Source organism: Lycium barbarum, chromosome 8, assembly GCF_019175385.1.
Source record: "Lycium barbarum isolate Lr01 chromosome 8, ASM1917538v2, whole genome shotgun sequence".
Lineage (NCBI taxonomy): Eukaryota > Viridiplantae > Streptophyta > Magnoliopsida > Solanales > Solanaceae > Lycium > Lycium barbarum.
This window is the reverse complement of record NC_083344.1, coordinates 98,362,962-98,435,050: the sequence shown is the minus strand read 5'-3', so window position 1 is coordinate 98,435,050 and position 72,089 is coordinate 98,362,962. Positions and strand designations below refer to the sequence as shown.

Below are 72,089 nucleotides of genomic sequence, written 5' to 3'. Positions count from 1 at the left end.
TATGCTATCAAGACCCTCAATGGAGCTCAAATGAATTATACCATCACCGAGCAAGAACTTCTAGCCATTATCTACGCGTTTGAGAAGTTCCGGGCCTATCTACTTGGATCCAAGGTAGTTGTTCATACAGATCATGCGGCCTTGAGATATTTGATGACAAAGAAAGATGCAAAGTCGCGGTTGATTCGTTGGGTATTGTTGTTGCAAGAGTTTGACTTTGAGGTCAAAGATCGAAAAGGTTGTGAAAACCAAGTTGCGGATCATCTATCTAGACTTGAGGAAGCTGGGAGACCGAGTGAAAATCTTGAGTCAAATGATATTTTCCCCGATGAGAGACTCTTGGCTGTATCTTGTGAGGTTGCTCCTTCGTATGCAGATATCACTAACTTCTTGGTAACGGGTCTTATCCCTGACGACATCAAGGCTTATCAAAAGAAGAAATTTTTGAGAGATAGTCGTCAATACTATTAGGATGAGCGTTATTCATTCGGCGATGTGTGGCCGAATCCATGGCCATGGAAATCTTGAAAGCTTGCCATGACTCTCCCGTGGGGCTCATCACAGTGGAAACCGCACAACGGCTAAAGTGCTTGAATGTGGCTATTGTTGGCCCACCCTTTATCATGATGCAAATTTGATGTTGAAATCTTGTGACCAATGTCAACGCCAAGGGTCAATTGGGAGGAAGCACGAAATGCCAATGAATTTTGTCATGGAGGTTGAGCTATTTGATGTGTGGGGCATCAACTTTATGGGCCCATTTGTGAGTTCTCGTAGTATACGATACATCCTTGTTGCGGTTGACTATGTGTCCAAGTGGGTCGAAGCTGTAGCATTGCCCAACAATGACGGCAAGAGTGTCATCAATTTTCTCAAAAGAAACATATTCACAAGGTTTGGCACTCCAAGGGCAATCATTAGTGATGGTGGCACTCACTTTTGCAATAAGCAATTCGCTAATCTCATGGAGAAATACAGAGTGAAGCACAGGGTGGCAACTCCTTACCATCCCCAAACTAGTGGGTAAGTCGAAGTCTCCAATCGGGAGATAAAAAACATCTTAGCCAAGACGGTTAATGCAAATAGAACTGATTGGTCATTTAAGCTTGATGATGCTCTTTGGGCTTATAGAACAGCATTCAAGACACCCATTGGTACTTCTCCTTATCGGTTGTTGTTCGGTAAAGCTTGTCATCTACCTGTTGAACTTGAACACAAAGCTTTGTGGGCATTAAAAAAATTGAACATGAATTGGGACGAAGCAACCAAGCTGCGGTTGTTTCAAATGAATGCAATAGAGGAGTTTCGGTATCATGCCTATGAGAGTGCGAGTTTGTATAAAGAAAGGACGAAGCACTATCATGATGTCAAACTTCTGAAGAGAGATTTTCAACCGGGTGATTCGGTGTTGCTATTCAATTCAAGGTTGAAGCTCTTTCCGGGCAAGTTGAAATTCAAGTGGTCCGGCCCTTTTACTTTGGTGAGTGTGTCACCCAATGGGTCGATGGAGTTAAAGTCCGACGATGGGACGCGTACTTTCAGGGTGAATGGCCATCGGGTAAAGCACTACCATTGGATGGTTGATGGGGACAAGATTGTTGATGCTCATCGGTTGAAACATGGTACCGGACCTTAACACCAAAAGTGGTATTAAGTCGTGCCGCGACGTTAAATTGTGCGCCTCTTGGGAGCCAACCCATTGTCATATTCGCAATATGTTTTTCCATTTCGTTGATTTTTATTGTTGTGTTGTTTTGCTGTTTGTTGATGTGTCGAGGAACCTAAGTGTTGAACCCAGAAATTGCCAGGAAAGCAGATACACGGTACATTCGACGGAACGTCGATCTGTTCGACGATCCGTCGAGTGCATCATCTGAGTGGACCACCTGAAATATTTGTCACTACAAATAATGGAAGTTCGACGACAGGTTTGACGCTCCGTCGAACTGATCGACGGTCAGTTTGACGGACGTTCTTCTCTCTTTTTCATATAAAGAGGGGGGGGGGGGTTCACTCGAATCGACGCTCCGTCCTTTTGACGCGTCGGTTGAGATAAGTGGTATTATAACCCACGTCATCTCCTCTCTCTCCCCATTATTTTCTTTTACGTTTCTCTCTTTCTCCACCTCCCCCTCCACCATAACCGTTACCCACGTCACCCTCCCTTCACCACCCCACAACCACCACTCCCCTCCTGCCCCATTACTCTGTCCCTCTGTGTGTGTGTCACCCTAGTAGTGATTCTTCGGGTGTTTTTCCTTCCTTAAGGGCTGAAATCAAATTCTTTCCATTTTAAGGTATGTGATTTCGTGGATTGTTTGCTCCCTTGTTTTTGCTAGTTGTTTGCTCGCATTCCATGGCTTGTTTTGATTATTTTTGCTTGCCTTCAAATTGCTCCATGTTTTTCTATTATTTCGCCTGGGATGCTAAATTTTTTTGCTGGGGGTGATTTGTTTTTGGATGTTGAGTCGTTGATCTTTAGCCGAGTCGGAGGGCATTACGACAAACACACCTCATTCATGAGATTATTGTTTTTTTGCCCGCCACCTGTGTGATGAAATTCCAAAGTGTGGCGTTGTGTGTAGCGATGGCTTGGAGGGCATTACGACTACAGAGGTTTTTTGCCCGCCAATTGTTTTCCCTAGTCTAACCCAAGCCAACGTGGGGAGAAGTCTGAGTAACCCCAAACTACGTGAAGATTTGCACCACGACCAAAGGATTGTATTGAATCTGTTAGTATTAGCCTGCAAAATCATTCGACGCTCAGTTCAACGGTCCGTCGATTCATTCGACGGACCATCCTACTCAACGTCGAATGAGCCCTCTCGGAAGTCTTAACCAAAACAACCTCGACGGTGGACTCGACGGCCCATCGAATCAATCGACGGGGCGTCTTTCCTACCGTCTTTCAGTGGAAAATTCCAGTGGCTAACAAGAGATCAACGACTTGTCGATCAATTCGAAGAACACTTCGACGCTCCGTCGATCTGTTTGACGACTCTTGTAGCAAATCGACGGACCGTTGGCAGCTTTAATATTATCGCACATTTTGCACTTTTGTCTAGTTCTGTTCTATTTCTATGGTTGTCTTAACAATGAAGGGTGTTCTTTTCGCAGGTATGCCTCCAAAGAATCCAGTCAAGCGGGGTGGTGGTCCCAGAAAAGGCCGAGGTCGGGGAAAAACAACCCTTACTCTTAGGGATGAACCCTCCGACTCTGAACGTCAAGCGGTGGTCCCAACGACTAGATTGGGGGCACAGGCCACCACTTCCCGAGCAGAATCACCCACCTTACTCTTCTCCCAGTCTGCAAAGGGGGCTTCATCCTCCACATCCGCTGATTCTAGCGAGGCAGCAACAGAGCAACCAGCCGCTCCTGAGCGAAATTCAGATGAGGAACAAGAGCGGCTGCGGCTGCAAAAGATGGAGGTAGCTGCAATCCGATTCCCCTATGAGGGGTGCCGAAAGTACTATATAAAAGGGGCGACTACAGTCAGCGGGGGTTATCCGAGGAGAAATATTCAAGAAGAAGAACAAATCAGTATAAGCAGCTTAGAGAGCTACCCTCAGATTACTGATCTCATCCAGCACTATCATCTTGAGGCATTTACACAGCCTCCAGGGGAGTATTGCCCGACCATGGTTCGGGAATTCTATGCTACCTACAGAGTGATGCTAGAGCAGCGACACAAGAACAAGAAAGCTTTGAAAGCCTCCCCTCCATTAGACACAGTGTATGTTCGGGGTGTCCATGTTGATATCTCAGCCCGCACAATCAACAGGTTTTATTTTCATGATGACTTCATGGCACCGAACATCTCATGCCACCAGTACTTCATTGCTAGATCTCATGGATGAGAAGACCGAACATGTTATGGATTCATTACCACAGGGCACAGTTGATATGGGCACGGAAGGACTGTCCACAACATAGGCCTCCACACCATCTGTAGTTGATGCTACCCCTTCTTCAGAGGCACCACCTCGGCCTGCTGTCCCAGCTTCATCTTCTATTCCTACATCAGCCGTAGTATCGGCCTCCGAGGATCTCTTTGTCCTCAACAGAGCCAACTTCAGAGAGTTTGCCATCAAGGCAGAGCGTGCTGATCAGTTGGTGACCCGGATATTACAACAATTGGGTATGTTTGTCCGGAAAGAGATTGCATCAGAGTTGGAGGCTATGGATAGGTATCACGCTAGGATAAATGCGCAACTTGACATTTTAGAGATGCGGCTACTCACTATTGAGAAGAAGAGTGAGAGTGGTACTTCGGGAGATTTGAAGACCGAGCTTGACCAGCTCAGAGCTGAGATTAAGGCCCTTTGGACAAGAGAGCAGGTTATTGTGGATGACCCGACACCACCTGCACCAGTCGCCAGCATTTCAAATTTGATCAGAGTAGTTGACTTGGTGACTGAGGATGAGCCTAGGGTAAGTCGCAAGAGAAAGAGGCCTGACACATTGACTGATGATGAGGATGAGGGGTAGGATAATGAGGATGAATACCCCGAGCTTCAGGAGGGTATTCGGCGGTCGCGCCTGGACACGAGGTTCACCGGCGCATCTTCCAGCACTAGTGCTATCCCAGCACTAGTCAGGCCGATTACGATAGCACCTCAGGACCTGTAGCCACAGGGCCAGTCAGCTCCACCTCTTGAGTCCACTGAGCCAGCAGTAGAGAGGGCTCCCATTCGCACTGCTGCGAAGGAGACACCTCAGCAACAACAACAGGATTAGAGCATCTCAGCTCGGCCCCTCCACCATGGGGTGATGGTATGATTTTTGATGCATTGGGGACAATGCATCCTCTTTTTGCTGGGGGTGGGGTAACCTGATGTACCTTGTAGTTTATATATGTGTTAAATCTTTTTTAAAGTAATTGTGGTTTTCATGGTTGTTGCATTTTGAACTTATGGCATGAATTTTGAATGAAAAAGGATATTTGTGAACTTGAAAATGGATTGATTTGAAATTGAACCCTCCGAAAGTTTCTTGCGTATCTTAAGTTGTAATGAATTGACATGTATGGTTCTTTTTGTGACATCATAGATATTAGAGTGTGTATGAATTGAGTGTTCAAATCCTTATGCCATTGTGAGTGTGAGAACTTCTTGTGCTCATTGTTAGCATATGTGGATCTAGAACTTACCTGGTAGGTTGTGCTATATTGCTTAGGATAGTTGGTTGTGAAGTGATCATAGGCTTTCCTTGTAAATAGTCACGTTAACCTTAAAAATCCCAAAACCCGTTCTACATAAATATCACTAGTTCTCATGTTGAGCCTTTGACTTTTTCTCTTGATTAGCCGTAACAAACCTTTTTCCCGCTTCATGAATTCATTCCATCTTTGCACCTGTTCCCTCCTTGACACTACTAGAGAAAAGAGGTAAATCGCCTAAGCTGGGAGTGGTATATGTGTGAAGTAAAGGCCAAGAGCCTAAAGCTGGGGGTGTGTGAGTTGCATAGTCGAGAACAGGATGTGATAGCGGATCAAATTTGAGAAAAGTTTTAAAAAAATATTTTAATAATAATAATGTTGTCTCATAAAAAGATTGTAAATTCTAGTAAGAATAAAATCGCATTTTAGTCATGAGTTGAAGAATGAATAGAATGGGCATGAAAAGAAAGTTCAAAATTTGTAGTGTTGAGGAGGAGGAGTCACTAAATCCCAAATGAGTATCCTACCCGTCCCCGAGCCTACATTACAACCCAAGAACAAGTCCTATAGTGATCACAACTGAACCATCCGAAAGTGTGAGGCATTGAAATTAAAGGCAAGCATATGGTATCGGCACTTGTAAATCATGAACTTCTTTGTGAGCGCGAGTGCTTTATATTCTCATCCATCCTTTTTCCGATTCTTATCGTAAAATTGTGTGTGGGACATTCTCTAATCTAAGTGAGGGCATAATGGTGAATACTCGCACGCATAAATGCTTCTAATAATGTGATGTCATTGATTGAAGCGTCATGGTCAATTCTAATTAGTTATTATGAAAGAACATTGTTTGGGAATGAGGAAAGAGGGAGTTGATTTGAAAAATGCACATGCCGGTAGTGATGAGCAACCACCATTGTAGTCACTTTTACCTTATTTTTAGCATAGTTGTAGTTTTATTTTGTGGTTGTTTTGTCTGACTTGCTTGAGGACAAGCAAAGATCCTAAGTTGGGGGTGTTGATGTGCTGCAGATTTGTGGCACATTCGACGCCTTTTTACTATGAATTTTGGTTGTTTTCAAGTAAGTCTGGTTCTTGTTAATATGTTTTTGTTGTGTTTTAGGAAAACAATGGCCCAAAAGAAAAAACAAAGAATACAGGAAAAATTGGTCTGAAATGAAGAATCGACGTCCCGTCCTTCGAAGCGTCGATAAGCTCGATTTTCCAGTGATGACCTTAGTTGAAGACGACAAAGGACGGAGAGATCGACGAAACGTCGAACTGATCGACGCTTCGTCGTTTGCGTCGTCAATCAAGATCTATCAACGAGAAGAGAGAAAGACGGAATACTCGACGGAGCGTCGAACTGGTGGACGACACCGTCGAATGGATTACATCGCTGAAGATACAAAGGACGGAGGAATCGACGGATCGTCGATCTTGCCATCAGGGGCAATTTTGTCAGTCACTGCTTTGCGTTTTTTGGAGCCTATTTAAAGAACATTTTAGGTTATTTTTAGCAGCCAATTTTCATTTTATGCACGTGAACAAAGTTCCATTGGTGGGTGAGCATTGATTACTCCACTTTTAGAGCTTAGTGAAGACAACAAGATTCCATTTTTCATCATCTTTATCACACTTTGTAAGCTTTATGTCTCATTTATTGCTTACTACTTTGAGACCATCATGTGTGAGTAGTTTCTTTAATCAAAGTTGTGGACCCAAATGATGGGTGTTATGTAATAGGTGTCTAACATTGTGTATATATATAATGGGTTGTGATGTGTTTTATTATTTCTCAGATTCATTGTTCGTTAGTGGTTGCAAACACTTGCTTATGCACAAACCCTAGTTTATTTGGAAAGATGAACTAGGGTGTGATTTGAAATAATATAACAAGGACTCGGGGCGCTAACCCTCGTTTAATGAACTCACTTAGGGATAAGATGAGTTCTACCTGGCATATTTGATCGATCTTACTTACAACTTTTCTACATTTGGGAAAATCATGAAAATAAATACATTCTAATTATTGGAAAATATTAGAAATTGCATTAGAGATTAAGTGCATACAAAACCCCGACCCATTAGAAATATATCATATTGATACCCATAGCATAACATCTAATCATCGCGGGTACACAACTTTGGTTCTCCCAATCCAAACAAATTCTAAATACTTCAAAATAGCTAATACAAACCAAATCTCTCCTCTATACTATTCGGAATAAAATTAAAGTTTCTAGAGATTAGTTACATAAATAATTAGTACCTTTTTCTCTCCATATTCCCTGTGAGATTCGACCCCAACCTTGTTTGGGTTACTATATTTGACAACGTTCGCTTTACGTCATTAATATGTGTAATTTGAGCGAATCAATGAGTCAGCTCCTGCGGTAGGGGTATCCCTCCAAGTGCCACTGGGAACCCATCCGCTTCCCCTTGGCTCTCATCAACGACCTTCTTCTTGCTCTTTTCTACCGAATAGAGCGACGATGCTGTAATCTGGTGGTCGATATTGTCTATAAACCGCACTTGTGACCTCTGAACAAGCTCTGAAATCAGGCATTGAAATATCAGGGAGGTGTTGGGCTGGGACGCCCTCAACTGTATCTCCGTACTTGCCAATGCTCGGAAATCAATCGAGTATCTGGACATCAATGCGGCTACAACAACCTGCCTGTCAACCGTAAGAGCATTATCGACCTGAGTAGGGAGAAACTGCAACTTCACCACGCTCCACCAAAATTTTTCCTCTAGAGTCAACCAACTCTTCTTTATCCAATTCTTCAAATTAGTACATTCGGCTCTCTTGGTCGGGCGACCCAATACTGTAGCTACCCAGTCCCTGACGGACTGCTCCTTACGTCTTAGCAATTTGTCTTCTAGCTCAATTGTCTGCCTTGGGGCGGTGTAGTTATTACTGAAATATACTGTATTGATAGCCTGTGCAGATATATCAACACTCACCCCTCTGATCTCAACCTCGCTCAGTGGCGGTATCTCTCTCAATTTCTGGCGCCTCTTTCTAACTTTTCTGATCAAGGCCCCATATGCGGCATATATCTCACGAACCAAAATCGGGCAATACTCCCCAAGCGGCTCCTGCTAGCTGATAGTGGCGAATGAGATCTCTGGCCTTGGGTAAGATCTCGAGCCCCTCAAAACTGATCCGCCTTTCTTCATTTATTGTGCGGTTCTCATGCTGGGTGTCGTCACCTTTTAACTCAATGTCGTACTCATACATCTCTCTGGCACCCTCAATAGTGAAATGATCCTCAAGCCTCTTAGTTCTAAGTTCCTGAGCCCTAGCCGCCTCAGTATCAGTATCAGTAGCAGCCTCATCATCACCAAGTTGTGGGCTCTGACGGGTCTGGGATCTAGAAGGTGCCTGCGAGGACTGAGCGGCATCCTCAGTAGACTGTGCCCGTGCAGCAGGTGAGGCATCTCCAGATGCAGCCTCTGATCCCTCCTCCTCGGATCAATCACCGGAACCAGATGTAGATGATTCCTCCTCATCAAACTAGGAGGAACTGGGAGGTGTAGGAGCCGGTACTGTGACCTGCCTATTCCACAGGGGAGGAGCAGCCCTGTTCTTCTTCACGGGCATAACCTCAGGCTCATCATCCGACCTCTCGTCTCTATGTGTGGGTTGGCCATTGGGCCTCCTTCGATCTGTTGTTCTTTGAGTTTGCCTCGAGCCACCCCCTCGGGTGGTTGTCAACTTGGTGGCGCCATACCTGTAATCATCAAAAACCACAATCTAGTCAATCCGTACAGGTGAAATCAACACAGTTAGTTTGTGAGTATAAAAAAATCTCAGTTTCAGTTCTCTGTCTGCAGACCGTCGATGAGCTTTGACGGACCGTCGAACCTGTCGACGGACCGTCAATCAACTTGATGGGACCGTTTTTATGGAAAGACGATCCGTCGACCTATCGACGGTGCGATTGACATATTTACGGCCCTGCATCAGCAACCAACAGTAAACAGACATCACAACTTGTTTCGGCTTTGCGTTTTCCATTTCAATCAATCAGAGAACCAATTTTCAACTATTTTGCACATTTTTGGGGTTTTGGGGCTTCGGGTTACTCAGACTTCAGCCTGTCTTATTTTTACCTTTTTGACTTTTGGCAATTATTCGGGTTTCGTTTGGTCGGTATAACGATATCAAACCAAGATTTCTAATTGAAATACCTCCAACCCGTTGGAGTTACTCAGGCTTCACTCCTTAAGCTTCATGTTTCAACAAAATTCCTTTTTTTCGGACCATTGGCGGGCATAATGAACCAAAAATTTGATCAAAATGCCCGCCGACTCAATGGGGGCACGATATTCTCGTCCCCGTGAGTCCTCCTAACAACAATCATACCAAATTCTCCTCCCCAACCAATAATTTCACAATTGTTTTTACAAATTTAAGCATGGATTTCACTCAACCAGTACAAACCCTAAGTCATAAGTTCTACCCTTAGCATTCACATCAAAGATATCACCCATGTATCCTAGTTAAAAACACACCCAACTTATTTCAATACCATCAAATACAACCTAGGTCCCATAATCAAAATTTTCAATTAGTTTGGGAACCCTAGGCAACTTCTTTAGCAATTTTTGAACAAATACCAACATTAAAATCAAGAAAAGGCCAAAATTTATGCACACACCTGATATGGAAGGAAACTTTGAAGAAAACTTGGCTAACACAGAGAAAAAGACTGAGCCAATTCATAACCCTAGGACAGAGAGTCGTGATTTTCAATAGTGGTGAGAGTGAAGGGTTGTGGGATTGTAATGGGAGTGATTTATGGATGAATTTGTGGGGATTTATGGAGGGAGTTTAAGAATTTGAAGAGTGGGGAATAACTGCTCTGCCCGTTATAGTTGCTTCGTTTATTCTTTTAAGAATTTGTGCGACTGTTGCCCCTTATATTCTTTTTTTTTTTTGTAATTTTTGGACGAGTCGTCGTATGTCGACGACTCGTCACGTAAAGACGACCAAAGAAATAGAAGAAAGAGCTTACCTGTTGACGAGCACTTCGACGACGTCGTAGAACGTGTCGACGGTCCGTCGACATGCTCGTCGATTTACTCACCTGCAGATGAGCAGTTGCTAATCCTCATAAGTTCAGATCTGCATACCGTCATTGTACATTGACGATCCGTCGACATGTCGACGGCCCATCTTTGTGCTCTGGTGTAACTTTGATAGTTTTTTGAGTTTCAGTTCCTGCGCTCTCGACACTTGTAAAAAATAAAAATAAAAATAAAACCTACAAAAACAAAATTACAGAATTTTAAACTTGGGTTGCCTCCCAAGAAGCGCTTGATTTAACGTCGCAGCACTACGGTGTTATCAATTTACTCTTAGTCAGGACTCGCCGAGTCAGCATTCATCCCAACGTGCTTCAACCGATATCGGTCCACAATTCTGTCTCCCGCAATCATACCATGGTAGTGCTTCACCCTCTGCCCGTTCACCTTAAATGTTCGAGTTTCGTCTTCGGACTTCTATTCAATAGCTCCATGGGGTGAGACACTTACCACTTCAAAGGGACCTGACCACCGTGATTTCAATTTGCCCGGAAGCAGCTTCAATCTAGAATTAAACAGCAAGACGGGGTCTCCCTTGTAGAATTCCCGCTTCAGGATTTTCTTGTCATGATATTGCTTCATCAGGCCCATATGGCCTTATGTTCAAGTTCAACTGGCAGGTGGCATGCTTTACCAAAAACTAGCTTGAAAGGCGAAGTCCCAATCGGAGTTTTGAACGCAGTCCGGTAAGCCCATAGAGCATCATTGAGCTTGCAGGCCCAATCAATTCTGTTCGCATTCACCGTCTTTGCTAAAATACTCTTTATCTCTCGATTAGAGACTTCAACTTGCTCGCTTGTCTGAGGATGATACGGGGTTTCCACCCTATGCTTGACTCCATACTTCTCCATCAATCCCGCAAAGGCTTTATTGCAAAAGTGAGAACCACCATCACTGATTATCACCCTTGGGGTACCAAAACGAGTAAATATGTTCTTTTTCAAGAATCCCATGACACTCTTGGCTTCGTTATTAGGTAAAGCCACCACTTCTACCCATTTAAAGACATAATCAATAGCAACCAAGATGTATTTCATTCCACAAGAGCTTACAAAGGGACCCATAAAATCAATTCCCCAAACATCGAACACTTCAACCTTCATTACAAAGTTCATAGGCATCTCTTTCCTTCTACCAATATTCCCTTGCCTTTGGCACTGATCAAAAGAACGCACCATCAGATTAGCATCATGAAAAAGAGTATGCCAATAATAACCACATTCCAGGACCTTTGCAGCAGTCCTCGTACCACTATGATGTCCCCCAACTGGAGAGTCGTGGCAAGCCTTCAAAATCTCCAATACCTCACTCTCTAGGACACAACGCCGAATAATGTTATCAGCGCAAGTTCTGAATAAGTATGGTTCATCCTAACAGTACCGACGAACATCCCGCAAAAACTTCTTTTTCTGATACGATTTTATCTCGTTGGGAATGCTACCTGTTATCAAGTAGTTAGCAAAATCGACAAACCAAGGTGCCACCTGCATAGCCACCGCCAAAACTTTCTCATCTAGGAACGTATCTTCAATGTCAAGTTCTTCTGATGGCACCCCAGTTTCTTCAAGCCTAGAGAGATGATCTGCGACCTGATTTTCGGATCCCTTTCGATCTTTTACTTCGAAATCAAACTCTTGTATCAAAAGGACCCAACGAATCAGTCGCGGCTTAGCTTCCTTCTTTGCCATCAAATACCTCAACGCAGCATGGTCAGTGTACACCACAACCTTGGACCCCAGCAAATAGGACTGAAACTTCTCAAAAGCATAAACTATTGCAAGCAGTTCCTGCTCGGTCACCGTGTAGTTCATCTGCGCCACATTAAGTGTCCAACTAGCATAGTAGATCGGGTGCATAATTTTATTGTGCCTCTGACCAAGCACAACACCTATTGCAAACCCACTAGCATCACACATCAGCTCAAAAGGTAAGGACCAATCCGGAGTAACAATCACATGAGTAGTAGTGAGGCGCTCCTTTAGTTCATCAAACGCCTTTCGACACTTGTCATCAAACACAAATTTAGCCTTTTTTTCAAGAAGCTTGCACATCGGGTTAGCAATCTTGGAGAAATCCTTGATGAAGCGCCTGTAGAACCCAGCATGTCCTAAGAAACTTCGGACACCTTTGACTGAGATGGGTGGAGGAAGTTTCGCAATCACATCTATCTTCGCTTGATCGACCTCAATTCCCTTTTCAGAAATTTTGTGACCGAGGAAGATCCCTTCCTTCACCATAAAGTGGCACTTCTCCCAATTTAGCACGAGATTTGTCTCCTCACATCTTTTCAGCACTTGACCTAGATGGTCAAGACAATCATCAAACAAATCACCAAAAATAGAGAAATCATCCATAAATACCTCCCCGAAATCCTCTACCATGTCAGAAAAGATCGACATCATGCACCCCTGAAAAATGGCTGGTGCATTGCACAGCCCAAAGGGCATTCGGCTGAACGCAAACATCCCATAGGGGCAAGTAAACGTCGTCTTCTCTTGATCTTCTAAGGCAATGTTGATCTAATTATAGCCCGAGTATCCATCTAGGAAGCAATAGTAAGACCTCCCAACCAGCCTATCCAACATCTGATCAATAAAAGACATGGGAAAATGGTCTTTACAAGTGGCAGTATTAAGCCTCCTATAGTCCATGCAAACACGCCATCCAGTAACTGTACGAGTGGGAATCAGCTCATTCTTTGCATTAGGCACCACAGTGATACCTCCGTTCTTTGGTACACATTGAACAGGACATACCCACTTGCTGTCTGCAATCGGATAAACTACCTCAGCGTCTAACTATTTTATGATCTCCTTTTTCACGACCTCTTACATGTTCTGGTTCAATCTCCGCTGATGCTCAACACTCGGTTTGTTGTCCTCCTCTAGCTGAATTTTATGCTCACAAATACTAGAAGGATTACCCCGAATGTTTGCTATGGTCCAACCAATAGAACGTCTATACTCGCGCTAAATCTCCACTAAACGCTCAACCTGTTCCTCTGTCAATAATGCTGAAATGATCACTGGCAATGTCTTGTTCGGACCAAGGAAATCATACCTCAAGTGCGCTGGGAGCTGCTTAAGCTCACGTTTTGGTGGCTCAACAATAGAAGGCTTAGCTGGTGGAGTGGTTCTATTTGCAAGATCAAGATCAAGCTTTCTTGGGTGGTAAGTGTAGGAACTTAGACCCTCAAGCGCGTTTATAGTTTCCACGTAGCCCTCCATATCACAAGCATCAAAGTTTATCAGAACTGCAGCGAGAGCTTCTCCCAGACTTTCTTCTTCCATTTTATGTTCGACAGCATCATCAATCCCATCAAACGTATCAATAACCGAGATACTCTCATAAGCGCTTGGCAACTTCATCCCCTTGCTTGCTTGGAAAGTCACTTCTTCATCAATAACTCGGAACTTTATTTCATTCTTTTCATAGTCCATAAGCGCTCTTCCCGTAGAAAGGAACGGTCTTCCCAAGATAATGGGAATATCTCTATCCACCGCATAATCCAGAATTATGAAATCAGCAGGCAACATGAACTTACCCACTTGCACCAACATTAGGGCTGCTTATTGGGCGGATCGGGCAGATTATTACACTTAACGGTTCGGCTTATCGATTATCGGCTTTTAAATGTACTAATCCGCTAGCCAACCGATAAGATATCGGTTGGTTCGGTATCAGGTTAGCAATAATCGGGCGGTTACTGGGCGGTGCATCGGTTAAATCTACGAGACAATAAAAATTAAAATCATGGCATGTAGTCCAACTTTCACCGATGAAATGGAAATTAAAGCTTCCACACCCTTTACAACATCCCCATATGTTCGTTACATATCATACAGTGACCGTATGACAGTCTTCTTAGGGTAGAGTTTACATTATCAATTCCACTGTTGCTGTTTCAAATATGAAATAGGCAAGTGGTAACTGAAGGCATTAATGATAGAAATAGTGTATATTTCCTTATATAATCATGTTTGGCCGACAAAGAGTTAAACCTATTAGAATATAACAAAGGTACTTTTGTAGTTTGTGATTTCACATATATCTAAGGGATAAAAATATAAATATAATAATTTTTAACGGTTTATCCGATAAGAAATTTGAGTAATCCGTCTCCGCACCGATAAACCGTTAATTATAAAATTTTAATCCGTTCACTAACCGTTAATCCAATAACCCAATACCAATAAGCCGATAAGCCAATTTTGCGGTTGGGTTATTGGTTACGGTTCGATTTTGAACAGCCCTAACCAACACGTCGTCTATAACCCCAATTGGCTTCTTGATAGATCTGTCTGCCATCTATAATCGCATAGAAGTCGGTCTAGGAGTCCCCAATTCAGATTGTTTGAAAATAGCAAGGGGCATCAAGTTGATACTCGCCCCATTATCACACAGAGCACGGGCGACTGCATGACGCCCAATATTGCATGGAATGGTAAATGCCCCTGGATCTCCCTTCTTCTGAACTATGGTGGAAGCAATAATTGAACTCACACGATGAGTTAAATTCACTGTCTTATGTTGAACAGACCTTTTCTTCGTAAGCAGGTCTTTCTCAAACTTAGCGAATTCGGGCATCTCTTTGACAGCATCTAAGAATGGAAAATTCACTGTTAACTGCTTCAACTGATCATAGGGCGAAGAGTCCCTTTTATCGAGTGTTTCCCTGTATCAGCATCAACTTCTGGAATATCAGAAACTTTTTCTTCACCACGGACTTCCTCATCAGTAATAGGAACTTCAGAACGCATCTCTTATTCCTCAATAATATTATCTAGATCAACCACTTTCTTGTCAGCACCTTGAAGTATTCTACCACTCCTCATGCTAATAGCAAAAGTACGTTCTACTCCTCCACTATTCTTCGGGTTTGGAATAGTATCACTAGGAAGCCCTCATTTTCTAGCAGGATGCTGTTCTCTGGAAAGATCATGTATCTGCTATTAAAGATTCTGAATAGCTGCTGAATGAGAGACCACCGTCTCTGATAGCCCAGATAATATCTTTTCAGTGTTTGTCTGACTTGCCAACACTTTTTCAAGCATTGACTCCAACCTCAAACTACCTTGATCATTAAACTGCCCTTTTGGTGGAATATAAGGGTTGGAACTTCTGTTCCCAAAATTACCATTGTTGTTGTTGTATCTCTCTTGGTTCGGTCCACCATAGTTGTTGTTGTTGTTCCCTTGGTTGTTGTTGTAGTTCCCTTGATTGTATGACCCCTGTCCTTGTTGGGGTCTCCAGTATCTTTGAATTGGCCCAGGAATATCCCCCTTCGCTATGTAATCTGCATACTGAACATTCTCAATTTGCAGAGGGGGGCCCTCTTGATACGGACCCTCTGAGACATGGTACATTCCAGGCGGCATGCCTGAGATATCTTCACAAACGTTCACCTTTTTCGCTTCTCTCTCATCAAGCCTCTTTGTCAGTAAAGAGAGACTAGTGGCCAATTGTGCCAACGTCTGGTGCGTGTCTTGGCTATCTTTCACAATATTTTGAATCAACGGTGTTCCAAGTGATAGCCCATCAGAATTACTTGAATTCCATGCTTGGCTATGTGTAGTCAATCGATCAAGTATATCAATAATAGTAGCATAGGACTTATTCATGAAACAACCGCTGGCAGCATTATTGGCTATCGCTTGGGTCATAGGATCCAACCCTCTATAGAACTTCTCCTTCAAAATCTGATCTAGAAAGCCATGGTTTGGCTCCTATCCAAATATTCTTTGTACCTCTCCCAAGCTTCAAAAAGTTGTTCCCCATTATGTTGTTTGAACTCGTAAATCTGATCACGAATTTCAGCTCTTTTACTCGGAGGATACCACTTCCTGAGAAACACTCTGACCATCTCCTCCCATGTAGCAATAGAGTTTCGGGGCAGCTTTGTGAACTATTTTCTCGCTTCTCCGGCCAACAAATATTTGAAAAGTTTAAGCCGAACTGCTTCTTGAGTCACATCTCGCTGGATATGCTGAGAGCACACATCCAGAAAGTTTGTTATGTGTTGGTGAGGGTCATCATCGACTGCATTCCGAAAGTATCCCTCTTGTTTGAGCATATGATAGAGGGAATTATCAAACTTGATAGTAGTAGCAGTCAATCTCAGATGAATGATTGCAGATGCAAAGTCTTCATCTGCTTCCGGTTCGTCAGCAAAAACATTCTCTATTGGAAGTTCGTTGTTGGCCATGATCACCTGGTTTACATGGTAGCAAACAAGGTGTGTTGGAATATGACAAAGACTTTAAGAAGAGTAAACACTATTTAGTAATTTCAAAACCGTATTCCCCGGCAGCGGCACCAAAATTTGATACGCTCAAATTGCACCTATTAATGGTATAACGCGAACATTGTCAAATATAGTAACCCAATGAGGTTGGGGTCGAATCCCATAGAGAATATGGTGTGAAAAGTTTACTAAACAAGTATTATACTAATCTTGCGGTCTTGGTGTATTCCAGAAAAGGGTTTTATAGTTGATTTGGTTTGTGGACTAATTTAAAGTGACTGGAAATTTAAAGTTGTAAATGTATGAGTAAAAAGAACCAAGGTTGTGTCCCCGTAAGAAGTGTATGATCATGGGTATCGATCTTGATATACTTCTAATGGACTGTTTGTATAGATGCACTTAACCTCTATGTGAATCTGAACTATTTCCCACTAAGAAAAAATTATTTCTTTCTATATTTTTTCCAAAGATAAGAAAGTATGCATGAAAAACGGTTAATTATGCCAAGTAAATTCTTCTTATTCCTAAGGGAATTTATTAAACAAGATTTAAAGCCCTGAGTTCTTGTTATTTGTTCTTACTTAACCCTAGCTATTTTCCCAAATAAACTAAAGTTTATGGCGTTAGCTAATGTTTGCAACAACTAACTATATGATGAAAACGAAGAACAAATAAACCCTAACAATCCATTATGCATATATCTTTCACGATCCCCAATCACAACACACCCATCCTTGGGTTCACAACCTTAGTAAAGGTGTTTAGCTACTCATAGCAACAAGAAAACAATAAAAGATTGAAGATTGCATAATTGAATTATTGTATTGAACTTACGAATAAACCTTGAAAGTAATTGTCTGGTGTCATACCCCATTTTAACCGGGTTGATTTTGGAGTATGACGTATTGGTGATTCCTACTTTATTTTGTTTTAAGGAGTCGCCACCTAATTAATTTAACGGTGAATTAGGACACCTAGATGTTAACTAAGGTAAAGTTAAAACTAAACCTCCGTTAATAGTCTGCTAAACCAATGTGATTCCAGGTAAGGGCTCTATATTATCCTAAAGGGAAGGGGTTAGGCATCCTTTAGAATCCGTTAACTACGGTTGTCCGACCAAACTTAAGTTAATTAATTAAGGTTAGATGAGATGCTTAAATTTTAAGAAAATGGCTTATAGTGTTATCAAGGTTTTAAACTAAAATATAATAACGCTGCTTAAAATAAGATTTAAAAGATATGCTGAGGCTTTAAATAAAAATACTATTTTAAAAAAATAAGACTTGCAAAATATAATGATACGCATATAAATAGAAGCTTTTAAGAAAAGACCTAGCCAATTTAAACTTAGAATGAAATTACATCATATGAGTACAGTGGTGTAGAAAATCATAGACTTATTTTATACATAGAATGCAAAAGATGATGAGTTTTCTTTTCTTTTGAACTTTATTTAACTATGCTCGGCTAAAATATATATAATTGGATGAATCTTGAAAACAATGTTTATAAAATATACTTGAGCTTATATCTGTGTATTAGTGACGCTTTTAGAAATGTCTATGATAGTAAGAATAAAACATGATTCGCTTTACTTAAAATATGTAGTCATGTTATTTTGCAAATCAATTGTTCCAAATAAAATAAATATTAGACATTATAAATAGTTTTAACATGGAAAGAAGAGAATAAAACTTATGGAGTTGATGACTAGTCTTCTTTAAACTAACTACCCGTCATTAAAACTAATCTATTAATTCATTAGGAATCATCTAAAGTTAATAAAAATAAGATAAGGTTAGTCATACAAAGCAAATATAAATACAACAATAAAAATAAGGAAGAGAGGGAAAGAAAAGATGCAATGGATCTGGTCCATCTTAAGGCCCAATAAATTTTATATGTTGCTGTTGTGGGCCGTTGCTGCTTATTGGGCTTTGGCCCAGAAACTTGTTCTCTTTCTTTGCTGTGGCAGAATTAATAGAAATGACTCAAAAGGATTGCGTTGGGCTTTTAGCCCAACAGCGAATGCAAGAGAAGAATGAATCCGAGAACTCGTACGCGGTGGTCATGCATAAAAAATAAAAGAGAGGATTAGTATATAATCAACGAATGAAGTTAAACATGCGAAATATAACTCAAAAAAACAAATCAGTAGGTCGTGTATACTCTATGTATATTTTTAGTATATCTCATGTTTTGATCAATAAACTCAAACTCAAAGTATTGAACTTACTGCCAATTTTCATAGTCTGATAATACTCAAATTAGTACTTCAGTTATAATCACTTGCAAAGGCAAATGAACAGTTTAATACTGCCAAAACTCGAGAACAATTTAATACTGCCAAAAACTAGGTAATTATTGTTTTCTAATCCCCCCTTTCTTGTTTCAAAGTTTCACACACTTAATGAAACATCATTTATGCGAATTTCATATTAAGCAAAGATTTCCAAACTCGAGAGTCAAGAGGGAATTCATTCAAGCATTGACATACCATGCCAAACGAATAAAAGGACTTCATACCAAACCTGATAATTTTAAAAGCAGGGACAGGATGATGACAGAAATGAGGGACCGAGAGACTGGGCTTAAAACAACCAGATTCAGGAAAACATCCATATCTTGACCATGTTATTGTTTCAGTTCAACTTACCAAACTTCATTCAAAGCAGTTTTTAAATAAACAAAGATTGAATCAAACATAAACATGCTTGATTGGACCAATTGATATCAACATTGAATCACACACAGCAGTGACATTCGACAGAGATATTCAATATTTGTAGATGGATATATTACAGGCACAGAGATTATAACATGGCATACTTCATTTTTAAAAAGAAAGAGTAATGAATCATTTTGGTCAAGAAAAGAATGGTCACACCTGAGACTTCATTTTACTATAATCTCACCAGAAATTTGGTTTTTAACTCAATAATGTCTTAAGGCAATAGAGTTTGAATATAAGCTTTAAACAGGATTCATGGCAAGATTACACTACCACAATGAGATGTGGGTAAAGCATGTAGACTTCTTAATCATATATTTTCCAAACTTGAATATTTACCATGAACATAACATACTTGAGTGCAATATGCTTCGACTATCCATCAAACCAGGATTATTAGAAGACAAAGATGATCAGAGACCTCAACAGATTTCACAGATTTACTCAATGAGTTCATAGGTATGATCATGGCACACAATCAAACAGGACTCAATCAGAACAACTTATGGGCTAAATTGAATCATATTAAACATCTCACTGATTCAAACCAAACTCCAACCGAAAACACAAGATTTTCCAACATTTTGATTAGACAGAGTTTATAACAAAGATTAGGCTAAACTATGGCATGCTGACAATTAATATAGCACCCCTTCAAATAGGAGACATTTTAGTTTATACCAACCTAAACGAAACGTGATAGACTAGACAGTATGGCTAACTGATCAGACCAATTTGACAAATCACTCGGAATATATTGTATACACTACTGGCTTGGCTATTCTACATTTCATTTACACCCTTATAAGGTTTAAGCCATTATTAAACTGAAAATCAAAACCCACAGCAACCAAGCATATAACAATTAAAAGCACATAACTGGACTGTCTTAACGCATACATAGACACTGAACATACAAATCCAGGACAAAAAATTGAATCTATACAAAATGAACGAACCCAAAAAATAAAACAAAAAAAAAAAGATTCGAAAGGGGAAAAGGAGAATCACCTGTTTCGGGTGCAGCGAAGTGGGTACGGGGTTTCAAATTCACCCTCGAACACTCTCGAATTTGAGCTTGCGATGCTCGGGTTCAACGCAATACCAACACAAACGAAAACAAAGAAAATTAATTTCGTGTTCCTAATTCGATATTCAGAATTCTAACCACTACAGATTCAGAACCCCTTTTTAGGGGGAACTTTGGCCACTGGAAACTTGTATTTTTCAAAGAATAAACAGGGTTTTTAGATCTGTTCCCCGAACTTTTCCTTTTTTTTTTTAGATCCCCGTCTCTTCTAATGGAATCCCCCCTTTCTTCGATTCAACCCCCACAACCCTTTATAGATCTTTTGGCTTTTGTGTTGAAGAAAGAGAGAGGAAGCGGGGAACAACGAAGAGTGGAGATGACAGACGCGTGGGGGGTGTCAGAGGTATGGGTGTGAGGGAAATGGCAGGGAACGTGGGTGTGGTGGAGAGGAACGTGAGGTGTCAGAGGTATGGGTGTGAGGGACAGTGGCGAGTGGGGAGGTCAGACGGAGGAATCAGTGAAGTGGGGGATGTGCGGCGGAGGTGCGGAGGCGAGAATGGAAATGAGGGGATACGGTTTCCCTTATTTTGAATAAAATGGGTCAGACCCGGTCCATTTGTGGACTGGGTCAATTTTAGACCGGGTATTAAAAGAATGGGCTAGCGAATTAAAACACGAACTGTTCTAAAAAATCGAGATTAAAATATGGGCTGGTAAAAAATATTTATGAGTTGACTGGACTTTGATTTTGAATCCGATAAATCAAAATACGGACTGAGTGCAAGTAATAGTTTGGCTTCTAAATTTAAATAAAAGACCCATTTTAATTAACGATATGCTGAGGGTGCTTAATACAAAAAATGTGTGATTATTAGGACTCGGGTAATAAGATCATATGACGCTATAATAGTAGTGCAACAATATTTTTTTGAAAATCCACAGTGAAATAAATACTATTATTTAATTATGCAAAGATAAACGCGATGCGCATGCGTAAGCTGGTAAAATATCGAAATGATAAAAATTGTGAATTATAATAATAGTAATAAATAATAATAATAATAATGATAATAATAATAATAGTAACCGTAATAAAATAATGAAGTGCCGGTATTGATAAAAGGCTAATAATTATAGTAAAACACAAATATATGCATTTTTTAATTTTCTAAAAATATTAGAAGCATAAATAGGTATTTCGGGGGAGAGGCGGAACAAAATTGGGTGTCAACATCTGGAAATCTTCAAAACCAATAACAACTCAAAAGTAATTACTACAAGTCTAAACTCCAGATCTCTGAAAAATAAAACCTAAACAGGTATTTATACAAGTCAAACTCGAAATAATCAATCCCAGTCCTGTTCCAGCTCGGCTTGTACTTCGACGGGTCGTCTTTGCACTTTGACGCTCGTCGACATGCTCAACGACCATATCGACGATCTGAGTATACGTTTATCACTCTGCAGGAACTCCACCGTCGAAACACTTCGACGGACCGTCGATCATGTCGACGGTGCAAGTCGACGATCTGATAATGCTCTGATGATTTGCTACTTCGCAGGAACTTATTGACAAGGCGATTCGACGGACCGTCGAGCATGTTTACGGTCCGTCCTTATGCTTATCAGAACATATTTCTTATTATCCTCGTTTTTTCGCTTTCCGAGCATTCTTACTTCAAAATACCTGCACAACACACAAAACACATTAAACTAACACAAACTTGCTCGAAAACAAGTGAAACTTAGAGTTAAAAAGCATTAGATGTGCCTAAATTCCCGGCACATCATATGTGAACATTTATTTTTGCGAGGCTTTTTTTTCAAGGGAAAAGTACATATATATACATATTAAGGAGAAATATTTACGAAATGTGACGGTAGTTTTGTATTTACAAAACATAACATTACAAACCCTATACAAAACATGCTTTTTAAAAAAAAAAAAAAAAAATTAAAAAAAATATTTTTTAACATTTTTTAAAATTATTTTTAGTTTTTAAAATATTAAAAAAATATATTTTTATTTTAAAAACAAATTAAATTTTATCTTATTTTTAAAAAAGTATTTTTTCCCTAAAAAATTTATGTATGAAATGTGTATATCTCGCTCAAGACTTAAAAAGTTCGCTCAAAATTTAGTGTATGAAACGGTATGAAAAATGTATGGAATGTGTATATCTCGTTCAAGGCTTAAAACATTTGCTCAAAATTGCGTGTATGAAAATGGTATGAAATTTGTATCTCGCTCAAGGCTTAAAATTTCGCTCACATTTTCGTATATAAAGTTCATGTTAGATTTCTGTAAAATTAATACAACTACAACAACATTGTATACAACTTTGATACAACATTCGAGACTTAAAATAATTGCTCAAATTTTTGTATATGAAATGTGTATATCTTGCTCAAGGCTTAAAAAGTTCACTCAAATTTAGTGTATGAAAGACGTATGAAATGTATATATCTCGATCAAAGCTGAAACATTACGCTCAAAATTTTATGTATGAGAATGGTATGAAATGTGTATATTTCGTTCAAGACTTAGAATTTCATTCACATTTTTCGTATATAAAGTTCATATTAGGTTTTTGGAAAATTAATACAACTACAACAACATTGTAACAACTTTCATACAATATTCAAGGCTTAAAGTTTTTACTCACAATTTTGTGTATGAAAATTATATTAAAAATTTCGCTCACACATACATATTTCATACACAAAAATTTGAGGTAATTTTTTAAGCCTTTGAGATTTTTTTTTTAAAAATATAATTTTTTTTCAAAAGTTTAAAATATTTTTTTAAAACAAATAATTTTAATTTTTTTAAAAGATATATTTTTTTTTAAAATTATTTTCTGGGAAAAACAATGAAAAATATATGAAAATCCGTTATGTTTCATAAAATATCGTTATGTTTTGTAAATAAGGAAAACTATTTATATATTTCCTATGTCGTTTTCACTTTTTTTTTAAGTCATTTAGCTAATAGATTATGTAGAAAAAATTCAAAAAAACTCCAAACAAAGGAGAAAAAAGATAAAATGCAATTGTTGGCTATAGAGAGGTGCCACATCACCTTGTCTATTCCTAGCTTTATATTATATATAGATTATATGAGTAATCATATATTTACAAATGCGATATATGTATGGTAATATAATATATATGCATATGTATTACTATGGTTTTAAAAAGGGCACGTTTTGGCGAGGGCCAACAAGATCACAATTATGAAAGTAACATGAAAAATAGTCTTAAGGGCGAGATATCAGAGAAACCCAGCCCAAAAGAGAAAATTACGAGCACAATGAATGTTGCGAAAAAAGGCCATATGAGCAAAATAATATAATTTTGAGAATGTTCTCAGAGTTTTTTGATGAATGTGTATGATTTTATAAGTTATGCTTATATGAATGTATACTTGCTTAATGCATGTGCGAAGTGATTATAAGATTACACATAATATAAGAGTTGTACATGAATGATATGTGATTTTTTTCGAGGAAGTTCGTTCGTTCAAGTTTATAGGACCCTGAGTTAATGTATGGTTTTAATATTTTTCTGAATAAGATATATCTATTTTTGACTTTTAGTTGAATTAATAAATAATTAAATGACTGTTATGCATCAAAACAAAAAAGAGCAATTTCTCATTCTAATATTTGGATGACCACCCATCAAATTTTTCCCTCACAATGTATTCAAAAGATCTGTTTTGTTTCAAAATCATGAACTTTGTAACTAGAAATTTAATACAATGATACGAGACGCAACTCAAAAATAAATTAATGAAAAGATTAAAAGTAGATTGGAGCTGAAGATACCTCTATGGATGGGTGGATGGCTCACCTCAACTGTGGAAACTGGACGAGCAACTCAACGATATGCTACTAGATACCTTTCAACAATATCTGCACAGAACAGTAAATAATGAGTCAAAATGAACTAGTAAGATCATCACTCCACCCATGTCTTACCAGTAGGACAAGCTTTGAAACGGTAATGCATAATGACATAATTAAGCTTCAACACCAATTATATAACCAGGATACCAAAGCAAGATACCTGAATAAGCTGAAACTGATTACAGTAATCAAATATAAATCATGATGTTAATTGTTGCTAAATATACTTATATAGGGAATTGAGTTCGTTTAGCCCACATGTCTTACTTGTATTTAGTGAGTTAGATGCTTGTCTTACCCATCTAGCGTGGTGCGTTGATCACCCATCTTAATAAATCTCCTAGTATTGTCGAGTCTCTTTCTACTAAGTGGCATATGTGCCCGGCTAAATAAGGAGCGCATGATTCCTATCCCAACATCTTAATATGATCCTTTTATTTAATTAAAGGTTAGAAATATTTTTATTATCTTTTGGTTTTTACGAAAAGATACTTTGTTATTATTTTAGTATATTTAAATATTAGTCCCTCCGTCCCCAAATATTTGTCGCATATTTCATTTATACACCCATTAAGAAAGCATTTGTAGAGTAGTATTTTAACTATTTTACCCTCTTAGCATATTTTATCTCCTAAATAAATATTTATTCTATTAATGATGAAACCTCTTAAATATTAGTCGGTGAACTCACAAAATAAGCCAATTGATGTAATTAATACAAGAGTAAAGTGGGAATAAACTACTTAATCTAGTATTGGATAAATTGAGACAAGTATTTTTAATAAAATGACAAATATTTTGAGATGGAGGGAGTACCAGTAAAGATAAAGATCACTTTGTAAATTTAGTGGTAGGTTCTTTCGTCCAGATTCCTTGTTAGTGAATAATTGATCGACTTTTATACAGGAAAACAAAAAAATAGTATTTCTTGGATAACCTCCCGTCAAAATTTTCCCAAACTATGAATTCAAAAGATCCTGTTTATTGGTTAAAGATTGGTTCAAAAGTCTGAGTCGTTATTTGAGGTAATCTTTTGGATTTGTTAATGGGGTTTTCCTTTTCTTGATACAACATCATTTGGTTATTCTCAAGGACACAATTCCAAATAATTGTGATTAAAGCTTATCTGTTGTTGTTATGCCTACATTGCCTTTGGTGTTTGTCAACAGCCTTTCTAATTTGGTTAAAGATTTGTATATCCCTGTATGAATAAGTGGGAATTCTAGTTCTGGAGAACCCTAATTTGAGAAGACAAAATTACTTAGTATAAAAAAAGGCAGCCCGGTGCACAAAGCATCCCACGTTAGCAGGGTTCGGGAAGGGCCGCACTCCAAGAACTGTGATGTAGAAAGCCTAACCTAATGTAGACATTAGTGGCTACTTCCACGGCTCGATCCCGTGACCTATAGGTCACACATATCCCAATGAAATATGAATAGAGCAATTGGATACAAAAAATTCATATACCTAACCACAACTAATGTGGAATTGAGGTATAATTGATTGATTGAAAGTTTTGCAGATTACTTCTGTGATTAACATTTGCTGGAATATGGTCTTGTTGTTTTGTAGGTTTAAACAGACTATTGCAAGTCACTCACCTGGAAAACAAGGGACAGTAGGTACGTTCGAAGGGCAAGGGGAAGGGGATTACTTAAAGAAGGAAAATTACAGACACGTATTAGCGCCCTGCTAAAGCATATGCTGATACATTATTCAGCCAGAAGACTTGTTTTTCAGCGCTTGAGCTCAAGTGCCATTCGCTCGATCAAGCATCATAGCTTTATTTTCCAACCTCAGTTCTTGAAGCTCCCTATCTTCTGTGCGGCGGAACCTCAGACACTTGATTCTCTTGCTTCTCCAGTTCCAGAATTTGGGCCTGAATCTATAACTTATATCCTTCCAACTGCAGTAAGCGATGCATAATTTGTTGCACATTCTGCAATGTTTCGTCCTCTTCATGGTTAGTAGAATCATGAATCTCTAGATCTGAATTAATGATAGAGTTCAGAATTAATGATAGAGTTCAGGGATGCATAAATCATATTGGAACCTCATTCTTCCTGGCTCATACCTGTACTTACGTTTGAGAGCGAACAGTACAGATTGCTCGAGTTCCAAATCATCTGGAAGGAATAATCTATTTTGATTGTTGTATGAGCGCATTTCTTGATAGAATAGTTGTTTACTACTTAAAAGCTTCTTCATTTCCTCCTGCACATCATGAGTCAGGTCCATAATTTCCATAAGGGCAGGGTCAGCCACAACAGAACATCCGGTGCCTCTCCCAAGAATATCATTCAGTCTCTTGAACTTTTTGTTCAGATCATTAAACTTATCCTCACACTGCAGAGGTGAGGCATGATGACCTATTTTAGCCATAGCATTGGAAATAGCCCTCCACTTACCTTTCTTTGGGAATATCCCATTGGACCAAACATCTCCTCCGATGTAAGAAACAACAATTATCAAAAGCTAAACCATCTCATCTGTCCATTTCATACAACTATATACAATTGGTTGTTTCTTCTTCCATCGTGTACGCTGATATACAACTGCCTGTTCTTCTTCAGTCGTGTATGCCAATATTCCACTGTCTGTTTTGGGGGTCTCGACAGGTAGTCGTGGCCAGCATCGAGGGGACTGGTGGTGGAATGGAGAAGTTTAAGGGAAGGTAGAAGTAAAGAAGGTGGCGTATGCGAAGTTGATAGAAAGCAAGGATGAGGTGGAGTAGTGGACGAATAGGGAACTTTATAAGATGGCGAGGAAGGAGGCGAAGTTGGCGGTTGCGACGGCAAAAACGGAAGCTTTTGAACGCCTTTATGCTGAACTAGAAGAGAAAGGAGGGGATCAGAAATTGTTCAGGCTAGCCAAGGCGAGGGAGAGAAAGGCACGTGATGTGGTTCAAGTGAAGTGCATCAAGGACGAGCATGGCAAAGTATTGGTAGAGGAGACTCTCATTAGACGGAGATGACAGTCATACTTCTCCAAACTCTTAAATGAAGAAGGGGACAGAGACATTGTGTTGGGAGATTTAGAACATACAGGAAGGCGTCACGATTTTGGGTATTGCAGGAGTATTAAGGTTGAGGAGGTTAAGGGTGCTGTTCGTAGGATGCGCAGGGGAAGAGCGACCGGACTTGACGAGATTCCTGGGGAATTTTGGAAAAGTGCGGGCCCGGCAGGTTTGGAGTGGCTGACTAGGTTGTTTAATGTCATCTTTAAGACGGCAATGATGCCTGAAGAATGGAGGTCGAGTGTAATGGTCCCTCTATATAAGATTAAGGGAGATATCCAGAGTTGCAACAACTATAGAGGTATCAAGCTGCTAAGCCATACTATGAAAGTGTGGGAAAGGGTGGTGGAGATGAGGGTGAGGAAAGGCGTGTCTATTTCAGAGAATCAGTTCGGATTCATGCCGGGACGCTCAACTACAGAAGCCATCCATCTTGTGAGGAGACTGGTGGAGCAGTATAGGGAGAGGAAGAGGGACTTACTCATGGTATTCATCGACCTAGAAAAGGCTTACGACAAAGTTCCAAGAGAGATCCTATGGAGATGCTTGGAGGCTAAAGGTGTACCTGTGGCGTACATTAGGGTGATCAAGGACAGTAGGAGGAGACTCGGAGCACTTTCCAGTTGTGATGGGGTTGCATCAAGGATCAGCTCTTAGTCCGTTTTTATTTGCCTTGGTGATGGATGGATTGACGCGGCAAATTCAAGGTGAGGTGCCATGGTGTATGCTTTTCGCGGATGACATAGTCCTGATCGACGAGACTCGTAGCAGAGTTAACGCTAAGCTGGAGGATTGGAGACAAACTCTGGATTCTAAAGGGTTTAAGCTGAGTAGGACCAAGACAGAGTACTTAGAGTGTAAGTTTAGTGAAGCACCTCAGGAGGCTGGCTTGTAAGTGAGGCTTGGTACCCAAGCCATCCAGATGAAAAGTAGTTTCAAGTATCTTGGGTCTATTATGCAAGGAAGCGGGGAGATTGACGATGATGTCACACATCGTATTGGGGCAAGGTGGATGAAATGGAGGCTTGCTTCCGGAGTGCTATGTGACAAGAAGGTGCCACCACAACTTAAGGGCAAGTTTTACAAAGTGGTGGTTAGACCGACTATGTTGTATGGGGCAGAGTGTTGGCCAGTTAAGATTTCTCACGTTCAAAAGATGAAAGTTGCTGAGATGAGAATGTTGAGATGGATGTGTGACCACACCAGGAGTGACAGGATTAGGAATGAGGATATTCGGGACAAGGTGGGAGTGGCCTCGGTGGAAGACAAGATGCGAGAAGCGAGATTGAGATGGTTTGGGCATGTGAAGAGGAGAGACACAGATGCCCTAGTGCGGAGGTGTGAGAGGTTGGCCATGGATGGTTTCAGACGAGGTAGGGGTAGGCCAAAGAAGTATTGGGGAGAGGTAATTAGACACGACATGGCGCAGTTACATCTTACCGAGGACATGACCTTAGATAGGAGGGTTTGGAGGACCCACATTAGGGTAGAAGACTAGTAGATAGTCTCATTATCCTGTCTTATTAGTAGTCGCATTATCGTAGTATAATTTCTTGTGCTCTGATTTATGCTATTATCTGTTATTTCCTGTGCTTTGATTATTCTATGTTATCTGTGTCGCTTGCGTTACTTCATTTCCATATCGCTTTGAATCTCTTAGCCTTATCTGACCTCTTTTTATGTTTTTTATTGAGCCGAGGGTCTTTCGGAAACAGCCGTCCTACCTTGGTAGGAGTAAGGTCTGCGTACACTCTACCCTCCCCAGACTCCACGTTGTGGGATTTCACTGGGTTGTTGTTGTTGTTTCTCTTCACTATGTACAGTGACTTCTCCGATAGCATCTACAGACAACACCTGTTGGTTCATGTCTTGCATGTTGCTACAACCAATCTTGACAGTCTGAACTTCCTCTTGTCAAGGCCTCTAGGCCTCACGACTTTGAGAGATGCTGGCATGGAAGGTCAAAGCAATGGCATTAGAGATGAATAAACAAATGATAAAGTATTAACACGTCATGGGATCCTAGAAGAGGAAGAATTAAGTGGAAGAACTTGAACGCGTAGGCGCGCATACTTCCTTGAAATTCTTGCCTTATACTGGAGAGAAAATGCTTATTGCCCTATAGATGTAAATCAAGTTCTTGCTGATACTAGGGAGGGAGAGAAGGCTAGACAACTAATGGGTCATAGGTCGCACAACTTGGCTGGAAGGAACTCTGTGACTTAGAATGTGATTTTAGAACTAGAAAGCAGCAACTTGAGTGGTAACAAAAGTCAACCATATCAAGGACAAGGATCTGCAGAAGTTGAGACTGGAAAAATAGTGCATGATGCTTCAGAATTAGTTGTCTGGGACTGAAGATAAAAAAAAACCAGAAATGGATGCCCAATCCAAGCTTACAATCAACTGGCATTTTCCCTTTTTTTTCCAGGTACCATGTATCTACTGAATTTTCTCGTCCCTTTGTTTGTCTATTAATTGTTTATGGTGACCTCATTAGTTTCACATAAGATTTTCTGCATTAAAACTTTTGTGCGCCATCTTGAATTGAATAGCGGTGGTGCTTCACCCTTCTTTTGTTATAAATCTTAGCTTGTCATTCAAACTAGAGCAGAGTAGAATCACTGAAAAACAATTCTTTATCAGATCAAAGAGATGAAAAGAAGCATATGCTTTGTAGTTTATAAGCGCGCAACCAAATTACAATATTCCGCAGTTTTGCCTCTTTGTACTCTTGTCATTTGTTCCATCACTTAATGTTGGAAGGAAAATAATCTTGTAACCCACCCAAAGAAAAGAAAAGCTCTCATTACTAAAGTACCATAAGCAGGATTAGATAAGAAAGCTAAGTTTTTGTATGCATATGTAGTCTACTTTTAATGTAATGGAACTTTCCAACTCTGGCTTCAGAATAGGCAATTCAATCCAACGTCCATGAAGTAATTTTACAGAAATAAAAGATCCTTTTGGGTAACTTTGCATAATTGGAACAAGCATGTGATGATAGAATTGCAGTTTGCTTATGAATATTATTAATTATAGAGATAAGTTACTACAAAAGTTGTAAAGCAATGGTGAATAAACAAACAAAGAGATTGAGCAAATATTCCATTGAGCTATTTAGATTTCTACTGGAGCCAAAAGAAAATTTTATTCATTGTACAAATATTATTAAATATATTTGAATTGCACAGGAGCTGAGTTTACCCTGTGCGCACCCGAAGGGTAGCAGCTGCGGGTTCCCATGTCATCAAAAAAAAAAAATTATTAAATATAGCGATAAACAATGTAAATTTTCTTCTGGATGGAGTATCTATTTAAGTAATTGATCCAGCTGTATGAAATTTAAATGATATCTTACCTGGCCGACTGGATTTCTTGTAGTCTTTGTATGAATAGGTATCAATCACTGATTCAGGGTCTACAGAAAATTTTTAAGTTGCAAGAGAAGTTTTCATTCCGAAAAGAATGTTTTTCTTGAAGTATTGGCTTGTAATCCTGAGTTTCCCCATCTAATCAAAAAACGGAATTCTGAATTCTTGGTTACTACTGTTAGAACAATTACATCTACTTCACCACTCTCCCAAGCTCATAACCTTTCCACTACTCTACCCTCTCCCAATGGAGTATTTTGTTCCCTTCTTAGTCTGTGTACTGTTCATTCCATTTAACATTATAAGTCTTCAATTAATCTTTCAGGAACACACAACATGAATAAAACCAATGGGGGATGGATAGAAATGGGAAAATACCAACAATAATCTAATTTAATAAATTGATAACTACATGGTAGGTCAATTAATCTGGAAGCACAACCCCATGGTGGATACTTCTAATAATCCACAATTAACGAGCTTAATTCCAATATGATCATCTCTAGGATGATAATAGCAGGCAATAATCAACAAGAAAAATGAAAAGTTTCATAGAGTTTCTCCCTTTTGCTGCACCATCGAGCTTCCATTTCTCCAAAACCCTATTTTTTCGTCTATGTTTTAGGACTTCTTCACCCTGTTCTCACAAATTTGAATTAACCAAGAAAGGTTAAAAGAGGAAATGGAAGAGGAGAGGAAAGAAACGTGACATGAATATAGCTAAACAAATAAATAGGATAAATATAAGGAAAGAGAATAGCACATAAGGGATATAACTAGGTTACATGCATCTGAAATGGAGCAATTATTTTTTCTATTTGTTTACTTGATTGTTCTCGCAAAGGGTGAAATTTACATTCTGAAGCTTGGCAAAAGCTGACTGTTTTGTCTTAGGACAAATGCTTTGTACGTATTTTCCCTCTTATTCTAACCAAGCCCTTTTGTCAATTAGGTCATATAATTTGTATTAAGATTGATATTCTATGTGCTGAATTACCACAACTTCTTTATGGAGAAGGGTAGAGGGGTGAGCCATTTTTCACCGAGTTTCGAACCATGGGCCAGCTGGCCCTCGAAGACTTCTCGGTTATTAAAAAAAAAAAAATTACCGTAACATTTCTGTCTTATAGATAAACTAATCAAATGAAACCTTTATCCGCTGGTTGTGGATTGTGTTAGAGAGTATTTTGTTTGATCCTTATTCTTAAAGAACTTAATCAAAAGTAATCAAAAGGCCCAATTTTTATTGGGGAAAAAACTGGAGGGAGGAAGGTAATTAAGGCTATAACATTGTCCTTAATTAGTTTTAAGAAAATTTCCCAGAACACCTCATTTTCCATGTGACATTATTTTGAATGCACATTCAAATACCTATTCTGAGGTACCTGTATGTGTATAAGCTTTTTTTTTTTTTTCAAAAAAAAAGATTAAGTATGCTGCCTATTTCAACTTGTAGCCTAACTTATTAGGGAATTAGTCCGCCGAATACCCAAACAAACTCTCCTAAAAACCACCTGTTTCCTAAGTTGTGCGGACTCTTCGTTTTTGATGCCGCACCCATCTCGACACGAGATTGGGATGGGTGCAGGTGCGGGATACGTCTCAGATTCGGTCCACCAACTTCGGATACCTTGACCATAGTCCATGGACAAATTTGGGGGAAATTGAGATTTTGATTTTTCTAAATGAAAGATAAAATAGTTTTAAGACATGAAAAATGTCATACCTTCACAGGAGCTGAGTTTATCCTGTGCGCACCCAAAGGGTAACAGCTGCGGGTTCCCATGTCATCGAATTTTTTTTTCATACCTTCAATATTATAGTCCTTTTGCATGTTACCTTCTCAAAAAAAAAAAAAAAAAAAAATTATAGTCCTTTTGTCTCATATTAGTTGCTTCATAATTCAGGCCAAACAGAGAGAAACCAAGAATTCAAGGGGTCGTGTTCTTTATAGCTCTATTTTTATAATTTTGAATTTTCTTAGCCGAATCCCCCGCACCCGTATCCACTATCCATACCTGGATCTGCACCCTTGAATCTTAAAATCTAGATTAGCCGAATCCTACACTCGGATCCATACCCGTATCGGATACCCGCACTTGAGTCCGAGCAACTTAGCCTGATTCTGCTTCCATCATCCTTTTGTCAGAAGTGACAACACTTGTGCATACCTCACAACTGTTGTAAGTTCTCTCCTTTCTTGGGAGATCAAAACAACGTGGTTCACGAAGCATTTGATTTATGTTGCGACTGATCTCGTTTATTATATGGTAAATTTATTTATTTATATGGCTGCATTTGGTAAAAATGTGACTGAATCAATTCTTTTCCGTTCTTGTTATTTGTATCATAGTTAGATTTGTGTTCCATCACTAATCGTTCGCACTGACATAACTGTCAATTCCGCTTTATAGATGATATAGGTGTAAGATTTTTATACTCAATTGTGTTGCATTCTCTCTGTCTCAGTTTCATCCTTTCTCTTTGCAAACTCTAGTAGAATATATTTTGTATCTTTTATGTGCGTCTCTCAATTGAATGAGTAAAATCTAAGTTCGTGAGTTATTAAGATTGCTAATCTACTAAATTTCGAAATGGCATTTATCAGTTTGCTTCATATGTACCAGATTAATCCTGTGGGCTCCTAAATTTGTGCGGATCTATGGAAGTTAATATCCAAGAAAGCAATTCCCCTAACCAGGGATCAGGGGGTCTGCAACATGCTCTAGGAGCCGCAGCTTCCTTTGGTTTTAGCAACATGCAAGACATGAATCAACAAGTGCTGTCTGTAGATGCCATTGGAGAAGTCACTGTACATGCTGAGGAGAAACGGCCAGTTGTATATCGACGTACATGATGGAAGTAGAAACAGGTAGTTGTATATCGGCGTACACGATGGAAGAAGAAACAACCAGTTTGTATGAAATGGACAGATAAATTACCAGTTTCAAAAAAAAAAAAAAAATAGATTATTCCTTCCAGATGAATAATGTACCAGCATATGTTTTAGCAAGGCGCCAATACAAACCTAATTTTCGTTTTCTAAGTAAGCCCTTCCCTGTTACCCTTAGAACATACCTTTCGTCCGTTATTTCCTGTTTTCTTTCTTTTGGTGTAAGACATCCAAAATCATAACTTGTTTGGTGTGGTTGTTAATTTATGGCTCAGTGGTTGGATGTTTGGTGCGTGATATCGTTACTAATTTTATTGTGCTTCTTGTTTATACCGTCGCACATGGTATGAAATATCTCTGGAAATTCTAGGATCTCTTCCTAAAGTTAAAAGTTGTTCAAGGGTGGCTGAAGTATCACATGCTTTCCACCTATGCATCCATATACTGCCGGCAATGTTTCGCTTTTTGGTTCTTGTCACTTTGACTAGTGGTAGTACCTAAATTGATGATTGTTCTTTTGGTGCAGCTTTTTAGTTTTTCACCTGGCTAACCATTCTTTTTGCTGTGTCATGCCTGATTGAAACTTTGTGGTTCCATCTTGAGAACTGTTGCTCATAATGGGGCCACATCTAGCTAGAATTCATTATAATTATGTGAAAAATTGTTTTCTTAATTAATTATTTTTATGGAATCCAACCAAACATTGGAAAATTGGGACACACTTTGCAGAAAGTGTTTTCCCAAGCAAACCCTCTAAGGAAGTGGCACAGGCGTGAGGGCTATTAGTTTCTAATTCTTTTTAACCATCCAGGCCTTTGCTTAGGAAGTAAGAAATGGCAGAATGTTCATGTTCATTCTAGCTCTCGTATTTCTTCTCTACTAAGAACTGTCATCAAGTTATACAGGTAAAACTCATTAGATCTTTGAATTGCTTGAAGATGGAGAAATTGATTATAGAAGATCTGTTGAACGTATATATTTGCATTTTGATTAGTATGAGAGAAGACGGGGCTAGCAGCATGTTGGGGTGAGAGGGATTTAAGCAAGATTCATTTTTCAAGAATTTGCACGGGGTGTATCCTGGTATGTAACATGTAACATGTTACCGTTAAACTACATTGATAATATATTTTGAGTGAAATGTGGTTTTTGCCCATGGAATCAGGAAAATATTGCATATCAATGAGAGAAGAAGATTCTTGATGGCAACTGTAAAGTGCTTGCGATTGCAAAGACAGTAACAGAATAATTCACATATAAGATAAAGTGAACTCTAGTAAATGTGAAAAAATACAGATATTTCTAAAACAATATCTGCCAAAAAAGCAGGCCTCCATCAAAGAATGTAGCTCCTTTTCTTTTACCATTGAAGATGTGCTTGAAAACCAACTACCTTAATTTGTTTTTTTCTCTTGTTAAGAAGAGGCATCTGCAGCTGCATCTGATACTGGAAGTTCCTCGCCCTTTGGTTCTTTGGTGTCTGAGCTCCTCATCTTTAGTTGATTCCTTGGCTGCTTCACTCTGTTTCAAAGTGTATTCAATCAGGAACGCAAACATAAAATCAAACAAGTCTTGCAGTATATAGTACTATCTGTGTGTCTTATTTTTGGATATAGGTCTCTCAATCTTGGTTACTGCTTAACATGTACTAAATCTTGAGAAACGTGTTAGGGGTAGATGTAGTATTGGAATTTGTATTCATCCACTGACTTAAAATCTAGTAATATGCTTTGTCTGATAGTGGTTGTTGTTGTTAAAGTGCGATAGATAATTGGGATGGGGTGATCGAGGGGACATATATGTTTGGGAGATTGTTCTTTGGAAATCAGTTCCAACTGATTGATCCTTTGCAAAATTAAGCGTGTGTTTGGTATGGAAGAAAACATTCATGTTTTTCAATTTTTTCATGTTTGATTGGTCAAAAATTTTGGAAACCATTTTTTTTTAGGAACACAAGTTCCTTAAAAATGAGGAAAATGAAGTCCCTAGTAAAAATAGGGAAAAACAAGTTCCGCAGGTGTCATTCCATAATGATTGTCTCCTCACCACCCTCCAACACATCCCACCCCTACTTCAACCCTCATAGCCCCCATCCCCACCACTTATTTTCCGTGGAAAACATTTCCTTCATTATCAAACACCCTAATTTTAGCCTAAAGATCTGAGAGATTGGTGCTTGTCATCACTCATCAGCACCTTTCTCATCCTCCTTTTGTCACCTCCACCATCTCAGGGGCGGTGGTGGTGGTGGCGGCGTGCAGAATCTCAGCTTTAGAAGTCTAGGGGTTTACCTTCTATACTTTTATCAGACAAGACACAGATTTTTCTATATAAGTTTAGTCTGCTGGGTGAATGGTGGATAAAATTTAATAGTGTCCTCAAGAGAGGCCATTTGGACAAATGCCCCCCACAAATGTTCTTTAGGACTAACTTAACCTCACAAGTAACTCATGAGAAGAGAATTAGTCGAGACCATACGCTGGAAGGAAGGAAAAACTAAGAGAACAATAGAGTTTCAGATTTTCTTTCAACAATTGAAGGATAGTTTACAATAAAATGGCTGTATAAACAAGACCAAAAACAAACCAACTTGGCTGCTTTCTTCTTCACACACTTATATTTGAAATTTCTGAATTTTAAGCTCTTACTTTTTTTTTTTTCCTCCCAAACAAACACTAGAAGCAGAGCACCTACCGCCTCCAGCCATTTTCTATACCATACTCTTCAAATCTAGTTTTCGTAGAAGTGATGGATTTGCTTTAGAAGGTCTTAAGCAGATCGTTTATGTAGTCCTGTGACGTTTTTTCACTGTGTGAGGGTTTAATCTCTTTTGAGATTCATGGCGTCTTACTTTTACTTTGAACTTTGATTTAGTATAGAACTGTAGATGATGATCAAATAATTTTTCAAAAAGGTATGAACGTGAGTTTGATAGTCAAAATAATCTCAAAGTTTAATACTGTCTAACTTTTTTATCATGAATCTGTTTTAGGCATCCTAGTAGCCTTCTGGGGGAGTGTATATAAAATCATATTAGAGCTTCTGGCAGAAAGACTTAAGAGAGATATCAGTAGCTTGATCTCTCCAAGTCAGAATGCTTTTATCAAAGGAAGGCAAATTACTGATGTTGCAATGTTAGCTAATGAAAGCCTTGACAATTTGATAAGAAGGAAGAAAAAGGGGCTGGCCTGTAAGCTGGATTTAGGAAAAGCATACGACCATGTCAATTGGCGTTGCTTATTGTATCTTCTGAGGCTGATGAACTTTGGTGAAAAATGGACAGAATGGATTAGATTTTGCATCTCAACTGTGAGATTTTCCATCTTAATCAATGGTAACTCTCAAGGTTATTTCAACTCTTATAGACTGAGACAGGGGGATCCCTTGTCTCCTTATCTTTTTGTTCTAGTAATGGAAATTCTCAGTACAATGTTAAGGAAAGCAGAAACTTTGGGTTGGTTAAGGGGTCTAAAGATAGGCAGAAATGATCAGGAAGGCATGGTGCTTAGTCATATCCTGTATGCAGATGATTCTCTTCTATTTTGTGAGGCTGATAGAGATCAGATTTTGTATTTGAGAGGAGTCCTGCTATGCTTTGAGGCAGTTACTGGCCTGAAAATTAATCTGGCTAAGAGTAACATTTTTAGTATTAACGGTGATGACTGTGTTGAAGAGTTGGCAGACATATCGGGGTGCAAAGTCGATAAATTTCCCACTACTTATTTGGGGCTTCCATTAGGGGTGAAGAGAAAGGACAAAAGCATCTGGCAAGGGATTATTGATAGGCGTAACAAGAAGTTGACTCCTTGGAAAAAACAATACTTGTCTCTTGGGGGAAGGCTTACCTTAATTAACAGTGTTTTGGATGGGATCCCTACATATACTATGTCTCTATTTAAAATGCCTGTAGAAGTTGAAAAGAAATTGGATTCCATTGGAAGACAGTTTCTATGGGATGGAAATGCAAACAAAAGGAAAACTCATCTGGTAAAGTGGCAGGTGGTTATTGGAGATAAGAAGTCAGGGGCTTTGGGTGTGAGGAACCTGAATATGCACAATAGAAGTCTACTTTTTAAATGGCTATGGAGATATAGTAGGGGGAGTGAGGAAATTTGGCAAAAAATGTTAGATGCTATATATGGTAAAAAAGAGGGATGGAAGCAAAATCCAGCACAGTTAAAACTGTGGGGGAGTCTGGAGGAAAATAATTGAAGAATGGGATGAGTTCTTACAACATACAAGACCGGAGGTTGGCAATGGTTCTAGAATTAAATTCTGGACAGATACTTGGAGTGGTGATGTAAATTTTAAGAGCAAATTTCCAGATTTGTTTAGATGTGCATTGAATAAAGAGGGTCACATTATAGATTTCTATCCAAATTCAGGTAGGCATATTACCTTCAGGAGGAACTTGAATGACTGGGAAGTGGAGAGGTTCTGTCAACTGCTGCAATAACTGAACACATGCGTAATTGATCGAGACAAAGCAGACATGCTAGTTTGGATCAATAGCAGGGATAAATTATTTTCAGTCAAAAGTTGTTATGAAATGTTTTTACAGCAGAATAATCAGGGGATTTCTAACTGGCCCTGGAAAATGATCCGGAAAACCAAGGCACCTACGAAAGCAGCCTGTTTTGGTTGGTTAGCAGCCAGGGATGCTTGTTTAACCCAAAATAACCTGCAACGGAGAGGCTATTCCATGTGCAGCAGATGTTTCTTTTGTAACAGGGAGCAGGAAACAGTTGAGCATTTGTTCCTGCATTGCGATTTCTCAAGACAATGCTGGGAATTTGTTTCTGAACATTATGGGTGTGTCTCTGGTTATACCACAGAAGATCAACAATCTATTGGAAATTTGGCCAGCTCAAAGAGTAAAAAGAAGTCTGAAAGAGATATGGAGGACTATTTCCATTTGCATATTATGGACTGTGTGGCTAGAAAGGAACAAGGCATGCTTTGAGGGGAAAAGATTGCAGATTGATAGAGTAAAAAACAAATGTATCAAAAGGTTTTTTTTTTTTTTTTTTTTGTGTTATAGCAGTACTCTGGATAGAATGGACCAATATTTGGACTTTTTGGATCTTTTAGGAGGGGGAAATGTAGTATGATTGTGGAGATGTGATAGCTTTGTCTTGTACTTGGTCATGTACCATCTTGGTACCAGATTAATAAAACTTCTACTTATCAAAAAAAAAAAAATCCAATTGGAATATGATATCGTTGTTAGTTTATAACATTGTTTACTCAATTGAGACGGAATCATGTCTTGATTTAATTACTAGAACAATATTGTAATGACAGTGATACCTCTGTTTTAATATAGGGGGAAAGGGTAAAAGGTATCCCTCAACTATGGAAAATAAAGCAAACTTTTCCACATTTTAGTTTTGGTCGTAAACATACCCTTATATGGATTGGTTCAAATTTGCCCCTTAACTATGGGAGATATGACAAATTTGTGCTTGGTTTAGATTTGCCCATCAACTATGAGAGATAGAACAAATTTGCGCTCCGTTTGAATTTGATCTCATATTGCACTTATTATGAGTAGACTAGTTCATATTTGCCCCTCAAAACTAATGCACTTTCAATTTATTTTTATTTTTACACATTTAAACATATTTTATTATTTGGATAGAGTGCTACTCTCTCTGATCCATTTTACTTGTCATTTTTTTTGGCGCGCCTCTTAAAAAATATTAACTAAAATGGTAATTTGACTAAGTTATTCTTATTTACTGTTTCATCTCAATTTAATACTACTCTCTCTCTCTTCACCGCATTAATCTTTCCCCACATTTATTGTGTAAGAGTAAAGGTGAAAACTAATACTCCCTCCGTCCCAATTTATGTGATATGGTTTGATTAGGCACAGAATTTAAGACATAAAAAAAAATTATGAAACATGTGCTATAATCAAGCCATAAGGATAAAAAGAGAAGTTTTAAGTTAAATTGTATCATTCTTTTTGGAACAATCTAAAAAAGAAAGTATATCACATAAAGTGGACAAAAGGAGTAGTATATCTTGATTTTCGAAAATGACAACTATTTTGGATCATCTATTGTTATTAAGGACGACATGTAAAGAAGTTGGAGGGAGTACTATGCAAAACAATAATCTTGTGAAAAATCTTAACTCACAGATCCAAAATAATTAAAAGAACCGAAAAACATCTAATTGCTCATCGTATCCAATGTGTCTTTTCCCTATATTAAAAAAAAATTACTCTCCGAAAATTTTATAACTACTAGTATTAAACAGAACACCAATTTCAGAAATTAAACCAATTATTTTTCATGGGAAAATAACTAATCTTCAATTACACAAATACAAATTGAAATTCTTAAATCACTGGAAAATAATTAAAAGTAAACGAAGATTACAGGAAATTATTATGTACACTTAACAACATTTTTGAGCTTGCTGAAGATATTGTGATTCATGTCATGACAGAAAGAATAAAATTCATAAAATATCACTTTTATTTCCTTTGAGCTAAATTATTTATGCTTATAATTGTAATTGCATAGTATTGTTCGTTCATAAAGACGGAAACTGAAAAAAAGGTGACTTATTAAAACATAATTACACTGTATATTAATTGAGTCTATTGAGCACATATTTGAGGTTCTTTCCCGGAATGACCTAAAAATATATCTTTGCTCTTCATCGTCCAACTCCTTTATTTTTTCTATTGTTTTAACTTCTCCCCGATTTCAACTTCTACAGGTACTATCTCCATTGTCGATTACCTCATCCTTTGATGTTTATGCCGTTGGAAAGCAATCAGCTCAAAATTTTGCAAACAACCTCCTTAAATATTTCTAACAAGTCTAAACAACACCCACTCTAAATTTCTCACAAAATCATATTCGAAATTTAAACCCACTTATTTAAGTTTCTTTAACTGTGTTGACCTTCCTGAGGAACCTGAGAAAATAAGTCACATGGTATTAGCCTATTAGGTACTTCTCTTAGGAAAAATTGTTTTTTGAGACAACTCTTAAGGCCAAATACTACCATTTGCAACAGCATTGTATACCAATTTTGAATACATCATTGCACACTGAAATTGAACATTATCTGCAACATCAATGAAAACAACACAAACATCATACACACCTCATTTCCAGGAGGTTACCACACAGTTATTACCATCGCAAACTGATATTTGGGTGTGCAGTGAGTGCACTCTGCAGCATTCATGAAAATACACACAAGCAATAGTAGATAATTATGTTGCAAGCAGGCAAGAAACTTCTAAAGAAAATGAGGATATATAAGGGTCACTAACTATCCAGATAAGAAATTCACAAGATCCTTGAATAGACACCAATTTGCAACCTAGCTAAACACGAACCTCTTATTTAGTTGAATATTAAGTTGGAAGTCATCTAGAGACATCATTAACGAAATGATTTCCCGACACAAAGGTGGATGTAGGAGTGACATGAAAGAAAAAAAATACTACAATCTTGCCGATGATACCGCTGCAAATTGATATTTTCAGGTAAAGTTTGCAGCATCTACAAAACCTCACAAGCAAATAGCAAATACTATAGGGAAAGTTTCTGTTATTTCATGATGATCCTGGCTCAATTTGCACGCACCTTGACTAATCCTAGGTATACACTACCTCCTACAAACACAGGCACCAAATAACTCTGTCCAATAAGGTTAGAACAAATGATAAGAATCACCTAATGTTTTTGCCTTTGCTAGGATTTGAACCTGAAACCTTCATTTTTTCTCTAACCCACTTTGTTTACCACTAGGTCACACCCCTGAATGCACAAATATTAAAAACTATTGTATTTCAGCAAGAAGGAAATCATCTATAGACATTATTAGTATAACAATTTTCCCATGTGAAGATGGAGACATGGAAGAGAACAGACTGGACGTCGTCTACACGCTTTGGAACCTCACACGTCATCAGAAACTTGCCCAACGATTCCAAGCAGTTTACCATTGCAACCTGATATGTAGATGTAGTTTGCAGCATCCATGAAAACCCAGTAGCAACAGCAAACAGCTAAAGAGTACACTATACTGCGCCACACAAGGACTATCAGCTGTATTTTGTGGTACCGGTTCATCAACTATGTAGGGAAAAAAAAATCACATGATTCTTGAATACACACACTTATACAATGGCCGGGCTAACCTCTAGTTGAGATTGAGCTCGAAGCCAAATACATAAAAACAATATTTCCTGTGTAAAGTGGATCATCAACTAAATCACAGCAAATGTAAGACTGAGATTGTGATCACCTAGATCATCAAAGAAATGATGAATTTTCCTCACTGACGATGTAAGAAATTAAGTGATCACAATTTCTATATTATCAATTGAATGATAACCAAGACCACCTGCCTGAATCTTCTCTATCAACTTTCCAATACAAGCCCCAAAACCATCTCAAGACATTTCATGTAGCAGCCACAACATTCCTGATAATCGATATTTAACAGACATGACCTATATAAATAAATACAAATATCAGAATTAGGAAGCACTTGTTCCATCCTAATTGATCAAGACACTAAGGGGACACAGTGAATGGGCAGACTAACTGCACACTTGACACCTTCCCTCCTCCTTAATCCGGGCTGGGGACCGGCTGATTTGACAGGCGGAGTTACAGGGGTCAACTAAACAAAAATGTAGCAACAATTAGACCAAAACCACAAAAGGAACAGGAAGGAGAACCATTTTTGGTGCCAAGACAAGACAAGATCATGTTGAAAAATAAAACAAGACTTCAAAAACATGCATCAACTCAAATGCAATCAAGACAGAGCCAAGGAACAACCTGTAAATAAGATGGATTATAAAAGAAGGAACAGAGACTGGGAAGAACAGACTGGGTTAAAAGGACAAATTTTCTCGAATTGTTGAGCGAGGATGTAGGTCAACTGTACTTGGGATATAAGGTGAGAAAACCTAGGAGAGAATCTAGGATAAATTCTCGAATCAATAAAAAATTGTACCGACAAGATTCAGACTTTGCAATGACCTTCTAAGTGACATTCATAACTGAAAATATTGAAGGACAAAATTACACGAGTCTGAATAGAAATTCAAGGTCATTGTCACAATACTGTTGGAAACGTTCCATTTTCACCTACAATACTGTTGGAAACACTCCATCTTCGATGAAAACAAGTAATTGTGCTAGAATACCGTGCAAACATTTCATTATCCTGAAAATTCTCAAAATTTAAATTGGAGACGGGAGCATACTCAACAATTCTGCTAAAAAAAATAATAAGGCACAGCACACGCTACTTTCCACCACCCCTAAAGGAAAATCTCCACAAACCTACAAAACAAAGATTGAAGACCACCATAGAAGTATCCCGCATAACCAACAGAAGAAAGCAGAATCTCACTAGTGAATCTCTCTGCCAAAAAGATCACTTCCAACATCATCGGATCTTGTTTAAGGCAACAAAATCAATCCACAGTATCTTGCTTTAGCGCATGCAGGAAATAAAAAGTAAATTGAAGTTATTAACTTCCCTGGGTGCCAACTGATCTACCAGACTTGGGTGTTGCACATATACCACATGAAGGTTCTCAAAAGATAGTACAATAAAACCACATTCCTTCCTTCACGTCCCTGTCTATCGAACTAGCAAAACCCATAACTTGTCGTCCTTTTTCTTTCATTCCTTCTACTTTAAGGTATCTCCTTTGTGCTGGTATCCTTCCACAACAGCTGATATGGAGGACTCCTTCAGACCAAAAAAATCAATTGACAGAACCCTATGCTTAGGGGATACACTTCCTAAAAAGATCACATGGCATTATGTCCTTTCCAAGTTCCCATCATTTACCTCACAGTAAGAGACTTTTGTACAAACAGCCATGTGAGCCAAGCAATCATCCAAATACTGGTGGAGCAAACCCCCAGCCAAACTTCAAATTCCCTAAACAGGGCATATACTATCCCTGCCCGTCCAGGACAGGAATCAACAATAGCGGATACGAATTGTGATATGACAGTTCATCATCCAAAGAAAAGCCAGCAGATTTCAATAATCTGGACAGTAACGCGCTCTACAAACATCTATCCAACCAAAGAAAATCAAGTGGTGTGATACACGAGAAAACGGAAGTGGAGAAGAAAATAGGGGAACACCAGAAGTACCAAAAGATCCAAAGTTTTCATAGCCACTATCAAAAGATCCAAAATTTATCAGGCATCCATAACCACCAGGGATCTCATCAAGGAAGCATCTGGACTAAAAACTAAAAACGCCAGCAGAATACAAAATACACTAGTATCATAGTTGAGAACTTCCACATATCAGCAGTTTTGACAGAGAGAAGGTAACAAGTGATCAGGGATGAAATCTGAATCAAACATCTCAATACTCATTAAAAGCATTAACTAAAGAAACCTCGATGCAAATTGATAAACAACACCGCTCCATGAAAAGATCTGCAAGACCCAACAGCTGCAAGCACAAAAAGAAGGGAATGCAGTTCAGTGGACAAAGCAGGTGAAACCCATACCAACTAGGAAATCACTGGAGGTGCCACACAAGATCAAAAACTCCCTTTTCTCGAAGCCCTGATAATATCCAAATCGCAGTGCAAGCACAAAAATGACCAAGAAACATGCTGCAGAGGAACACATACGGACGCCAACCTTTCAACTTTGCAAATCTAATCCACTATAACTGTCACCACACATCCATCCACCAAAAACATCAAGCTGGCATGATACACAAAAAGAGAACAGAAGCAGAAGAAAAGCAGCAAGAACACCAAGAGAGAAGAACACTGTACAGGGCTACCAAAGATCCAGAAGTGACTTTTGCGTACTTACCAAATGTCCATAAGTATGGACCATCAGGGACCTCATCTGGGTCATCAAGGAACATAAGCAAGTATCTAGACCAAAAACTAAAAATGGCAGCAGAATATGTGTTTTTGTTAGAAAGATCACAAATTTCTGTAAGGTCTTAGCACCAGCTTGGTCCTAAGCTTTCTCCCTTTCTTAATATATACAATCTACATATATACAATCTGCTTACGTAAAAAGACATGGTAGCAGAACACAACACACATAAGTGGAAAAAAAAAAAAAAACATAAGTGAAGGGAAGCACACTGATTAGGAAGGAAAACTGAACTGAAAATCCTGATACTCATAGAAGACTGAACTAAAGAAACATCAACACACGTGGACAAACAAGACCTGCTCCATGAAAAGAGTACTTCACTGCTCTATGAGACCCATGGCTGCAAGCACAGAAAGAAGGAAACAGTCAAGTGCAAAGCTGACCAAACCCAAACCACCTAGAAATCACTAAAGATGCCATAGACAAAATTGAATAACCGCCTTTCTGTCGAAACTTAACAATATCCGGATTGCAGAGCAAGCACCAAAAATACCAAGAGGGTGCAGAGGAAAGCATAATGGAGGTACCTCTGAAATTTCCAAATCATAACCTCTGTAACTGTCACCATATGGTCTACACATCCATACAACAAAAATAAAACAAGTCGCGTGATAACCAAAAGAAACTGGAAGCAGAGAAGAAAAGTGGGCTAGAAGACCAAAAGTGGAGGAGCACTTTACAGTGCTATCAGAAAATGACCGAGTGCTTATCAGCTGTCCATAACTATAAGAGACCTCATCAGTTGGATCATCGAAGAACATAACCATCTGGACTAAGAACCTCATGGAAGCAGAATACAACACTACAGGTGAAAAATATTATCTCAGTTAAACCTCCACACAACAGTAGTTTTGACAAAGAGAAAAAGGAGCATTTAGCCAAGAAAACTGAATTGAGAATCTCAATGCTCAAAAAAGACTGAACTAAAGAAACCTCAACATAATGTACAAACAAGGCCGCTCCAAAAAAGGGTAATTCACTGCTCTGTAAACCCAATGGCTGCAAGCACGGAAAGAAGGGACAAGTTAAGTGCTTTGTTACTGTCACCGATTGAATCATCGAAGAACATAAGCATCTGGAGTAAAAACTTCATCGCAGCAGAATATAACACACTGGCGAGAATATTATCCTAGCTGGGTAACTTCACTACAACAGTAGTTTCAACAAAGTGAAAAGGGACCATTACGGAAGAGAACTGAATGAAAATCTCGATACTCGTAAAAGAATGAACTAAAGAAACCTCTGCTTAAAATAGACAAACATGATCGCTCCACGAAAAGAAGAAGTCACTGCTCATGGCTGCAAGCAAAGGAAAGAAGGGAACAGCTAAGTGCAAAGGAGAGGAAACCCCCCTAGAGATGCCATAGACAAGATGAAAACCCCCCTTTTGTTGAAGCCTGACAATATCCAGATTGCAGTGCAAGGCTGCAAGCACCAAAAAGACCAAGTGGGTGCAGAGAACCCATAATCAATCCCAACCTTTGAGATTTCCAAAACTTAACCTCTATTATTCTCACCATGTGGTCTACACATCCATACAACAAAAATCGAGTGGCGTGGTAACAAAAAGAGCAAAGAAGATAAGTAGCTAGAAGACCTAAAGTGGAGGAGCACTTTACAGCGCTATCAGAAGATAAGTAGCTAGAAGACCTAAAGTGGAGGAGCACTTTACAGCGCTATCAGAAGATAAGTAGCTAGAAGATCTAAAGTGGAGGAGCACTTTACAGCGTTATCCGAAGATGATCGCGAGTACTTATCAGGTGTCCATAACCATAAGAGACCTCATCAGTTGGATCTGGACTAAAAACTTCATGTCAGCAGAATACAACACACACTAGTGAACGATGTTATCTTTGTCAAGAAACTTCCATAACACAGCAGTTGGGACAAAGAGAAAAGGGAGTCACTAGGGAAGAAAACTGAATTGAATATCTCAATAATCATAACTGAACTAAAGAAACCTCCAAACAGATCTTAACAAACAAGGTCGGCACCATGAAAAGAAGCATTCACTGGTCCATAAGCCCCAATGGCTGCAAGAACAGAAATAAGGGAGCAGTTAAGTGCAAAGTTCGGAAAACCCATACCACACGAGATCATTAGAGGAGCCAGACAAGATTGGGAAACTCCCTTTCCTTGACGCACATACTTCGAAATATCAAACCATCTATCACTATCACCATGTGGTCCACAAACATCTATCCAACCGAATAAAATCAAATGGTGTTAAACAAAAGAAAGCGGAAGCGGAGCCGTCAGGGATCTCATCAGTTGGATCACCATAGAACATAAGCATCTGGACTAAAAAAAATAAAGATGGCAGCAGAATACAACACGATAGTGAAAAAGTAATTTAAATGAGGAGTTGAAAGGGAGAGATGAGAACCACTCTTATCAGGGAAGGAAACTGAATTGAAAATCTAGATAACCATTAAAAGCATTAATTAAAGAAACCTCAACCAAAATTGGCAAACAAGGCCACTCCATGAAAAGAAGGATTCCCTGCTAATAAAACCCACCAACTGCAAGCACAGAAAGAAGAGAACAGTTAAGTGCAAAGCTGGCGAAGCCCATACAACAACCCAGGAAATCACTAGAAAATGCCAGAAAAGATTCAAAAAAGCCCCTTTTTGTCGAAACCCGGACAAATCCAGACTGCAGTGCAAGCACCAAAAAGACCAAGAGGGTGCAGAGGAACGCATACTGGACACCAGCCTTCGGAAATTTCCAAATCTTAACCTCTGTTACTGTCACCATATGATCTACACGTCCATCCAACAAAAAACAGAGGGACAAGTGGCGTGAATAACCAACAGAAAACAGAGAAAATAAGTAGCTAGAAGACCAAAGGTAGAGGGACACTTTACGGCGCTATCAAAGGATCCAAAATTGACAGTACTTATCGGGGGCCCATAACCATAGGAGACACCTCAGCGGTTGGACCATCGAAGAACATAAGCATCTGGAGCTAAAACTTCATCGCAGCAGATTATAACACACTGGTGAAAAATATTATCTTTGAGAAACTTCAATACAACAGCAGTTCCAACTTTCAACAAAGAGAAAAGGGACCATTAGGAAAGAGAACTGAATGCAAATCTCGATACTCATAAAAGACTGAACTACAGAACCTTAGCTCAAATAGACAAACATGATCGCTCCACGAAAAGAAGTCACTGCTCATGGCTGCAAGCACAGAAAGAAGGGAACAGTTAAGTGCAAAGCTGACAAAACCCATACCACCTCAGATATCACTAGATATGCAAGAGCAAGGTTGAAAACCCCCTTTTTTGTCGAAGTCTGACAATATCCAGATTGGAGTACAAGTACCAAAATGGGGGTGTAGAGGAATGCATACTGAAATTTCCAAATCTAATCAACTGTTACCGGCACATCCATCCAACAAACAAAATCAAGCTAGCCTGATAAACAGAAGAATACAGCAGCAGAGAAAATAAGCAGCGAGAACAGGTCCATAATCAACCACCAAGGCCTCATCAGTTGGATCGTCGAAGAACATAAGCATCTGGACTAAACACTAAAAATGGCAGCAGAACACAACAAACACTAGAGAGAAAACTATTTTAGTTGAGAATGCAAATTTCTGGACTCATAAAAGCCTAAACTAAAGAAACCTCAACACAAATGGACAAACAAGGCCACTCCATGAAAAGAATAATTCATGGCTCTGTAAGACCCAATGGCTGCTGCAAGCACAGAAAGAACGGAAGAGTTAAGTGCAAAGCTGATGTAACCCATACTACCTAACAAATCACTAGGAAAAATGCCAGAGACGAGATTCGAAACCCCCTTTTTGTCGCAGAAAAGACAATATCCAGATTGTAGTGCAAGCACCAAAATGGCAAGAAACAGGGTGCACACAAACGCATACTGGACGCCAACCATTGAAATTTCCAAATCTAATCTTCTTAACTGTAACCACACATCCATCCAACAAACATAATCAAGCTTGCGTGATAAACAGAAGAAACGGCACCAGAGAAAATAAGCAGCGAGAACACCAAAAGAGAGGAGCACTTTACGGGGGCTATCGAAATATCCAGAACTGATTTCAAGTACTTAATCACGTGTCCATAACCATCAACCACCAGGGCCTCATGAGTTGGATGGTGAAAGAACATAAGCATCTGTACTAAAAAACTAAAAATGGCACCAGAATAAACAAACACTAGTGAAAAAAACTATTTTGGTTGAGAAATGATAATTTATGCACTCATAAAAGCCTGAGCTGAAGGAACCTCGACACAAATGGACAAACAAGGCCGTTCCATGAAAAGCATTCATGGTTCTGTAAGACCCAATTACTGCTGCAAGCAAAAAAAAAAGTACAAAAGCTGATGTAACCCCTACTACCTAAGAAATCGCTAGGAAAAATGCCAGACACATGATTCGAAACCCCCTTTTTGTCGAAGCCCGACAATATCCAGATTGTAGTGCAAGCACCAAAATGGCAAGAAACCGGCTGCACACAAACACATACTGGACACCAACCTTTGAAATTTCCATTTCAAATCTAATCCTCTGAACTGTTACCACACATCCATCCAACAAACAAAATCAAGCTTGTGTGATAAGCAGAAGAAACAGCAGCAGAGAAAATAAGTAGCGAGAAAACCAAAAAGAGGCGCACTTTATGGGGCTAACGAAATATCCAGAACTGACTTCAAGTGCTTAATCAGGTGTCCATAACCATCAATCACCAGGGCGTCATCAGTTGGATGGTCAAAGAACATAAGCATCTGTACTAAAAAACTAAAAACGGCAGCCGAATAGAACTAATACAAGTGAAAGAAACTATATGGGTTGAGAAATGAAAATTTCTGTATTCATAAAAGCCTGAACTAAAGAAACCTCGACACAAATGGACAAACAAGGCCGTTACATGAAAAGCATAATGCATCGCTCTGCAAGACCCAATGGCTGCTGCAAGCACAGAAAGAAGAGAACAACAAAGCTGATGAAACCCATACCACCTAAGAAATCACTAGGAAAAATGCCAGAGACAAGATTCAAAACCCCCTTTTTGTTGAAGCCCGACAATATCCAGATTGTAGTGCAATCACGAAAAGTACGTGCACACGAACGAATACAAATTTTCCAAATCCAATCCTCTATCTGTCACCGTGTGATCTACGCATTCATCCAACAGACAAAATCAGGCTGGTGTGATAATCAAAAGAAAACGGAAGCAGAGAGAAAATAAGTAGCTAGAAACCCAAAAGTAAAGGAGCACTCTGATTAGGGAGGAAAACTGAACTGAAAATCTTGATACTTATAGAAGACTAAAACAACAACATACCCAGTGAAATCCCAATGTGGGGTCCGGGGAGGGTAAAGTGTACGCAGACCTTACCCCCACCTTGGGAGGTAGGGAGGCTATTTCCGAAAGACCCTCAGCTCAAGAGAAGACTGAACTAAAGAAACATCAACACACGTGGACAAACAAGACCCGCTCCATGAAAGAGTACTCTACTGCTCTATGAGACCCATGCCTGCAAGCACAGAAAGAAGGAAACAGTTAAGTGCAAAGCTGACCAAACCCAAACCACCTAGAAATCACTAAAGATGCCATAGACAAGATTTAAAAAACCGCCTTTCTGTCGAAACCTAACAATACCCGGATTGCAGAGCAAGCACCAAAAATACCAAAAAGGTGCAGAGGAAAGCATACTGGATACCAACCTCTGAAATTTCCAAATCATAACCTCTGTAACTGTCACCATATTGGTCTACACATCCATACAACAAAAATAAAACAAGTCGCGTGATAACCAAAAGAAACTGGAAGCAAAGAAGATAAGTAGGCTAGAAGACCAAAAGTGGAGGAGCCTTTACAGTGCTATCAGAAAATGACCGAGTGCTTATCAGCTGCTGTCCATAACTATAAGAGACCTCATCAGTTGGATCATCGAAGAGCATAACCACCTGGACTAAGAACCTCATGGAAGCAGAATACAACACACTGGTGAAAAATATTATCTCAGTTAAACCTCCACACAACAGTAGTTTTGACAAAGAGAAAAAGGAGCATTTAGCCAAGAAAACTGAATTGAGAATCTCAATGCTCAAAAAAGACTGAACTAAAGAAACCTCAACATAATGTACAAACAAGGCCGCTCCAAAAAAGGGTGATTCACTCATCTGTAAAACCCAATGGCTGCAAGCACAGAAAGAAGGGACAAGTTAAGTGCTTTGTTACCGTCACCGGTTGAATCATCAAAGAACATAACTACATAAGCATCTGGAGTAAAAACTTCATCGCAGCAGAATATAACACACTGGTGAGAATATTATCCCAGCTGGGAAACTTTAATACAATAGTAGTTTCAACAAAGTGAAAAGGGACCATTAGGGAAGAGAATTGAATGAAAATCCCGATACTCATAAAGGAATGAACTAAAGAAACCTCAGCTCAAATAGACAAACATGATCGCTCCACGAAAAGAAGAAGTCACTGCTCATGGCTGCAAGCAAAGGAAAGAAGGGAATAGTTAAGTGCAAAGTCGAGGAAACCCATAACTCCTAAGAAATCACTAGATATGGCCATATACAAGATGAAAACCCCCTTTTTGTCAAGCCTGACAAAATTCAGATTGCAGTGCAAGGCTGCAAGCACCAAAAAGACCAAGAGGGTGCAGAGAACCCATAATCGATCCCAACCTTTGAGATTTCCAAAACTTAACCTTTATTACTACTGGTTTGGGTTAATCCGCCTGTGTGAGCTCGCTTACATTGCCGGTCCCAAGCCCGGATAAAGGAGGAGGGTTGCCGAGGGTCAATCGGAAACAGCCTCCCTACCCAGGTAGGGGTAAGGCTGCGTACATCTTACCCTCCCCAGACCCCACTATTGTGGGATTACACTGGGTAGTGACCAAGACCAACCTTTATTATTCTCACCATGTGGTCTACACATCCATACAACAAAAATCAAGTGGCGTGATAACCAAAAGAGTAAAGAAGATAAGTAGCTAGAAGACCTAAAGTGGAGGAGCACTTTACAGCGCTATCAGAAGATGATCGCGAGTACTTATCAGGTGTCCATAACCATAAGAGACCTCATCAGTTGGATCATTGACGAACATAAGCATCTGGACTAAAAATTTCATGGAAGCAGAATACAACACACACTAGTGAACGATGTTATTTTGTCAAGAAACTTCCATAAAACAGTAGTTCGGACAGAGAAAAGGGAGCCACTAGGGAAGAAAACAGAATTGAAAATCTCAATAATCATAACTGAACTAAAGAAGTCTCCAAACAAATCTCAACAAACAAGGTCGGCACCATGAAAAGAAGCATTCACAAGTCCATAAGCCCCAATGGCTGCAAGAACAGAAATAAGGGAGCAGTTAAGTGCAAAGTTCGGAAAACACATACCACACAAGAGATCATTAGAGGAGTCAGACAAAATTGGGAAACTCCCTTTCCTTGATGCACATACTTCGAAATATCAAACCATCTATCACTATCACCATGTGGTCCACAAACATCTATCCAACTGAACAAAATCAAATGGTGTGTTAAACAAAAGAAAGCGGAAGCAGAGAAGATAAGAAGCGAGAACACCAATTTACAGGGCTATCAAAAGATCCAAAATTACTTGAGTTAAAGAGAACTTATCATGTGTCCCTAGCCATCAGGGATCTCATCAGTTGGATCACCATAGAACATAAGCATCTGGACTTAAAAAAATAAAGATGGCAGCAGAATACAACACGCTAGTGAAAAAGTAATTTTAAATGAGGAGTTGACAGAGAGAGATGAGAACCGCTCTTATTAGGGAAGGAAACTGAATTGAAAATCTAGATAATCATTAAAAGCATTAATTAAAGAAACCTCAACCAAAATTGACAAACAAGGATACTCCATGAAAAGAAGGATTCCCTGCTAATAAAACCCACCAACTGCAAGCACCGAAAGAAGGGAACGGTTAAGTGCAAAGCTGGCGAAGCCCATACAACAACCCAGGAAATCACTAGAAAATGCCAGAAAATATTGAAAAACCCCCTTTTTGTCAAAGCCCGGACAAATCCAGATTGCAGTGCAAGCACCAAAAAGACCAAGAGGGTGCAGAGGAATGCATACTGGACACCAACCTTCGAAATTTCCAAATCTTAACCTCTGTTATTGTCACCATATGATCTAAACATCCATCCAACAAAAAAGAGCAGACAAGCGGCGTGATAACCAACAGAATACAGAGAAAATAAGTAGTAGCTAGAAGACCAAAGGTAGAGGGACACTACGGCGCTATCAAAGGATCCAAAATTGACGATACTTATCGGATGCCCATAACCATAGGAGACACCTCAGCGGTTGGACCATCGAAGAACATAAGCATCTGGAGTTAAAACATCATCGCAGCAGAATATAACACACTGGTGAAAAGTATTATCTTTGAGAAACTTCAATACAACAGCAGTTTCAACTTTCAACAAAGAGGACAGGGACCATTAGGAAAGAGAACTGAATGAAAATCTCAATACTCCTAAAAGACTGAACTACAGAACCTTAATTCAAATAGACAAACATGATCGCTCCACGAAAAGAGGTAGTGCTCATGGCTGCAAGCACAGAAAGAAGGAACAGTTAAGTGCAAAGCTGACAAAACCCATACCACCTCAGATATCACTACATATGCAAGAACCAGGTTGAAAGCCCCCTTTTTTGTTGAAGCCTGACAATATCCAGATTGGAGTACAAGCACCAAAATGGGGGTGTAGAGGAATGCATACTGAATTTCCAAATCTAATCAACTGTTACCGGCACATCCATCCAACAAACAAAAAATCAAGCTAGCCGGATAAACAGAAGGAAGAATACAGTAGCAGAGAAAATAAGCACCGAGAACAAGGCCGTTCCATGAAAAGCATTCATGGTTATGTAAGACCCAATTGCTGCTGCAAGCATATAAAGAAGGGAACAGTTAAGTACAAAGGCTGATGTAACCCCTACTACCTAAGAAATCGCTAGGAAAAATGCAAGACACAAGATTCGAAACCCCCTTTTTGTCGAAGCCCGACAATATCCAGATTGTAGTGCAAGCACAAAAATGGCTGACTTCAAGTGCTTAATCAAGTGTCCATAACCATCAATCACCAGGGCGTCATCAGTTGGATGGTCAAAGAACATAAGCATCTGTACTAAAAAACTAAAAACGGCAGCAGAATAGAACTAATACAAGTGAAAGAAACTATATGGGTTGAGGAATGAAAATTTCTGTATTCATAAAAGCCTGAACTAAAGAAACCTCGACACAAATGGACAAACAAGGCCGTTACATGAAAAGCATAATGCATTGCTCTGCAAGACCCAATGGCTGCTGCAAGCACAGAAAGAAGAGAACAACAAAGCTGATGAAACCCATACCACCTAAGAAATCACTAGGAAAAATGCCAGAGACAAGATTCGAAACCCCCTTTTTGTTGAAGCCCGACAATATCCAGATTGTAGTGCAATCACGAAAAGTACGTGCACACGAACGAATACAAATTTTCCAAATCCAATCCTCTATCTGTCACCGTGTGATCTACGCATTCATCCAACAGACAAAATCAGGCTGGTGTGATAATCAAAAGAAAACGGAAGCAGAGAGAAAATAAGTAGCTAGAAACCCAAAAGTAAAGGAGCACTTCATGGCGTCATCAAAGATCCTGGATCGACTTTGAGTAGTTAACTAAAGAAACCTCGATGCAAATTGACAAACAACGCCGCTCCATGAAAAGATCTGTAAGACCCAACAGCTGCAAGCACCAAAAGAAGGGAATGCAGCTCAGTGGACAAAGCAGGTGAAACCCATACCAACTAGGAAATCACTGGAGGTAACACACAAGATCAAAAACTCCATTTTCTCGAAGCCCTGATAATATCCAAATCGCAGTGCAAGCACAAAAATGGCCAAGAAACATGCTGCAGAGGAACACACACTGGACACCAACCTTTGAACTTTGCAAATCTAATCCACTACAACTGTCACCACACAAAAAGAGAACAGAAGCAGAAGAAAAGCAGCAAGAACACCAAGAGAGAAGAACACTGTACAGGGCTACCGAAGATCCAGAAGCGACTTTTGAGTACTTACCAAATGTCCATAAGTATGGACCATCAGGGACCTCATCAGGGTCATCAAGGAACATAAGCAAGTATCTAGACCAAAAACTAAAAATGGGAGCAGAATATGTGTTTTTGTTAGAAAGATCATAATGTAAGGTCCTAGCACCAGCTTGGTCCTAAGCTTTCTCCTTTTCTTAATATATACAATCTGCTTACGTAAAAAGACATGGTAGCAGAACACAACACACATAAGTGGAAAAAAAAAAAAAAAAACATAAGTGAAGGGAAGCACACTGATTAGGAAGGAAAACTGAACTGAAAATCCTGATACTCATAGAAGACTGAACTAAAGAAACATCAACACACGTGGACAAACAAGACCTGCTCCATGAAAAGAGTACTTCACTGCTCTATGAGACCCATGGCTGCAAGCACAGAAAGAAGGAAACAGTCAAGTGCAAAGCTGACCAAACCCAAACCACCTAGAAATCACTAAAGATGCCATAGACAAAATTGAATAACCGCCTTTCTGTCGAAACTTAACAATATCCGGATTGCAGAGCAAGCACCAAAAATACCAAGAGGGTGCAGAGGAAAGCATAATGGAGGTACCTCTGAAATTTCCAAATCATAACCTCTGTAACTGTCACCATATGGTCTACACATCCATACAACAAAAATAAAACAAGTCGCGTGATAACCAAAAGAAACTGGAAGCAGAGAAGAAAAGTGGGCTAGAAGACCAAAAGTGGAGGAGCACTTTACAGTGCTATCAGAAAATGACCGAGTGCTTATCAGCTGTCCATAACTATAAGAGACCTCATCAGTTGGATCATCGAAGAACATAACCATCTGGACTAAGAACCTCATGGAAGCAGAATACAACACTACAGGTGAAAAATATTATCTCAGTTAAACCTCCACACAACAGTAGTTTTGACAAAGAGAAAAAGGAGCATTTAGCCAAGAAAACTGAATTGAGAATCTCAATGCTCAAAAAAGACTGAACTAAAGAAACCTCAACATAATGTACAAACAAGGCCGCTCCAAAAAAGGGTAATTCACTGCTCTGTAAACCCAATGGCTGCAAGCACGGAAAGAAGGGACAAGTTAAGTGCTTTGTTACTGTCACCGATTGAATCATCGAAGAACATAAGCATCTGGAGTAAAAACTTCATCGCAGCAGAATATAACACACTGGCGAGAATATTATCCTAGCTGAGTAACTTCACTACAACAGTAGTTTCAACAAAGTGAAAAGGGACCATTACGGAAGAGAACTGAATGAAAATCTCGATACTCGTAAAAGAATGAACTAAAGAAACCTCTGCTTAAAATAGACAAACATGATCGCTCCACAAAAGCTGCAAGCAAAGGAAAGAAGGGAATAGTTAAGTGCAAAGTCGAGGAAACCCATAACGCCTAAGAAATCACTAGAGATACCATAGACAAGATTGGGAAAATCCCTTTCCTTGATGCACAGACTTCGAAATATCAAACCATCTATCACTATCACACTGTGGTCTACAAACATCTATCCAACCGAATAAAATCAAATGGTGTGTCAAACAAAAGAAAGCGGAAGCGGAGAAGATAAGAAGCGAGAACACCAATTTAGGGTTTTACTTTACAGGGCTATCAGAAGATCCAAAATTAATTGAGTTAAAGAGTGCTTATCATGTGTCCATAGCCATCAGGCATCTCATCAGTTGGATCACCATAGAACATAAGCATCTGGACTTAAAACAATAAAGATGGCAGCAGAATACAACACGCTAGTGAAAAAGTAATTTTAAATGAGGAGTTGACAGAGAGAGATGGGAACCACTCTTATTAGGGAAGGAAACTGAACTAAAAATCTAGATAATCATTAAAAGCATTAATTAAAGAAACCTCAACCAAAATTGACAAACAAGGCCACTCCATGAAAAGAAGGATTCACTGCTCATAAAACCCACCAACTGCAAGCACCGAAAGAAGGGAACAGTTATAGGGTGTCTTTTTCAAGTGGTAAAAACATAATTCAAGCTTGAAAACACAAGATGATGCAACAAAATAAAACAACCCAAAAAAAAAGGGTAAAAAGGGTGTGCAAAGCTGGCGAAGCCCATACAATAACCTAGGAAATCACAAGAAAATGCCAGAAAAGATTGAAAACCCCCCTTTTGTCGAAGCCCGGAAAAATCCAGATTGCAGTGCAACCACCAAAAAGACCAAGAGGGTGTAGAGGAACGCATACTGGATACCAACCTTCAAAATTTCCAAATCTTAACCTCTGTTACTGTCACCATATGATCTAAACATCCATCCAACAAAAAAGAGCAGACAAGTGGCGTGATAACCAACAGAAAACAGAGAAAATAAGTAGCAAGAAGACCAAAGGTAGAGAGACACTTTACGGCGCTATCAAAGGATCCAAAATTGACCGTACTTATTGGGTGCCCATAACCATAGGAGACACCTCAGCGGTTGGATCATCGAAGAACATAAGCATCTGGAGTTAAAACTTCATCACAGCAGAAATTACACACTGGTGAAAAATATTATCTTTGAGAAACTTCAATACAACAGCAGTTTCAACTTTCAACAAAGAGAACAGGGACCATTAGGAAAGAGAACTGAATGACAATCTCGATACTCATAAAAGACTGAACTACAGAACCTTAAGCTCAAATAGACAAACACGATCGCTCCACAAAAGAAGTCACTGCTCATGGCTGCAAGCACAGAAAGAAGGGAACAGTTAAGTGCAAAGCTGACAAAACCCATACCACCTCAGATATCACTACATATGCAAGAGCCAGGTTGAAAACCCCCTTTTTTGTCGAAGCCTGACAATATCCAGATTGGAGTACAAGCACCAAGATGGGGGTGTAGAGGAATGCATACTGAAATTTCCAAATCTAATCAACTGTTACCGGCACATCCATCCAACAAACAAAATCAAGCTAGCCTGATAAACAGAAGGAAGAATACAGTAGCAGAGAAAATAAGCAGCGAGAACAGGTCCATAATCAATCACCAAGGCCTCATCAGTTGGATCGTCGAAGAACATAAGCATCAGGACTAAACACTAAAAAAATGGCAGCAGAACACAACAAACGCTAGAGAGAGAAAACTATTTTAGTTGAGAAATGAAAATTTCTGTACTCATACAAGCCTAAACTAAAGAAACCTCAACACAAATGGACAAACAAGGCCATTCCATGAAAAGCATAATTCATGGTTCTGTAATGGCTGCTGCTAGCACAGAAAGAAGGGAACGGTTAAGTGCAAAGCTGATGTAACCCCTACTACCTAAGAAATCACTAGGAAAAATGCCAGAGACGAGATTCGAAACCCCCTTTCTGTCGCAGCAAGACAATATCCAGATTGTAGTGCAAGCACCAAAATGGCAAGAAACCGGGTGCACAGCAACGCATACTGGACACCAGCCTCTGAAATTTCCAAATCTAATTTTCTTAACTGTTACCAGACATCCATCCTGAAGATTTTTAGCAAGAAGAAAGGGCTTCTTGTATTTCTAAATGAATATACAATCCATAAGAATGGGTACTTATACATGAGTTCTAAGACTAAATAAGGAAAGACAATATTACACAATCAATTCCTAATCATTTACATCAATACAATATATTCCTAAAATTAAGCTATCAATCTTAATCATCAATATCAAATCAACATCTCAATCTTAATCATTTTAATACCAAATCAACACTCCCCCTCAAGTTGGTGCAAAGATGTCGCACATGCCCAACTTGCAAACCAGTGTATGAACAGTCCGTTTGTTGAGGCCTTTAGTAAACACATCAGCTAGTTGTTTTTCTGATGACACGTGGAATAAACTCAAGACACCACCTGTGACTTTTTCTTTGATGAAGTGTCGATCAATTTCAACGTGCTTTATTCGGTCATGCTGGACTGGATTTCGAGCTATACTGATTGCAGCCTTGTTGTCACAATACAAGGAAAATTTCCTTTTTTAAGACAATCTCAATTCTTCTAGTAACTTTTGTAACCACAAAAGTTCGCAAACACCCTGGGCCATAGCTCTATATTCTGCCTCTGCACTTGATCTAGCAACTACACTTTGTTTCTTGCTTCTCCAAGTGACCAAGTTTCCTCCTACGAGTGTACAGTAACCGGATGTAGACCTTCTGTCATCTAAAGATCCAGCCCAATCTGCATCAGTAAAGGCTTCTATTTGAAGGTGACCATGTCTGGAGTAAAGTACACCTTTTCCTGGAGCAGACTTCAGATACCGCAAAATGTGAAAGACAGCTTGCATATGAGGATCTAAATGATCATGCATAAATTGACTCACTAGGCTGACTAAATAGGCTATGTCTGGTTTAGTGTGAGAGAGATAAATGAGTCTTCCAACCAGCCTCTGATATCTCTCTTTATCAACTGACTTCCCAACTCCGCTTTGTAGTTTGTGATTGCTTTCTATGGGTGATTCTGCTGGTTTGCAACCTATCATACTTGTTTCTTTCAAGAGATCCAGAATATACTTTCTTTGAGAAATAAAGATTCCTTTTTTTGATCTAGCAACTTCAATTCCCAAGAAGTACTGCAATTTTCCTAGATCCTTGATATCAAATTCCTGTGCCAACGACTTCTTCAATCGGGTCATCTCCTCTTTGTCATCTCCTGTCATTACTATGTCATCAACATAAACTATGAGAAGAGTGAGTTTACCCTTTAAATGTCTTATAAAGAGGGTGTGATCCGCATTGCTTTGTTGGTAACCAAAGGAGATCATTGCTTTATAGAATCTATCAAACCAAGCTCTAGGGAGATTGCTTCAATCCGTACAAGGCTTTCTTCAGTCTGCATACCTTTCCTTGACTTTGTTCAGTACCAAAACCAGGAGGAATCTCTATGTTCACCTCTTCGTCTAATCTCCATGAAGAAATGCATTCTTCACATCAAACTGTTGCAAGTCCCAGTCAAGATTAGCTGCACAAGATAGAAGAATTCTAATAGTATTCATTTTTGCAACAAGAGCAAATGTCACTTGATAATCCACTCCATAAGTCTGAGTGAATCCTTTAGCCACTAATCTTGCTTTGAACCTTTCAATGGAACCATCAGCTTTATGTTTTACAGTGAAGACCCATTTGCAACCAACCAACTTCTTGTTTGGGGGTGATGCGACAAGTTCTCAAGTCTCATCCTTTGGTAAGGCCTTCATTTCTTCCATCATAGCTTGCTTCCACTTAAAATCTGCAAAAGCTTCCCTCCAATTCTGGGGAATAGACACAGAAGAAATAGACAAGGCAAAGGCTCTATAGGAGGGCGATAAAGAATTATAGAAAACAAAGTTAGATAAAGGGTGTTTAGTGCAAGATCTGACTCCTTTCCTGTGAGCAATAGGCAAATCTAACTCATTACGAAGTATAGATAACTCACCAGAAGAAGAAGGTTCGGCTTCGGCAAGTTGCATGATGGCTTCTTCTGCTCTATTTCTCCTTGAATAAGTTATCAAATCAGGCCTATCCAAACGCCCAACAGTCTCCCCCTGAATTCTTTCTTAAGTTTCACTTTCTCTTATGGCAGTAGTTTCAATAGTCTCCCCCTGAATTCTTTCTTCAATTTCACTTTCCCTTGTGGCAGTAGTTTCAACAATAGAACTAGGAAAAACCATCTCTTCTTCCTTATAATTCTCCCCCTTATAATTCTCCCCCTGAAGAGGTGATGGTGTAATACTGAAATAGGGCTCAGATTCCCGAAAAGTAACATCCATACTGACAAAGAATCTCCTAGAGGAGGGTGATAACATTTGTACCCTTTCTGTGTTGGAGAATACCCAATAAAGACACATTTAAAAGCTCTAGGTTCAAGTTTCCTAGAGTTCCTAGCGTGAACAAAGCAAACACACCCAAATATCTTTGGAGGAACAGTATAGTCATTTTTACCCTTTAAAGCTTCTAAAGGACTCCGGAAATTAAGAGTTTTAAGTGGCATTCTATTGATGAGGTAGGCAGCTACTAGAATGGCATCCCCCCAATAAGGCTTCGGCAGATTCATGGTAAACAAAAGGGATCTTGCTACTTCTAACAAATGCCTATTTTTTCTTTCAGCAACCCCATTTTGTGCACTAGTATAAGGACAACTAGTTTGATGGATTATCACAAAAGACTCCAAGTAAGCTCCAAAAGTTTTATCCATGTATTATGTGCCATTGTCAGTTCGAAATATCTTTATCTTAGCCTCAAACTGAGTACAAATCATCTTATGAAATGACTTAAAACAGGAGAAAACTTCACTTTTGGCTTTTAACAGATATACCCATGTCATTCTAGTGCAACAATCGATAAAAATAACAAACCATAGACTACCAGACAAAGAAAGTGTTTGAGCAGGACCCCAGACATCAGAATGAATAGTTGAAAAGGGAATTGTGCTTTTATTGTCACTCAGAGGATAAGAGTTTTTAGTGTGCTTGGCCTATTCACATGCATCACAAGACAAAGATTCAAACTCAGTTCTAGAAAATAAACCAGGGTATAACTTTTTTAAAGCAAAAAAAGATAGGTGTCCCAACCGTCTATGCCACTGTATTATTTCTCGGTTGACATCCTTATTTCCTACAAAAAAAGGCCTGACCAGAGTCTCGAGTTCCACCGATCAAATATAAGCCATCATGCAATCTATCACTGCCAATCTTCTTCCCTGTATGAAGAGGTCTTCAAAAACACAATAATCACGAAAGAATCTGACACTACAGTTTAGTTCTTTGGTGATAGCGCTAACAGATAATAGGTTAATAGGAAAATCAAGCACATAAAGAATGGATGATAAGGTAATATCAAGAGTACAAAAGATTGAACTTGTTCCAGAGACAAGGGTTAGGGAGCCATTGACTATTCTGACATAATCCCCTTTGGGACTAGGAGAGTAATTTTGAAGGCCTTTAGAAGAGCCTGTCATGTGTCTATTCGCACCAGAATCAATAATCCAACAATTAAGCTGAGCATTAAAAGCAATACCTGACTGCACATAATTGGGGCTAGCAATACTAGAAGAGTCAAGTTTGTTCAGAAGACGGCGAAGATATTGGAACTTCATCCTGAGACAAAGTCTCTCCAGAAGTAGTGTCACCCATATTATCTAAATGGGAAGGGTTAGAATAGGCCTACGACCCGAGAACTGAAAAAACAAAATCCTAAAAAAATCGCCGGGAAGTTGGCTGCCACGCGGGAATCCTAATTCCGGTGATCGGAAAAAATCAAAACTGATAGGGATAGGCTCAGAATGTTCCAGCGACCCCAACAGAGAAAAATAATCCAGAAACGAACTGAACGGGAGGAGTTTTTTGTGCGGACAGCCACAAAGAGAGAAAAACTCGACCTCTTTGATAAAACACGGAACCCTAGTGCTGCGAAGGAGAAAAGTCACCTCAAAAAGGCAGCAATGGCTCTGATACCATGAAGATTTTTAGCAAGAAGAAAGGGCTTCTTGTATTTCTGAATGAATATACAATCCATAAGAAGTATAAGTACCCAATGAGTTCTAAGACTAAATAAGAAAAGACAATATTACACAATCAATTCCTAATCATTTACATCAATACAATATATTCCTAAAATTAAGCTATCAATCTTAATCATCAATATCAAATCAACATCTCAATCTTAATCATTAATACCAAATCAACACATCCAAGAAACAAAATCAAGCTGCGTGATTCACAGAAGAGAACGGAAACAGAGAAAATCAGTAGCGAGAAAACCAGAACAAAGGAGCACTTTACGGGGCTAAGAATATCCAGAACTGACTTTAGAACTTAATCAAGTGTCCATAACCATCAACCGCCCGGGCCATCAGTTGGATGGTCAAAGACCACAAGCATCTGGACTAAAAACTAAGGTGGAAGCAGAGACAAGATTCGAAACCCCCTTTTTGTGGCAGCAAAGACAATATCCAGATTGTAGTGCAAGCACCAAAATGGCAACAAACAGGGTGCACACAAACACATACTGGACACCAACCTTTGAAATTTCAAAATCTAATCCTCTTAACTGTTACCACACATCCATCCATCAAACAAAATCAAGCTTGCGTGATAAACAGAACAAACGGCAACAGAGAAAATAAGCAGCGAGAACACCAAAAAAGAGGAGCACTTTACGATTCAAGTACTAAATCAGGTCCCCATAACCATCAACCACCAGGGCCTTATCAGTTGGATGGTCAAAGAACATAAGCATCTGTACTAAAAAACTAAAAATGGCACCAGAATAAACAAACACTAGTGAAAAAAACTATTTTGGTTGAGAAATGATAATTATGCACTCACAAAAGCCTAAGCTGAAGGAAACTCGACACAAATGGACAAACAAGGCCGTTCCATGAAAAGCATTCATGGTTCTGTAAGACCCAATGGCTGCTGCAAGCATAGAAAGAAGGGAACAGTTAAAAGTACAAAAGCTGATACAACCCCTACTACCTAAGAAATCACTAGGAAAAATTCCAGACAAGGTTCGAAACCCCCTTTTTGTCGCAGCAAAAGACAATATCCAGATTGTAGTGCAAGCACCAAAATGGCAAGAAACAGGGTGCACACAAACGCATACTGGACACCAACCTTTGAAATTTCGAAATCTAATCCTCTTAACTGTTACCACACATCCATCCAACAAACAAAATCAAGCTTGCGTGATAAACAAAAGAAACGGCAGCAGAGAAAATAAGCAGCGAGAACACCAAAAGAGAGGAGCACTTTACGATTCAAGTACTAAATCAGGTGTCCGTAACCATCAACCACTAGGGCCTCATCAGTTGTATGGTGAAAGAACATAAGCATCTGTACTAAAAAACTAAAAATGGCACCAGAATAAACAAACACTAGTGAAAAAAACTATTTTGGTTGAGAAATGATAATTTATGCACTCATAAAAGCCTGAGCTGAAGGAACCTCGACACAAATGGACAAACAAGGCCATTCCATGTAAAGCATTCATGGTTCTGTAAGACCCAATGGCTGCTGCAAGCATAGAAAGAAGGGAACAGTTAAGTACAAAAGCTGATGTAATCCCTACTACCTAAGAAATCACTAGGGAAAATGCCAGACACAAGATTCGAAACCCCCTTTTTGTCGAAGCCCGACAATATCCAGATTGTAGTGCAAGCACCAAAATGGCAAGAAACCGGGTGCACACAAACATATACTGGGCACCAACCTTTGAAATTTTCATTCCAAATCTAATCCTCTGAACTGTTACGACACATCCATCTAACAAAAAAAATCAAGCTCGTGTGATAAACAGAAGAAACGGCAGCAGAGAAAATAAGCAGCAAGAAAACCAAAAAGAGGCGCACTTTATGGGGCTAACGAAATATCCAGAACTGACTTCAAGTACTTAATCAGGTGTCCATAACCATCAATCACCAGGGCGTCATCAGTTGGATGGTCAAAGAACATAAGCATCTGTACTAAAAAACTAAAAACGGCAGCAGAATAGAACTAATACAAGTGAAAGAAACTATATGGGTTGAGAAATGAAAATTTCTGTATTCATAAAAGCCTGAACTAAAGAAACCTCGACACAAATGGAGAAACAAGGCCGTTACATGAAAAGCATAATGCATCGCTCTGCAAGATCCAATGGCTGCTGCAAGTACAGAAAGAAGGGAACAACAAAGCTGATGAAACCCATACCACCTAAGAAATCACTAGGAAAAATGCCAGACAAGATTCAAAACCCCCTTTTTGTTGAAGCCCGACAATATCCAGATTGCAGCGCAAGCACGAAAAGGACGTGCACACGAACGAATACAAATTTTCCAAATCCAATCCTCTATCTGTCACCGTGTGATCTACGCATTCATCCAACAAACAAATCAGGCTGGTGTGACAATCAAAAGAAAACGGAAGCAGAGAGAAAATAAGTAGCTATCAACCCAAAAGTAAAGGAGCACTTCATGGCGTTATCAAAGATCCAGGATTGACTTGGAGTAGTTAAGAGATGTCCATAACCAGAAGAGACCTCATCAGTCGGATCCAGGATTGACTTTGAGCAGGTGTCCATAACCATAAGTGTCTATGGGTACATATCCGACTAACACCACACAGAAATGAGATGACCGAACGAAATAAGAGGGATTAAAACTACATTAGCATCAAATTTAGCTTAAAGAATGGAAGTCAACATATCCACCCTTTCCTGCTTAGATATAGAATCCAAGTGTGGCATCGGGAGCGAAATTTCCAGTTCTACCACCAGTATTCTGATTCAAGAGAAGGAACTTGCGAGCTCAGATAGTGTAGGTACACCTTCAGAATACGGAATAACCCCTATATCCAATCATCAAGGGCAAACATAAACATAAACATAAACACAGGGGATATCTCACAACAAAATTGCATCTAAGAATGGACCTCACCAGCTTCGAATTTCTTAATATATCAATCAATCAAAGGATGAGAACAAAACACACAAGGAAGGAAAGAAAGGATGAGAACAAGGTACTTATAATCATTCTCCTTCAATCATTACCCAGACCTGATCATACATCCACAAACAAACAATCACTAATTGCAAATTGATCAGAAACAACTCTTGCCCTTGTATTTTTATTTTCACACAGAGAGAAGGCAGAAAACCAATGAACAAACAACCAAACCAAAACAAACTGGGCTGGAATAATTGAATTCCTACCCAGTCTATTTATAGGATTGTGGGGGGGGGGGTGAGAATGGACGGCTACGATTAAAAGCGATCTAAGATAAATACGCGGGCGGCCAGAGCATGTATTTGGACCAACTATATATATATTTCAAAGGCGGTGGTTTGGGTCGGTGTCTTTGAGCTGTATTAATTACGTGCTCCACAATTATTTGTGTCTCAAAGCTATTTACATACAAAAAAATTGTAGCCACAATAATTCCTTGAAGAAAGAAAAAGAAAAATTCAGTTAACTAATGCACTTTTTTTTTTTCATTTGAAAGGGTATCTTATTTTTCTTCGAAGATTACTTCCCTTTTATTTCTGATTTGGAATTTGAATACAAATTAGATAAAATACATAACGTGTTGTCCGTATAACTCAGTTTCACACTAAAATTTTACTGGCGTTTTTTTAATTCCTAATTTTGTCAATAGTGAATTTAAAACTCACTAAAAAATATAAAATCAATCTTGTAATGGGTTGTGTTTTACATGCTCCAACAATATCAAAGCCATGTCAGCAACTGATTAAATTTCTCACTTTTATTTAATCTGAATGGTTTAGATCTTAGGCCGTTAAGTGCATTTGTTTACATTAAGATCTAAGCACTTATTTGGTCTGAATAGGTCTAAATCATTAACATCTTGAATAAAGTCTTAATATCATTAAGAGGTACTTTGTATGAATAATTTTTACTACCGGCTCCACCCCACCACCCACCCCAACCCTCCACTATCCCACCCCCTATACCCACCTTCCAAACCTATCCCACCAACTCCCACCCCACCACCACCCACCAACCCCCACCCCACAACCCACCCACTACCACCACCCAACCCCCAACCCATTCACCACCCTCGCCTTACCCCGAGTCTGGAACCAAAATAACCTCAGAAAAAAGTTTTTGAACCAAACTACCAAAAAAAAAAAAAGTTACAAAACTAAATCACTGCACTAAAGCTCTTAAATGGGACGGCACTGTTAAGTGCTTTAGCGCAATAATTTACTGCGCTAAAGGGGTCCCTATTTTTATTTTATTTTTTGGCCCTTTTGGTTAGCCCCTCTTTCATTACACTTTTTAACGTATTTTGACCAGATTAATCATGCTTCGAGACCCCGAAACTTCAATATTTTATATAGAATCCTATTTATTTTTGTGCGATTAATAAGGTAGGCTCAATACATCAAGGATAAGAAAATCTTTGGATTGCCGTTTTAGTGGTTGAAAAGTGCTCGAACGCCATTTTTGTTTGAAGGCTTGGTGTCATTAGCTTTAAGTTCTTTACGAATACTTAAACTTGAATTAGATTTAAGTTTACTATTTTTTAGCCAAAATTGCAGCATTCATACAAATCTCAAAATAATTAAATTGCATCATTCATAACAATATGAAAATACTTAAACTTGTTCATTAATAAGAAACCCAAACTTTTTAAAATACAATCATCAAACAAAGAAAAAAACTTAAAAAACATTCATCAATTAATGTCCTTGAGTTGAACTTCCGCCACCACCGCGAGATGTGCCACCATTGCTAGATCTACCACCACGAAAGTTTCCTCCACCACGAGAGGTACTTCCACCGCGAGATGTAGTTTGACCACCATGTTGTAAGGGACACTTGCGCTTGTCATGACCAACATAATTGCAAAATGAGCATTTTCGAGTGTGTCTCCCTAGTGGAACATCTATTTCATTATGAATACGGGAGTATGCGTTCTTTTTGAATTTACGGATAAATGTTTTATTTGCAACCATTGAAAATGGATCCGGTGGCCAATAACTCTCACTACCAAGTGGGTAGAACCTTTCAGCATACGTTCTTGCATAATTTTCAACTGTATATTCCCCAGTCATGTACTTGGAGGCGTTCTTTCCCATTGTGATAAAAAACTTGAAGGCATGAGAACATGGCATGTGATATGATTGCCACTTGTCGCATGTGCATGTTCTTGGAATCTCACAAATTGTGTGGACGTTACCTCCTTTACCTTGGTGCACACTTGTTGTGAGTTCAAATATGCGCTCTGCAAAGTTGTACTCCATCCGGTCATGTTTCTAAGCCTTATATTTGTGGTACTCGAACAGTTGTGACGGTTTTGGCATCCATTTTAGATTTGCTGCTGCATGTGCTTTGGGCCTCTTTTGATCTATTGACGAATCGCTCCACAACCTGCTTAAAAGTCATTCTCACCATTGCGGTGACGGGTAGTCCCCGTGCAGATTTCAACAAGCCATTGAATGACTCAAAACTGTTTGTTGTCAGCATACCCCGTCGCCTACCTTCATCCTGGTGTAATGTCCATTTGTCTTTATCAATTGCATTTAACCAGTGGAAGGCTTCCTCATTCGCCCGCCTAATAATGTCCATCTGTAGGTTAAACCTCTTCTCCTGATGCTCTGTTGCAGCCACCCACATCCAATTGCAAAGTTCTAGGATTCGATATGTCTTTCGAAAGTTTGCCTTCAAATGCCTTAAACAATAACGATGGTAGGCAAAGGGTGGCTGCCACCCCTGCAAATTGAACATATTGTACAGTATGCCAGCATTTTTGTCTGAGATCACACATATTCCCATGCGATCCTTAATAACGTGTTGCCTTAAGTAGTCCAAAAACATAACCCACGTACTAATGCTCTCATTAGCTGCAATTGCAAAAGCTAGAGGGAATATAGCTCCATTTGCATCCATTCCAACTGCAATTAGCAGCTTTATGTCGTATACCTCGTACACATATGCTCAATCTATTGATATTACAGGCCGACAATGAGCAAAACCATCAATGCGTGGTTTGAATGCCCAACACACAAACTCAAAAATATTACCGGGCACACCAGGCTTCGATTTGAGCTTCCATTCAACAACAGTACCATGATTGAAGTGTTGTAGAGCCGCAATGTATCTCAGCAACTTCTTGAAAGAGCCCTCCAATTGTCGTAGACTATCTCATGTGCACGCCTTCGCCCAAGATACGCCTTCCTCCTACTAACAGTTTTGCTATATACTTTCAGGACGGCTGTAATACAATCTTTAATAGGGAACCTGAATAAGTTGAAATATTAGCATATAGCAACGAGTAACATTATATTAACACTAAAAATAAAATAAACTTAGGCGAAGGGGATACCTTGGGCTTTTTCCAATGTCGTCAACTAACACACGAGCAATCATATTGGTATCTAGATTGCAATGATCATCTGGGAGGTCACCCATATCACAAGTGTGCTTTGTGTAGAACTTTGAAATAGTCCACATCTTTTCAGCAGTTTCTTTACCACGGAGCATCCATTCGCAACCTTGATATTTTCGCTTGCAGACCAATGCCAAAGTTTTCGTATGGAATCGTCAACTTTAAACTCTCTCATCCCCTGGATGCAATAAATCTTAACATCCCTTTACAATGATTTTTTCGAGCTGAAAATCATGTCTTTTTCAATATGAGTCTTTGTTTTAAAAGATCCACTGGCTCTTTCCACAAACTTCACCGAATATGATCATCATCCCTAGTAAAGACAAAGACATCTGGGCGATCTTGAAGATGGTCAAGATAGGGGATCTCATCGGGATGCCACTGAATCGGGGTCGACTCTTGTTGTTCAAATGGTTGTTGTGAATTCAGTTCCTCCTGGTGTGCCGGATTGTTCATCATGTCTTGCAACAGTTCTACTTGATATTGAGGATTAGTTCCAACCTCAACCTCATCCTCACTTTGCTCATCGTCACTTTTCTTCGCATTAGGTATTTCCTCACTATCGCTCGATGATGTCACTATATAATTTGGATAATCCGGACCATCCATAGCAGGTCTTTGCTTATATTTTGGTGCAACTACCACATTCGCCATAGATGAGAAAGTAGAGTATTTTAACTACTACACATCAAATAATACTTTTGATGTTAAAAAAAATAGATGTACCGCTAGTAATCAACTGCACCGAAACGTGAGGAAAGACCATTGTTTTGAGTTGTTGGATATGCTGAGGATGTTCCAACCTGATTCATCCATCCCGATTGAGGGGACCGTCCGATATGATCCATATCAGGTGTATAACCCCTAAATAATATAATCGATATCATTAGTAGCATTCAAGTGCCACTACACATAATAATAATAATAATAATAATAATAATAATAATAATAATAATGTAAAAAAAATGAATATTTACCACTGTTTATCAAATTGCTGACTTAAACTATCTAGAGGCATTTGGCTCGTCAAAATGCCTTCATAAGTACTCATGTCAAGGTAATTGTGTTCATAAGTAGGTTCCGCTTGAGTGACTTCGGCCTGAATTCTAGTCGGGGCTTCCCGGCGAGGTCTATTTCGGGCTTCCAGAGGAGCCCTAGCCATGAATTCAAGTCCATTAATGGGGACCTTCTCTATGGACATTTCAAGGTCGTTTAAAGTTATGCATTCCCTATAATCATAAGGCGCCTTCAAATAATCCGTCAAAGAATCATCGTCTTGAATGTACCACTATCCATAACTAGTTACACCTTGCGGCATGAATGACATTGGATATTTTCCAATTATATTTAAATCAAAATCACTCCTACTAACTTGTAGTCTAGTATACAAGGCTTGAAGTAGTTTTGAGAATTTTAAGTCAAGTGAAAACTTAACATGGTATTTTGGGGGAGAATCATAGCGCAAATTATTTTCCTCGAATATAATTTGTCCATCCCAGAATAAGGAAACTCTAATTTTTGGAACATCTTCCATTTTTTTGACTAATTTAGGAGGAATACAAAATGCAAAAACTAGATGAAACTTAGAATTTTTTCTGTCATTCGAAATCTGTATTAATAAGATTTGAAGTTTGAATATTGAACCAACGCATGCATGCAATTAGTGTGTCTTGCAGTATTACGTCAAATCAAATTAATTACGGAGTGTTGCATAACGCATGAATTAATCGCGTTATGTTAGAATAGCGCAGTAAAATACTGCGTTATGTCAGACTAACGCAGTAAATTACTAAATTACTGCGTTATTCTGTCATAACCAGTATTTTATTGCGCTATACCGCCGCAATATGTTGTCACCTCAACTGTCATACAGAAAAACGTCATAATTCGAATCAAACTTTAAGTGTTATATAACGTAATTTGACGAATAGTTACCAACACACAAAATTCCACACAAAATTGAGTTACTATGTCATTTTTTGACCAATTTAGAGATATTAGTCGTATTATATCGTTCACTCCAGAAAACATATTCGACGCAATGGGTCAGACATGAGAATTGGGTGAAGATTTTGAATACTCAAACAACCCGAACGAGAGATACAACCAACGTTACAACAATATGATGATAGAGGAGTGGAATTGGCGTGTTAGGGAGGCTGCAGCACTAGAGCAAAAGTTAGTGTCAGTAGGGTTTAAACGTCTAAAAAAAGATGCTATGTCAATGCCTCGTGGAACTCCACAAGAGTATAATTTTGCTCTTAACCATTTTCGCGAAGAGAACAATCGGATGCAAATACGTTGCCTTAGGGTAGAATATGGTGTACATGGTAGCACAAGATTTAGATCCAAGTGGGATTCGGACTGTGAGATGTCCGATGAAGATTAATATTTTTTTATATAAAGTAAGTAGGTAGGGTCATAAATATCACCCCCACCCCCAATTAGGAGTACATGGGGGTTTGCAACTATATAAGTAGCACTTTCTTTTGTTATTAGACTACAATGTATTCAATGTCGAGTAGTAGAAACTCATTTCTGTTCCAAAAGAACCAAATAGCAGTGATGATGAGAGTTCAAATCATAGCAGTTTTTCGAGCGATACTAGTGATTTCAAACTAGATGAGCTAAATCCCCACCTTCTTATAGAGCGTAATGATAATTTTTGCAACGTGAAATATTCAGATCCGCGAGAATATTATTGCAGTTTACGCCGAGAATGGTCACATCGGCTTGCCGAATCAGAACATCTTGTTCGTGACTTGGAAAATCTCAACGTTGCAATTCCAACAAGGCACTCCATAACCATGCCTCAAGTAGGTCCAGAAACTTGCGAGTTTGCCGTGAAAAGGATTAGAAAAGAAAGTAGCAGAATGCTGGCAAGACGATGTAGATTTTGCATGCTAAAGTTGGCCGAAGAACAAGCATCATCAACCGGTAGAGAACTCACATCTACTGAAAAAAGATGTGTCTTAAGAAACCGCCAATATTTTTCTAATGACGATATTGAGGACTTGTATTCTGATGATGATTAAGAATGTTGTTATTTTAGTTTTAAGTTTAATTTATGATGATGTTGTTATTTTGAAGAATATTAGTATGTTTAGTTTTTCATCAACTCAAGGGCATGAATTGACGAATGTATTTTAAGTTTTTTTTTTTTTTTGACGATTGCATTTTTACTACTTTTGGTTTATTATTAATGAACAAGTTTAAGTATTCGTAAAGAACTTAAAGCTAATGACACCAAGCCTTCAAACAAAAATGGCGTTCGAGCACTTTTCAACCACTAAAATGGCAATCCGAAAATTTTCTTATCCTTGATGTATTGAGCCTACCTTATTAATCGCACAAAAATAAGTAGGGTTCTATATAAGAGATTGAAGTTTCGGGCTCCCGAAGCATGATTAATCTATGATCAAAGTACGTTAAAAAGTGTAACGAAAGAGGGGTTAACCAAAAGGGCCAAAAAAAAAAATAGGGACCCCTTTAGCGCAGTAAATTACTGCGCTAAAGTACTTAACGGTGTCGTCCCAGTTAAGTGCTTTAGCGTAGTAAAGGCTGATTTGTAATTTTTTTTTTGTTGGGGTAGTTTGGTTCAAAAACTTTTTTCTAAGGTTATTTTGGTTCCGGACTCCCTTACCCCCCACCACCCACCTACCTTACCCCCAACCAACCCCCTCACCACCACCCACCTACCTTATCCCCAACCACCCCCCTCACCACCACCCACCCACCCCCAGACTGTCACGAACCAACCGGAGGGCCATGA

At 39.1% G+C, this 72,089-nt stretch overlaps 3 long non-coding RNA genes across 28 annotated transcripts; 1 reads left to right on the top strand and 2 right to left on the bottom strand.

Moving 5' to 3' along the window:
• Positions 1–21,488: 21,488 nt before the first annotated feature.
• On the bottom strand, positions 21,489–24,469 carry LOC132606390 (uncharacterized). The gene is made up of 3 exons (XR_009569811.1): positions 24,332–24,469; positions 24,091–24,177; positions 21,489–21,947 (listed from the first exon to the last, which is right to left on the bottom strand). It is a non-coding gene; the product is annotated as an uncharacterized LOC132606390 (long non-coding RNA).
• Positions 24,470–24,944: 475 nt separating this feature from the next.
• Positions 24,945–35,194, top strand: LOC132606389 (uncharacterized). Of its 4 annotated transcripts, XR_009569810.1 has the most exons (5): positions 24,948–25,196; positions 25,744–26,134; positions 33,189–34,359; positions 34,449–34,537; positions 34,620–35,194. It is a non-coding gene; the product is annotated as an uncharacterized LOC132606389 (long non-coding RNA). The 4 variants fall into 4 exon arrangements; XR_009569808.1 differs by having other exon boundaries at positions 24,947–25,196; positions 33,189–34,537; XR_009569809.1 differs by having other exon boundaries at positions 24,949–25,196; positions 34,449–35,194.
• Positions 35,195–39,813: 4,619 nt separating this feature from the next.
• Positions 39,814–65,211, bottom strand: LOC132606387 (uncharacterized). Of its 23 annotated transcripts, none has more exons than XR_009569802.1 (7): positions 51,775–65,197; positions 50,804–50,861; positions 50,488–50,554; positions 49,697–50,359; positions 46,464–49,527; positions 45,310–45,375; positions 41,219–45,178 (listed from the first exon to the last, which is right to left on the bottom strand). It is a non-coding gene; the product is annotated as an uncharacterized LOC132606387 (long non-coding RNA). The 23 variants fall into 23 exon arrangements; XR_009569806.1 differs by having other exon boundaries at positions 41,219–49,527; positions 51,775–63,442; positions 63,639–63,691; positions 63,778–65,189; XR_009569800.1 differs by having other exon boundaries at positions 41,219–49,527; positions 49,697–49,889; positions 50,015–50,126; positions 50,233–50,359; positions 51,775–65,188.
• Positions 65,212–72,089: the final 6,878 nt, after the last annotated feature.